General features: G+C 29.2%; 4 protein-coding genes and 1 pseudogene across 7 annotated transcripts; 1 reads left to right on the forward strand and 4 right to left on the reverse strand.

The window, feature by feature from the left end:
* Nucleotides 1-487: 487 nt before the first annotated feature.
* LOC111279864 (non-specific lipid-transfer protein Cor a 8.0101-like) lies at nt 488-1333 on the reverse strand. The gene is made up of 2 exons (XM_022866928.2): nt 890-1333; nt 488-733 (listed from the first exon to the last, which is right to left on the reverse strand). The coding sequence occupies exons 1-2, from the start codon at nt 1225-1227 to the stop codon at nt 724-726; spliced, it is 348 nt and encodes a 115-aa protein (XP_022722663.1). The 5' UTR covers nt 1228-1333; the 3' UTR covers nt 488-723.
* Nucleotides 1334-4504: 3171 nt separating this feature from the next.
* On the reverse strand, nt 4505-16278 carry LOC111279893 (MACPF domain-containing protein CAD1-like; annotated as a pseudogene). The gene is made up of 7 exons (XR_016334676.1): nt 15216-16278; nt 13953-14184; nt 13639-13878; nt 13500-13587; nt 6933-7105; nt 6654-6817; nt 4505-5740 (listed from the first exon to the last, which is right to left on the reverse strand). The product of XR_016334676.1 is annotated as an MACPF domain-containing protein CAD1-like (transcript).
* A 12349-nt stretch (nt 16279-28627) lies between these two features.
* Nucleotides 28628-33491, reverse strand: LOC111279891 (serine/threonine-protein kinase STY13-like). Of its 2 annotated transcripts, none has more exons than XM_022866954.2 (7): nt 32655-33491; nt 32020-32152; nt 31672-31867; nt 30898-31022; nt 29947-30105; nt 29564-29856; nt 28628-29078 (listed from the first exon to the last, which is right to left on the reverse strand). In XM_022866954.2, the coding sequence occupies exons 1-6, from the start codon at nt 32816-32818 to the stop codon at nt 29566-29568; spliced, it is 1068 nt and encodes a 355-aa protein (XP_022722689.2). In that variant the 5' UTR covers nt 32819-33491; the 3' UTR covers nt 28628-29078; nt 29564-29565. The 2 variants fall into 2 exon arrangements, with proteins under 2 accessions (XP_022722689.2, XP_022722688.2); XM_022866953.2 differs by having other exon boundaries at nt 28628-29121.
* A 19193-nt stretch (nt 33492-52684) lies between these two features.
* On the reverse strand, nt 52685-56174 carry LOC111280101 (uncharacterized). Its single transcript, XM_022867264.2, has 9 exons — nt 55963-56174; nt 55824-55886; nt 55687-55742; nt 55160-55253; nt 54960-55020; nt 54280-54361; nt 53852-53907; nt 53296-53359; nt 52685-53120 (listed from the first exon to the last, which is right to left on the reverse strand). Exons 1-9 carry the CDS (start codon nt 56071-56073, stop codon nt 53057-53059), a joined length of 651 nt encoding a protein of 216 aa, XP_022722999.1. The 5' UTR covers nt 56074-56174; the 3' UTR covers nt 52685-53056.
* Nucleotides 56175-63457: 7283 nt separating this feature from the next.
* Nucleotides 63458-69831, forward strand: LOC111279218 (uncharacterized). 2 transcript variants are annotated; one of them, XM_022866171.2, is made up of 9 exons: nt 63458-64024; nt 65037-65222; nt 66247-66339; nt 66696-66878; nt 66951-67053; nt 67148-67333; nt 67535-68709; nt 68891-69303; nt 69393-69831. In XM_022866171.2, the coding sequence occupies exons 1-9, from the start codon at nt 63785-63787 to the stop codon at nt 69451-69453; spliced, it is 2640 nt and encodes an 879-aa protein (XP_022721906.2). In that variant the 5' UTR covers nt 63458-63784; the 3' UTR covers nt 69454-69831. The 2 variants fall into 2 exon arrangements, with proteins under 2 accessions (XP_022721906.2, XP_022721907.2); XM_022866172.2 differs by lacking the exon at nt 66247-66339 and having other exon boundaries at nt 63501-64024.
* Nucleotides 69832-72089: the final 2258 nt, after the last annotated feature.

The raw sequence follows: 72089 nt of genomic DNA on the forward strand, positions 1-72089 counted from the left end.
TTAATGCATGGTTGATATTAGCATTTTGTGTTCACGACTGGCTCTTTTATGAAAGTTAGAAAAATGCATGGAAAAATTACATACTCAGATAGTCTGTTATTTAGCTAATAGAAGAAATGGAGTGTGGTCGCAAAAAACTGCAGCCGCTGGCGCTTTAATACTCCCTCTGCCATTGACTAACACTTTATTTGGACAGTTGGTTAAACAACGTGATAAACTTATAAGTAAATTATTATTTATTACAATCATTGCTCATTTACATATAAGCAGTGAAAAGTCGGACAAAATAGTATTTTCCTTTGTGTAATTACTATATTATTTCTCTTCGTCGCTATGTTATGTTATGAATTGATTTATGGCAACATTTGTTATATTTCTTATATAGTATTTGGTACTCATATATATTGTGAAATTTTTCGGAATATATTTGCCAAATTTTGAAGAAAATATAAATTCAGCAACGTACGGATATATCTGCATGCTATAAAATTAAGAAAACAACGCAAATATAGAATTAAACTCTGGTGTAACAGAGCATAAACTTTATCTCATAACATTGGACAGCCGATACATAGATATGCGATAATTGGAGCTAACAGGAAAAAACTATAAAAGACAAACAACTTAACAAGGCGAGACCGATTTGGATTTTGGAAGCATCCCAAAGTCTTTATTCACGCTTCTATCTTCTGCAAGCTGCTGATAACCCCTACTTCATCCCTCTCACTTCACACTGTAATAAGTTTCAAGAACAATGAAAAAAGAAATAATACTTAGATTTGCTTCAAAAATGAAGTACTATATATATATATATATATATGGGGAATGGGGACTAGGGAATTAATTAGAAAGCAAAATCCAAAAGGAAAGACGGTGAAATGGGCATTACTTGTTGCAGTTAGTAGAGGTGCTGATCTTGTAAGGAATGTTGACACCGCATTTGCCTGGAAGGCCCTCAGCCAAGTTAGCTTTAAGACCAGTGATGGTCTTAGCGGCATCCTGCAAGCACTTGCAAACAGTTTGGCGATCAGAGGTGGTTCTAGCCTCGCTGTTCAGGGCCCTAACCCCAGTGCAGCAACTTGGTGGCAAGTTTCCTCCATTCTGCAGGTATTTTATGCATGGAGTCATTTGTTTATCCACATCTCCACATGATAAGGCAGTAATGGACATGGGTTCAACCACCAACATGCACAACACCAAAGCGCAGACAACCTTGAGAGCAGCCATGGTTTTGGTTCAGGAAAAAAAAAGAAAAACAAAGAAGGCAAACTTTTCTTTTGGAGCAGTATAAAAGAAGAAAATTTGACTTGTGTTTTGAAAGCTTAGTGAATTGGAATAGGGTGAGGATCGTGGTTTATATAGATGCATGAGGTCGCGGTTGAGCTTCGACGAGAGAAATTAATTGAAGGGATTGGTTGGTTGTTGGGCTTTAATTGAGTCAAGCCTCACTTATGGCTTCTTGCTCTTTTTCTGCATGTAGCTTTGCTAACAGTCGACATCTCATCTTCCGCGTCCAATAATAATGTTCGTAAAGACAAAGATGTACACGTTTCAGAGGGAGAAAAATAATGCTATTTTGTTTTATTTATTTATATATCTAATATATATATATGTAATATAATAATATGCATAAATAAATTTGTCACATAAATATTTATGTGGATAATTTTTTTAAATAACATATAAGATAATTTTTTAAAAGAATAAGATAATTTCTATTGATTACAAATTAGATAATTTTAAATTTATTCAAATATCAAAATTATTTCAATTATAATTAAAAGTCAAAATAATTTAGAGATATATATTCTAAAATTAAAAATATGAAATATGGATTTTTTTTAATAAATAATTTTAGTTGTTTACTATATAACCTTATTTAAAAAATTATTTAATTATCAAAAATTTTAAAACATGTTTAAATTTTATAAAGATTAAGTTTATCCAAATCTTTCAACAATATTTTTTTATCTTGATTTAAAAAATTATCTTTTTAAAAAATTTACTTAAAAATTCAAGTAATTTTATGTAAGATTTTGAATTTTCAAAAAATTTTCATCTTAAATCTTTAAATAATAAAATTATCAAAATAATCATATCTATTTGAACTCTAATTATCAAATTTATATTTCAAATAAATGCAAAAAATTTAATATTATCTTTATCACTTATTATATCCATTTTAAATTTTAAAAATTATCTATTTAATCCTAATTGCTACTAAAAAATTCTTCTACAAATTTAAGACTACAAATATAATGTGTTATATATCAATTTCTTTTTTATTTTTTCCAATAACTTTTTTAAGGTATATTCTATTACTATTACAATTTGTTTTTTTTTGTTTATAAATTTTTTCTAAGATATATTTTATTGTTGTTACAGTTTTATTCTTATAAAAAAAATTTTAATTTATTTTTTTCCACATATTTTCTAACATTTTTCATATTTTGTATAATAATTTAGTTAAGATTACTAAAGTGCAAGTGTGCTAATATTTCTTTTATTTAAGACTACAAATATAATGTATTATACATCAATTTTTTTATTTTTTTCGTAACTGTTTAAGGTATATTCTATTACTATTATAATTTTTTTTTTGTTTATAAATTTTTTCTAAGATATATTTTATTGTTATTATAGTTTCATTCTTATGAAAAATAATTTTTTTCAATTTATTTTTTCACATATTTTCTAACATTTTTCATATTTTGTATAAGAATTTAGTCAATATTACTAAAGTAAAAGTGTGTTAATATTTCTTTTATTATTTAATTTATCATTCAATAATATATATTTTTATTAAAAAATAATTTATTTTTATTTGATATAATTTTACAAGTATATAAATATTATTGTAAATAAAAATATCCAAAAAAAAAGACATAATTTTTTTGTTGTTTTCAAAAAGTTTTTTTTTTTAATGATAAATCAATATATATAAATTTTATATATGTTATGAGTTTTAAAATTTTGAATATAATTTTTTAAAAAAATTAATTTGTATATATTTATATATATTCATATTAAATAAATAAAATTATTTCATGTATTACACATATTATAATTTAGTGTAATATATATAAGGAGAGAGATATTTATTTTTCACCTCATAAATATTATTTTATCATTTTAAGATTTAATTCGAAATTTTCAAAATAAAATTTTGAAATTTCAAGCATAGCTGGAATATCCCTTTTGGAACAGATAGTGTTGTTTTATCATCAATCAAATTGAACATTTTGATAAATTGCTTTTTTTTTAAACAAATTTTGCCAAAGGAGAAAGGAAAGGCCTGATGTATGGATATAATGAATGTATAACGGGAGCCAGGCTTTTGTCCGCATTCCGCATGGAGATGGAGTGTTACTTTTTCGATGCATTTTGGGGCAGAAATGAAGCAATACATACAGTGAGATGGGGGGCAAACAAATGTTTCACAGGATAAAATGGGGCACCCCTCCACCTGCCAAGATGTGATTGTAGTTTTTTTTTTAATATATATAGTCTACTTTTAATGCGCTATCACACCTCATTAAATGAAACGCCATAAAAGTCAATGTAATCGCAATTTGAGTGATGGGTAAAGAACTCAATTTCCTATAGAGAGGAAGGGACGCCATACATTGACAAAAACACGTGTCGTAAACATGATGGGGTTTGTTGTCCAACTGTATATATACTAAATTTTTTAAAAAAATTTGCGCACATATAATATTGAAATGTAGAAAAGAATTAAATTTAAATAAACTTTGTGAACATTTCTACGTGTATATATATATATATTGACAAAGTTCGAATCGAATTCTGACTTTGCGCTAAAAAAAAAAAAAAAAAAAATCGAATTCTGTCTTAATGAGTTGGGCTCAGGTTAATATTAAAAAAGTTGGGAAAATACTAAGCCTAAATAATATCTAAGAATATTCTTGACTGCATTACGAAAAAATGTGGAAACCCAAAAGTCACCGAAATGTTCTGGGCTATACTTGGATTGGGCTCGCCTCACTATTTGATTTAAGTGTAAAGTCCACATTTTCAGTCAAAAATCATTAAACCACGACCACTCAATTTATGTCCAAGTTAAATGTTTGGGTTAAGAGATGTTTTAAGCCTATATAATTGAAATATTAAGATGAAAAGACTATGTTTTATTATAAGAAAAATAAGGATCATGGTTGAAGGAAAGGTTTCACATTTTTTTAAGCTGGAAATGAGTAAACATGTTTATGTTTTTCTATTTATGCAAAAAAAAAAAGTGTCATTTGTAGGCCCAAACTTGCGGCTGTTGCAGCACAATTTGTGGCTTTGATGAGAATTGAAGTGATGTGAAAGGGGGAATTTATTGGGGGGGTTGGGGGGAGGGGTGTTGGTGCAACCGGTTGTGTTGAGCTGAGCTGGTTGGGTTTAATAGAGTTTTATTGCCATCAACTGCAACTACAAGCAAAGCAATTCGGAGTGAGAACGTTAAGAAGAAAGTGGTGGAACAACTAATTATAAGTACTTCACTAACATTTTCATTGCAAAGGCTTGCTATAAGAACAATGATTGTTAGAAAATAATGTCTCCTAATTTTGAGAATTTCTACTACAAAAATATATTTATATATATTGCAACAATAATAATTTCTTTGTTCAGCAATAATATTGCAAATATTGTCATTTCTGTGTCTGTTCAGCATCTGCAGCTGCTTCCATGGCACTAATGAAGATGATGATGAGGGTTGGCAAACTGCCCATGCCACATTCTATGATGGAGTTGATGCTATTGGCATAATACGTGAGTTTCAGAATTCAGACTTGAGAATAACATAACAAGGGTATGGAACAAGCACAGCAGCTTTGAGCACTGCACTTTCCAACAATGGCTTGGGCTGCATACCTGCTATGAGCTGCTATGCAAAGAGAACCCTTAACGGTGCATTACTCTAACCATAACCATGACCGCCACCAACTTTGGTCCCCCTAATTATGCTTTGTCTAATGACAATGGTGGGTGTGCAATCCTCCTCGAGAACACTTCAACTTGGCAGAACCTGCTTTCTTGCAGATTGCAGAATATGGAGCTGGAATTGTTCCTGTTCTCAATCACACAAAACCATGCCAAGAGATTCAACAATTCAGCAAGGAGTACTTCACTCTCAAAACAATTTTCCCTTTCTCAACACCAAGCTTTCCACCAGTAACCAACCAATGACCGAGACGATCTTGTGGCCCTTTGCTTATCTCAGACATATCAACAAATTTTGCCAACTTGTTTACAATGTTTTCTAGTGAGCCAGAACTTGAGTCAACAGAGTTGGTATTACCCATAGTAGCAACAACTTTCTTTGATTTGTCATTTTGATTATGGTCCCACAAAGATATTTGTATTGTGCAGCCTGTAAGCCTGGAATACAAGAGCTTCATGTACAAGACGTTTCTTGACCAAAAATCCCAGACTCCAAGTTGTGCTCCAGCGACAATGTAGACACCAGAGAGGTCACCTATAAAGGTTTCAGGGTTTTCAATTGGTGCAGTACTAACATGAGAAAGTTCTTGCATTTCACAGGTTCAAACCATCTGTCATATTGCTCCTCAGGTCCCTGCCACTTGGGAGCACCAATTGCCACATGGGTATCCCAGTGTGGAAGTAGGATTTTTGGAAGAGAAGCCAAGTATTGAAGATGAATACTCAGACGGTTCTGCTTGATTCCTTCTAGTCGTAATCGCAAGCCTGTTACTGGCCTACATCCAACTGAAATCTGCATTTACATTGAGCCCAGATTAGATGCAAAATCTTGTTAGATCGGTTCATGTTACCACTCCCCAGTAACTTTCATGTGATGATTTATAATCAATGCCCTATATTCAAAGAATCCAGAACGGAAGCAAACTTGAGGAGAGTAAAGAGACTATAGTAGTCCAAAACCTCAAAATTGTCATAATCTAATCAAATTTAAGGAGTAAAGAGACTTATTTAGTAAGTGCAAAAACACGACCTATAAAAGGCAAACATTGCTGATAACTCAAAATTTAAAAAAAAAAAAATGGTTTTTAAGATTTCCCTTTACCATAAGAATTTCATAAGGTTTAAAAATAGCCAACAAAGGCCAATCAATTATTTAACAACTACCCAAAAGAGTGGGCCCTCTTGAGATGTGGATATGAGCTAATGGTTCACTTTTGCTTACTTCAACAATTGTAAGGATTGCATTTTAATCATATGCCACACCATATTATGGCTCTTAGAATGGTCACTGAGGTTATGCAATTGGAAACGAAATCCCAGCTAATGAACGAGCCAGAAAAATATCAAAGAAAAACCCCTCTATTACGGGCCATATCAAGATAGATAAAACTCAATAGTCAGGAGGAAAGAGAGCAGCTACTAAAGCTGGTAAAGCTTGTGACAGTGGGAGACATAAAAAGGAAGTTGGCTTTCATTGTTTAACATTTCAGGACAATAAGCTATTTCAAATTTCCAGGGGCTGCAACAACCATCAGCAATCCTGTATCATATGCACACATGCATATAATACAAAAATATCAACAAGCCTTTATCCCAGTAACCAACAAAATGCAGAAAATTGTGCTCTTTTGCCATTCTTGGGAACAAGTCTCAAGTGGAAGAGCTTAAAGTTTTAAGACGAAAAGCTATGTTGCACAAACCTATACCTACTCTTGGCTGACACAAAGCTTTTGCCCCATCATGCTGAATTGCAAAGATGGGCAAATAGGTTCCTTCCTTTGTTGGCCAGGAATCTTGTCCTGTACAGGAGCCCATCCCCTAGAAATGTGGAACTCTAGAAAATATCTTAGTTCTTCGATCGGAGGCTTATCTGCGAACAATCAGACAATATATTTGAGTTAGGACAAAGAGTTTATCATTAGCAATTTAACAAATGAGAAAGAAAAGATTGCATCCAATCACCCACACATAATTATTTGTATTACATTCAAGATAAAGACTGACAGCACGAGTCAGATGCTCCTTTCCAAATACCCCATCAAGCAGAGAAATAATACGATAGGAAGTCATTTCAATGACATCAGGAGAGGAGCGGACAGTTTTGCCCACTGAGTGTGGTTTTGCTCCAGATCATCTTCTCCCCTCCTCCGAAAAATGACTGTAAGATCCAGCAACAATAAGAATACCAGAAAATGAGTTCAAGGCCTCATGGTGAAAGGCGTAGTAAGTTACACATCCGGAATTGACTAAAAAGGTAAATGGTAAATAAAAAAATTAACACCAAAATAGAAAGCAAACAAGCTTGCTCCATCCATCAAGCAAATAACATCTCTTGCCCACCTGAGGCAAGCCGCCATACGCCTATAAAAGACTTGCACCGACGACCTAATCCTAAAGCAATCCATGCTAGAATATCTTTTGGCAGCAAAAAAAAGAAATAAACTGTATATATTAGCCACTCCTGCATGCTCAGTCATGATCAATGATGTCATAACTGTTCAATATCATTACAATATGAACATTTTAAGAGGAATAGTAGGAAATACAACAAGAACAATGACCAAACAAACAAACAAGGCTTTTTTCCCACTACATGGTGTCCGCTACATGGATCCGACTCAAAAATGGGAAAAACAGAACATACAAAATCTACCCCCAAAAAAATCATGAAGCTATCACATTCAACGAATCATTACCAAAAACAAAAAACCAAGCAAAACCGAAGGGTACAAACTCAAGTGCTTAATTAAAGAGCCTCAGATAAAATGTGCAGGAAAATGTAGTGCGGCGACTGGTACAGTAGTTTCAGTTGTGGATCTCAATATAAATAACTATCTGCACCTGTTGTTTGATGTCCTTGTTACGCTCCAAATACAAAGATTTAGAAGATAATAAGGCCGCATACTTATAACACGAATCTCACAAACATATAAAGTAATAGATATTAAATTAAATCAAAATCTTTAATAATCTTTAAAATAATATTTTATAAAATTTAAATTTCATAAAATTATAATCTTTGCAAGTTGGTTGAATATATTAAAATTTAACAAATTTATGAAAAATCGATTTCTAACAAGATTCATTCAATATTTTTGGTTGTTTCTTAAATAAAAAAGATTTGGTTAATTGATCAAATTCCTACTTAGTTATTTTCATTTACTATTAGAGGATTTTTAGGTAATTTATTATTATCATTAGGATATTATGGGTTTGTTAGATTTGATGTTTTAGTTATATATATTTTTGTACTCTAGAAAGTTTTTTAAGAATTTATAAATAAAAACTTCTCATTAATTTCTTCATAGTATCATTCATCATAAACTATCAAAACTTATATATATATATATATATATTATCTTTCTATTTACGTCATAGCCAATAGCACAAGTGTGTCCATAACTCCCTATTTTACCTATCTTTGGTCATTAACTTAATGGATAAAATTCCATCCAATTGTCTCAATCAGTGATGCTGTTTATCTGTGAAAAAGTTAAAAAAGATTATCTCACAGGAATTACTATTTTACCCAACGAAAATGACTCAAAGTATCGAACCTAAAAGTTAGAAAATAGAATGATAATGTCGTTTTTGATCAATTTTATGATCGACAAGATTTGTGAGAATTTCATGTACTACAAAACTATCAAGAAGATTTGGGATGCTACAAAAGAAACCTATTCCAACGTAGACAATACGTCTACAATATTCAAGATCAAAAGCACTTTACATGACCTGTGACAAGGAAACTTCTCTATCACGAAATATTTTAATTTCTTAACTCATTATTGACAATAATTAGATATTTTTGAAGAAATAGCAAGAAAGTGCCCTGACAATAGCCAACAATATAGGAAAATAATGGAGAAGGACAAGTTTATAAGTTTCTACTCGATCTAAACAAGAGCCTTGATGATGTTCGTAGAAGAATTCTTAGCATTAAGCTATTACCTAGCATTCGAGAAGTTTTCTTTAAGGTCCGCCTAGAAGAAAGTAAAAGGAAAGTGAAGCTAGGAACATCATGCAATCCACAAGAGATAAAAAATTTAACCCTTACTGATGAGGACCAAAATCCTACTAAGGTGGTAAAAATCAATAAAAACAGACATTGGTGTGACCAATATCAGAAGGTAGGACATACATGAAAAAATTGTTGGCAAATCCATCGAAAACTTGCTGACTACAAACCACATTTTACTTAAAATTAAAAGAGTCATGGAAATTCTGCCACCACCGGACAACTCCAACATCTCCAAAATCAAGCCCATTCAGTAAAAAGTAGTTAGAACTCCTTCAAAAAATTATTCAACAATCTCTTTAAAACATTGGGTCAGTTGTAAGCACAGCATCTGTTGCACAAAAACATAACTCTCTCAATGCTTTACTTGTGCAAAGTGAAAAATCAAGATCTTAGTTTTTTATTCAAATGCATTAGACTACATGACTAGTGATGCAATGTTTCACGAATACAGTCCATGTTCCAAAAATCTCACAATTTGAATAACAGTTGGATCACTCTTTCGAATAGCCAGGACAAGTTCAGTCTTTATTTCAAAAGACATAACACTTGACTCTGTTCTTCATATCCCTAATTTAGATTACAACAATTTGTTTATTAGTAAAATTATGAGAGATCTTAATTGTATTACTAAATTTTTTTCTAACATGTGTGAATTTTAAGGCTTGGATTCGAGAAGAAGATTGGCAATGCTAGGATGTGTGCTAGACTCTATCTCCTTAGAGATGAAGAATCTAAGAGACAATCATGAAAGAGTGCTTGTTCGATTTCATCTTTTAGAAAGAGTAAAGAAATTACAATCATGCTATGACACTATCGTTTAGAACATCCAAATTTTTTGTACCTCAAAAAATTGTTCTCTAATTTATTAAGTAAAGGTTCCAAGTCTTATCACTATGAAATTTGCTAGTTTTTCTAACACAGTCGTAACTCATATACAAGTCAACCATACAAATCAACTTATCCTTTTTCTATGATCCATATTGATATTTGGGGACTATCAAGGGTTAATAATATTACAAATTCTAGATGGTTTGTTACCTTCATTGATGATCACACAAAAATTACATTGTTGTTCCTCATGAAAGACAAGTTAGAGGTTAGTTCAATATTTCATAATTTCAACAAGATGGTGCAAACTCAATTCCAAGCAAAAATCCATGTGCTCAGAATAGATAATGGGCAAGAATATTGTCACTCAGCTCTTGGATTTTATTTATTAGATCAAGGAATTATTCATCATGGCTCATATACTGAAACTCCTTAACAAAACAGAGTTGCCGAGTAGAAAAACAAACACCTAATAGAAGTTACAAGATCTATTATGCTAGCCTCTTATGTCTCAAAACATTTCTGAGGAGAGGCAATCCTAATAGCAACCTTTCTTATCAATAGGATGCCTTCTGAATTAATGCTAAAGCTGAATTTAAGGTTATGTCTCATGAGATTTATAAAAGAATTTGGCTTGAGAGAACGCTACAAAAACTGTAAAAGTCAGTTGAAAATTCAATAAAACTATTTTGTGATAATAAAACAGCTATTAATATTGCCAAGAATCCTATTTATTATGGTCGAACAAAACATGTAGAGATTGATCGCCACCTAATCAAAGAGAAGATTGAAGAAGGCGTAATCAAACTGGTTTATAATCTAACAGAACATCAGATAATAGACATTTTCACCGAGGCTCTTCATTGTGGTAATTTTGAGAATTTGAAGTTCAAGTTGGGTATAATTGATATCTAACATCCAACTTGAAGAGAAGTGTGAAAAATCAATTCCTAACCAGATTTGATTAAGTATCATTCATTTAGTATTTTTGGTTGTTTCCCAAATAAAAAGGATTTGGTTCATTGATCAAATTCTGACTTGGTAGTTTCCATTTATTGTTAGAGGATTTTTAGGTGATTTATTATTATTTTTAGTATATCATAGGATTTGCTAGATTTGATGCTTTAGCTATATATATTCTTATACTGTAGAAAGTTTCTTAAGAATTCATAAATAAAAAATTCTCATAAATTTTTTCAAAATCTTTTAGAATCAATAATAAATTATTCACTTCGTAAGCAATACCAAACTAAACATAGATGGTAATCTTGTTAATCTAAGTAGTTGTCAAGATTAAGTCTCTTAAGATACAAACACCGAAATTTGAAAAAGTAAAGAAAAATAAATGAATAAGCACGATGACTCAGCAAGTAACCGACTTCTCCTCAGTTGGATTAAGCATGTCACAAAACATTTAAGCTAAAACATTAACTACATGGATCAAAATACTTTTGGGTAATCTTGTATTCACAAACATATCTAAAAACCAGATTCTCATATCACAAAACAGAATCAAATATCATAAAATTATAAATTTTATTAGTCTCCCATAATATACTACGATCACACTTAACCCTTGGGTATAGGTCAAAATTAGAATTTCTCCTCTAGTGCAATGGGACAAAAGTATATCAGAAGCAACTAGATCGTTGCACTAACAATCATAATTAACCCATTAGTGCAATGAAACAAAACAAAATTCGCATTAATCCCTTTAATGTAATAGGATAGAAGTATATCATTGATGGCATGGTAAACAAAAACCATTATTCATAACTGGTAGCACGATTCAAAACTGATATTAATATCACAAAATACATGTAGACATGGCCAACAATTAACCCCTATTGGCAAGGTCAGAATATAGTCATACTAAGGGACAAAAATCAAACTATATTTTCAAATTACCCAACATATACAAATTCAATATTTATAAATTTTCTCAAAACAAAATCCATATAAAATAAAATTTCATAATCATTCTAAAGCAAAACTTCATATTCCGACAAACAATGGATATATAACTATTTTATTACAAAATCATTTTTGAAAATCAAAACAATTTCAAATCATATTCCAAACTCATAATAAAGAAATCACATATACATTTTGCATGCTCAATCCGATTTACAAAACAAATGAATAAAATAATAAATATTATATATTATATATTTCAACTCTAAATAATTGAGGTTGATTTTTTTAAGGACATAAAAACCAAAGAGATATCAAGTCACTTACCTGATACACTAAATCTTAACTTAATCAGCAAATTGCTCAGTTCTCTTAGTATTCTAATAATTTAATAAATATTTAAAAATCAAAACTCAACCCAAAATATAAATTTAATAAAGCAAACCTTCCACGGATCATCCTAAATAAATTAGGTTGTGTGGCAACCTTTCAACAATTTGAAACTATTTGAAAGTATTTTCTCTTAGTATATAAAACATTTTCTTTTAATATACCAAAATGTCTAAATTTGAGTATAAATATGAAATTAAAGATTAAAACATAAAAATCAGTAGCAATATAAATTTTTACAAATTTTTAATTTTTAACATTTAATAATAATTATTTTTTTGTAAATCTGAATATAATTTAATAGTCCTTTAATAATACTAATAACATGAAATTAATACAATAAAAATATATTAAAATAAGCGAAAACTCATTAAAAATAATATAACTAAAATTCAACTAATTTTATAAATAAATATATCAAATATTGATTGGAAATAATTTTAAAATAATAAAAAATAGAATTTTCTATGTTCTAAAATTTTGCATTTCATAATCATCTGGCTTATTTTGAGTCACAAAATCTCTAATATTCTATAATTCCTAGTGATAAAGAAAAACATTAATTTTAAAGTAAGAATGTAATAATACAACTTAAATTTCATTTTGACAAAAATAATTTCCAAAAACCTAAGTTTCAAAGGTCAAAACTTTACAAATTATCACAAACAGCCCAGATTTTTTGGGTTTCAGATTCATAAAGCTTACTTTAAGATTTCGATTTTTTTAGCCTATAAATCATTTGAACTAACTAATTATATGACTAGAAAGTTTACATTTTGTACTATCAAAAGCACCTAAATTTTGACCAAATAAACCACTGGAATAATGAGTTCCGACAGCTCATAGTTAGGTACCAGACATACCATTGGAAAGATCTTAAAGAGACATTTCATTGAAACCCACAATTTCATCGAATTGTCACCAAAAAGTCACCATAATATTTTTTAAAATGAAAAGATACAAAAATGTCGGTTGGGGTTTATAAAAAAATTACACAAAATATAAAAATTTCAAGAGTTTTAAGTAAAATTTGATCTTAATCAAATATTTTTAAAATTGATTTGCCCTTTCTCTTTCTCTCTTTTTCTTTTCGAGGGTTTTTTTCAAATATTTCTTTTTTTTTTCAAAAAAAATTACGGACAAAAACTATTTGATAAAAAAAAATTTTTTACTAATATACTTATGAGCTGGGTCACAAATTAAGCTATAGTAACTTGGACTTGGTATTACAGTCTTATATGCAAAATTGCTTATGTGTACAAAGAACAAAGGCTAACTTGCTTTTGCAACTTAGTTTTTTCAATAATTTCGAATCATTGGCACCTCATATAACAAAATAGCATCCCAAAAAATTGAATATTCATATGAATATCGATTCCCACTAATAAACTGTCAAGACATCTGAGCACCTCTTTCCGATTAAGATATGGCGCACTGGTGGGCTGAGGGTATATCCCTTGACTGTTGAAGAAGCCAGGATCAAGTCCCTGTAAAGCTCAAAAATTGTATTAAGTGAGCAATGGTCAAGAAAGTAAGACAAATAAAAGATGGCAAAATATGGAAGAAATAGTGGAACTAGCCTTATCGTTTAATTTGATTTGACCTGAACTCGTACGACTTTCATTGTCAGAGAATCTCTGATATCCAATATCCTGCACATAGCTATTAATCTCCATGGTAGACAAAGGTGAAGAGTGATATTTTTTTATGTACATCACATCTTTAGCACCGATAGTAACAGGAGTAAAATGACATGCGTCCCAAAATTTTCAATGAAACTGTCAAATAAAGCAATATTAGGAATTGAACCTATGTTATAAGAATTCTACATTTAGCAACAAATTGTTTATACCTGACCAAGGATGATGCGTCCAAGGAAGTTGGGACAGCCTGTTTAACATTTTCTTGCAATACCAATGGGGACTTTGTAAGCTGAAAAATGGCAAGTGGAATGTACAATCCATCCATAGAGAGTATCGTCGTAGTCGCAGCATCAATATTTGTTGAACCAGTAAAGCTAAATTGAAACTACCAAGCGAAAGACCACCGGACACATTAGCTTTTTTATTAAAATACTCAAGCATCTGCAGCTCGTAGTTAAGACAAGCAAACTAGAAAATGTTAAAGCAATACAAATCATGCTTGAAACAAATCAAAGCAAACCAAATTATGACGAATAGTCTAAATAATGCTATTAAGCTCAGAAATGTTAGTGAGTTAATTCTGCATTTCATCATTGATCACAGTGCAGTTAGCAATTCAATTAGCATCGTCTCTTTCTCCTAATGATAATTGGGCCCATGACAATCAAATTCAATGATTGTATGCGTTGTCTTAATCATCACCATCAATATTCAATCTAAGAAACTAATCCCTTAAACTAAATTTCAAACTCACAACATAATTAGGAATCAAACACTAAACAATCAAACATGACCTTAGTATACTTTGGTAGGACATGATACATAAGTTCAAAAAGAGTCAATTGCGAGAGATTTTTAGGCTAACAGTTAAGATTAATGGACAATTGTACTTATCAAATAATATCTTAACAAAACACACGGATAATAAATATTCAGTGATGATAAACTAGAGGAAGGAATGCGTGTGATAACTTCAAATCAGGTAAAAATTTGAATGAAACTGGATAGGCTATCGGTAAATAAAACATTAAAATAAGAATCAATATAAGAGGGTTATAAATTTAATCAAAATTATGATACAGACTAGACACAGGAAAAAGTTCAAAGAATTTTCTTCATCCACAGGCAGGGTTCAGTACTTGCAAATGGTTGCAGTTTGTTCTATATGGTTACATTCCTTCTTAATCTCAAATATCAATTTAATTGGTCCTTTTTTTTTCACCTCTGTTTCTCAGTCCAACTGCTACTTCTGTTTATCATCAAAATGGTAAAGACTTATGGTATCTTGACTAACCTTGTCACAAGTCTCCAACCTTTAACACTAAAGGAAAGGCTTAACTATGCATATCTAACAAAGCCCAGAAGAAACACAAGAACATAATCTCAAGTTTGAGCTAAACCCAAAAATTAGCAAACTAGCATAATTCATGAATATAATACCAAAACACCTAGAAATCAAACCACAATGTTACCTCATGAAACTTGCAAACCCCAGAACTGTGACGGCCAATAGGCTCCTGGGAGTTCTTGATATCTCTAGAAATATTGGGCAGTACAGTTTGATCGTCCAAGTAGATGTCCCTACAATGTTCCTCATCAAATTCAACTATCCTAGAACCTGTCACACCTTTACAGTATAATAACCTTGTATTGATGTTGACATTAATCCCCTCCGTAATGCCTGCAGTCTGCACTGCGTTCATTGCAGTGCGCATAGCAGCTGCATTTCCATTTCCATTTTCCCCCATTTTTTCATGACCAGAATTCTTCCTTGAATTTCCCTTTAACCTCCAATGTTTTCCTTGGTTAGAATCATACACAGTTCACCAAATAATCTCAGCTTAAAGACCCAACTGTAATGTAATAGAAGGTAGAAATAAGAGATAGGTTAGAATATAGAAAAAGACGAGAATTGAGAATTGGAAAGCGAGAATTCTGATAATTCATTTCATGCCAATCTTGTGAATACAAGTTCCTGTATAAACGCTCCAGGCTGGCAATCCAACTAAATTCTATTGAGACCGTTAATATTAAGGACAAAATAACAAACGCTGACATCACAGAATTTCATGCAATATCTAATGATCGGCAGCCACCCCCGCTCCTTAATTTCATCACCCTGACATGCCTTTTAGAACATCTAGCTATCCTTTTTTCAGCTTTTTGCCCAGCTTCGTTTCTTCCTCTACCTGCTCGACTACCAACTTTTCCTGCTTGCCATCGCCGTCGTGACTTTTTGATCTTTTAGAAATTTGACTAGCTAATTTCAGCACATTACTCTATCCTTAAGGGATTCTTGTCCGGATTAAAAAGTGAAAATTGGGACTTCAATACGGTATAATCCTCCCAACTTGCATTTTTAAGACCCAAGTTAGATCACATCACCGGAAGCTGAGTTACTGCCTAATTGTTTTTTTATCTTTTTTACCATTCTCTTGTTGATCACATAAGCAGGGTAAACTAAGGGCTGCCCATCCTCATTTAACTCTGGATGATTTATGCTAGGCACTATCTTAGTTCCAACCTTATGTAAGCTTTTTAATTGACCAGTATGATTTCCTCCTTTTAATGTCATTTCTTGCCCTTTCTTCTAAAAGGTTACTAATAGTTCATTGAAGTCAAACACTAATGGGCAATATTTTTTCATCCACTTCACCCCAAGCACCATGTCACTGCCTACCATAGGTAATATCCTGAGGTCGTGGATTAACTGGTACCCTTGCATGGTCCACTCCAATTGTTTACGCTTGGCAGTGTTGTATAGTTGCTTACCATTCGCCATGGTAATAGTTAATGGGCTTGTGTGCGCCAATTCAACACCATCTTTAGCCCATGTTAGAGTCACTAAACTATTGGTGCTAGCACTGTCTATAAGAATACTCACAGGTCTTCCCTTGATTTTACTTTGTATCCTGAAGGCACTAAGGCCAGCATTTCCTGTAAGTGCATTCATGGAAATTTCCAAACAATCTTCCCCTGACTCCTGATCAGTTATAGCTTGCCCCGTATCAATCTATTCATCCATTTCCCTTCCTGATTCTTCACTCTCTTCTTCAACAGTGATTGCATTCAACTTTTTGTTTTTACATACATGCCCTGGAAAAAACTTATCCTCACACTCGAAGCATAAATTCTGTATCCTCCTTCGTTCAATAAGGTTTTGCTTTTGGTTTACTGTTTGGTTACTGTTTGAATGTTTTTGAGTTTAAGTCTAATGGTTGGAAAAGTTTTTTGGGTAGATAATGGTGTTGGTTGAAATATTAGGTTTAGTGAAGGATCTGTGTTTCTTGCCTTCAACTTACAAGGATAGTTCATGTAGCTTAGATAATCTATAAGCAAAAGCCAAGTTCATAAGGTTCCTGGTTTTCACCCTAAGCTTAAGTTCTTCCTATAGCCCACTCACAAAGTTGGACACAAAATAGCTTTCATCCAAATAAGGGTTTGCAAACAGCATATAGGGCCTCAGTTCCTCAAATTTCTCTTGATAGATTATCAACCGTGGATTTTTAAACCAACTTATTAAACTCTTCAACGACATCGAAGTAGGTTTTATCAAAAACCTTTGACATAAATCCACAGCAAACTCCTACCAAGACAGTTTAGGTTTTGCATGAAGTAGCCATTAAACCAAGTTTCAGCCCTACCAGCTAAATACATACTAGCTACTTCTAATTTTCGCTACTCATCTATAGCAAAGATTAAAAAATATTTCTGACATTTTCTTAACCAGCCCCTCGGATTCTCCCCAACAAATACAAGTAACTCTATCTTAGGTCTAGGAGTAAAGGCATTTAAGCTAGTTGAAGAATTAGACCCAAGAACTAACTCATTGTGTTTAGTAGGAGACAGGTTACCTTGTGGGTTAGACTAGTTTTGGCCTTGTTGATCTTAGGTAATAAATCAGCCTCTATGGTTTTATAATTGTATTTCCCATTTTTATTTATCGTCGTAGCTTCAATAGGAATTTTATCCTTTCTTCTAGTTGTAGGCATCTAATTTTGGCCGAATAAAATCTAACTAGTTGTGAGGTTTTTAAACCCGATTCGATTCGATTCAAATTTAATATTTTTTTTTTAATTTTGACAATTTTTAAAATTAAATTTATGACAAATTCGACCCAAATGACCAAGGTTGAAACTTGGTAAAACATAGTCAAACAAAGTTAAACTTAGTTAAAATTGATCAAAATTAATCAAACTAGGTTGAACTTGGGTCAACCATTAAATTTTACAACTAAATGGAATTAATCAGGCTAAAAAATGAAATTAGTGATTTTTAATGCACTAAAAACCTTAATTACACTTCGACAAAGATAAAATTATCGAAATGCCCTTTATGGGTATTTTTGTAATTTGACATTTTCAAAGTTGAATTTTCATGATTCTTTTAGATAATGATTAAATATTATTTATGATTTTGTATGCATCGAAAACCTTGATCACACCATAGAAGATATGAAATTACTAAAATGCTTTTAGAGATATTTTTATAATTTAACCTTCTCAAGCTTGATTTTTCACGAAAAATTTTATATCATGATTTGATATTATTTTATAATTTTTTATACATTAAAAACATTGATTGTATTTCGAAAAGTGTAAAATTCTCAAAATATCATTTAGAGTATTTTTGTAATTTTACCTTTTCGAAGTTGGTTTTTTACGAAAAATTTTAAATTATCATTTCATATTATTTTAAGATTTTTTGTACTTTAAAATGACAAAAACAAAGAAGGGATCTTAGCTGCATAAAAAGGTCAAATATTTGAAAAGGATAAATTGGTCATTTCAAACTGTTCTAGTTACCCTTAGAGCCTCATTTTTGCTAGATTCATAATGAACCATTAATCTCTTAAGTGCTTTAATCCAAGAGTGAAAGGTGATTACTCAAAAAATAAACAAGGGAAGAATAGTAACTATTAGATGGATTTTTTATCAAAAGGCTATTAGACATTTGCATAGGATATATATTTATCATTTAGAGTTAGGAATGATAGGAGAAGGCAGTCAAGGTAATGGCATGGAGGAGAAAAAAGAAAGAAAAAATAGAAAAATTTTAGGAGCTTCATTGAAGGTATAATTTTTGTTATATACCTCATTGCATTTCATACCATTTTTCATAGTTTTCATATTATTTTCATTTGATCTTTTTTTTTGTTGTTTTTTTTTTTTTTTGTGAGAAAACAATTTCCTTCATAGTTGTTTGCCTCCGCAACTCAAAACTTGATCTAAAAATTTAACCAACTAATTCATAGTTTGGATTGAAGTAAAAGAGATTAGGATACATCAAAAATCCACCATGAATACCTATTTAAAAGTTCGACCAAGCTTGTGATCCTCCATGGCTAAACCTCATTTGGGTTATTTTGAATGTTTTTCTTGCTTTAAATGATGCTTATGAATGATTTAAATGATATGATATTTATTATTTGCATAATTGTTGATTATGTTAGTAGTTTATGTAATGTGTTTGGCTAGCATACATATTTTTATGGTTTCCTTTTTAAGTAGTTTATTACATATTTGTTAAAATTCTTTTTATGATAAAAATGCCTTTACATTATAGTTTTATGAATGTTTGATACAAGTTCTAGCTAAATAAAGGATTAAATAATTGTAGGGAACCATAAGAAGCATTCAACCAAGCTTTCCCATGCTTGGCCTAACCTCTTTTTAATGCTTGGTGACTAAATGTTGTTCATGTCAAGTGTATTTGCTTGTGATTTTGGTTTGTTTTTCAAGTTTTCTTTGTGTTCAATAAAATCTTCAATGAATAAAAGTATTAGAATAATCAACTTTTATGGTGATGTTTTATTGATTGCATATGTTTGATTCTAAACAAAAAATAATTGAGACATATCTTAAGTTTTTAGCCAACAAATTCTTGCATGAAAATGCTTTGGCCAAACCTAAATCCTAAACCCTAAAGCCTAAACCTAAACCTAAACCTAAACCTAAACTCTAAACTCAAACCCTAAATAGAAACCTAAACTTAAACTCTAAACCCAAACTCTAAACATAAACCCTAAAAGCCAAACTTTAAACCTTAAAACTTGAACCCTAACCTTAGACCTTTAACCAAACACTAATCCTAAACCCTAAAGCCTAAAATCCTAAACCTAAACCTAAACCTTAACTCCTAAAACCAACTCTGAACCCTAAACCAAGCCCCAAACCTTAAAACCAAGACTTGATCCCCTCTATACATTTGCATATCATTTTACTTCACTAATACATGTATTTTTAAATTATCATGTATTCACATTCCATCATTCATTCCTCATTATCATGCATACATTATATAGTATTATGTTATGCATATCATTCATAGGTTTTAAAGTTTTTTCAATGAAAAATGTTTTAAAATAAGATAGTGTCTCAGGTAAAGATAGCATTTGAGATCTAGTCTAAAAATAGGATGACTCTTTATGGTTATCATTTATGTGAGATATTATCTCAGTTTTTGTAAGACAATTTGAAAACACCTAAGTTAAGAATTTTTTGAAACTTTTTCTAAATATAGAATAGTGAAGGCAATATCTTGATGCTTAGGATTTTTTCATATTGATCCAAAAATAAATTATTTTATTTTTAGAAAAACCAAAATTGATTTATTTTCAAAAAAAAATAAAAAAATCCAACTTTTGTAATTATCTAGTTCAAAGGATATTGTATGGGTGTTAATCCTTCTCCATATATAATCGACTCTTAGGTCCAACTCTGATTTTCACAAACCAAAATATTCTTTTAGCAAACTTCAAACTCGTTTTAAATGTTTTATTAAAAGGATAATTTTTTGTACCAATTACACCTTAAAAAATATTAGTAGTGACTCCTTATTTTTTATTTTTATTGAAAATGCTTTTCAACCTCTTTTTTCATTCTTTAAGTCCGACAATCTGGTTTTTAAACCCGTATGCCATGACAACAGTTGGTAGATTAGAAGAAGAATGGTTGGTCATATGTAGAGCCTTTATAGAATCAGTTTCAAAAAAATAAGCTATTTTTTGAATGAGTGACTCGAGTAACTTATTGATATAAGTCATCTCTCTAGCATCTTAGCCTCAAGCCTCTTCTATCATTCCTCCCATACTATTTGTATACCTTTCAATTACTGTTAAAGAGCCCGTATCTATTCTTGTATGGTGTTTAGTCAGGTACCTTCAACCATTATTCGTTGCTTCTTAGTCTTTCCCAATTTTAAATGGTGGATATACCAATTTGTAATGTAATGAAAGATAAAATATATAAGATAGGTTAGAATATAGAAAAAGAAAAAAAATAAATGAAAATAGAGAATTGGAAAAAAAGAATTCTAATAATTTATTTCTTGATAATCTTATGAATACAAGTTCCTATATAAATGCTCCAGGCTGGTAATCCAACATTACAATAATGACTAAATTCTATTGGGACCATTAACAATAAGGACAAAATAACAAAAGTTGACATTACAGAATTCTATGCAATATCTAATGATTGGCCACCACCTCCACTCCTTAATTTAACCACCCTGATGTGTCTTCTAAAACATCTAATTGTCCTTTTTTTTAGCTTTTTGCCTAACTTTTTTTCTTCCTCTACCTGCTCAACCACCAACTTTTCCTACTAATCATTACCATCTTTACTTGTTGACTTTTTAAAACTTTGATCAACTAATTTTATCACATCAATTCCTTATTCTACTGAATTCTAAATAATCTTATTTATATTTGGGAAAGATATAAAAAACAATAATCCAATATGATGATTTCTCTTAAAATTCTCTTATTTTTGGCATATAGGATAAAAAAAACTTAAAAATAAATAAAATCAATGTTTTTATTCCACTGTACATTTTCTCTTGTCCCAAAAACCATTAACTCATTCTCTCTCAAATGTCTTTTTTTGGTAAATAGACAATATAAATATGATAAGTATTTTATGCATGGAATTTAAACAGTTCTTTTTTTCAGACCAAGAAAATTACTTCAACCAAAGTCATATTGGAACAGAAGAGGATTAAAAAGGTAATTTTTTTATTCTCATTTAAATGTTTAAGCTAATCATTGAGGCTTATGAATTGTGTTCAAAGCAAAATGAAATGAAACTATTGAGTTGGACTTGATCTTCTCCCATTATTTTAAACTATTGAGTTGAACAAAAATTGTTTTAAGTTTGGGTGAAGTAAAAATAGAATAACATACTAAACAAGAAGGTTGGTTTATGCCTTCAACTTCAACCTCAAAAACTAAAGACCAAAACTTCTATTTAGTCAATAAATATAGTTAATGTGTTTTTTGTCCACTCCATTGGTCAACTATGGCATTATTTTTTTTTAAACATTAAAACTTGAGATTAGTCATATTGTCTACATTGTGTAATCATAACTTTAAGAATTTAAAAAAAAATGCAGAGATTAGCCAATTGTTATCCCTTTTCTACTCTTGTGTTTTCTATCATTTCAAAGACAATCTTAATTTTGTTTGAAAAAAAAATAGTAAGGTTTGTCACATTAAAACTATTCAGACAATTGTGACAAAATCGGTTAAACTTTTCTTTGGAAGATGGCATGTTAGAAGGCATACCTCGTCAAAAAATAGGTGTTAATATGAAATTTATTTCACTTATTTTAGTTTATTTTCTTTTCTATTATATTTTAGTAAAAAGTTTTATTCACACACCAATAATTTCTTTTAACACCCCAATAATTATATTACAAATTTAATCTTAAATAAAATTACTTAAATACCAATTAGTAAATTACTTTTTTATCCTTTTTACACTCTTCTTCGTCATTTTCTCTTATCGTATTCTTTTCTTCCCTTCTCCTTTTTCCTTCTTCTCCAACAACAATCAAAATTCACAGTCAAAATTTGTAAAAGTATTTATAATATCTTGTATATTGTCAAAACAGAAGGTGAACTTGAGAAAAACACCTACAAAAATGAAGATTTCAAAGATGACAATTGGGTAAATTGATTTTTTCCCTAAATACACACAATCCCAAAATGTGTTTCTCAAATATAACTTTAGTATCTGAAAATGCATTTTTAAAAATATCTATGTGACCGAATATGAATTACAAGAATTTTTGAAAGAATCTTTATATTACCGGATATACATATCCGAGATTATTTAGTAGGTTTTGAAAATTCATTTTTAGAAAAAATATGTAATGTACCTAAAATGCATTTTCGAAAGTAATAATTTTTTTTTAATTTTTGTTAACATGATTGTAGTTCTTCATATTATTACTTTCGAAAATGCATTTTAGGTACATTTAGATACATTACATATTTTTTCTAAAGTAAGAACTACATTTTCGAAAGTAATATAGCATAAGAAAACAGAAAAAAAGATATGTGATTGTCCATTTCAGTTATATAGATTTAAATTGGCAAGTGAAGATGAATGGGGTGTAAAGATAGTAAGTGGGTTTCACAATCATTTATCAGTAAAACAATTAAAGGGACATTCATTTGCAGGTTAGTTATTTAACAAAGACAACAATGGCTAATATGTCAAACAGTATGGTCAACCTAAAAACATATTATTGATCCTAAAATAACATGATAAGAAAAATGTCAACACTATAAAGATATATACAATGAACATCATAGATATAAATATATTGAAAAAGCTGGTAGATGACAAATGCAATAACTCATGAAAAAATTGTTCGATTGTAAATACATGAAATAGCATAGGACTAAAAGTCAAGCAATTGTGTAAGAGACTTGTACTAGGCTTATCTTACTAGTATATATTTGTTGCATGCCTTTTTAAGTGTCATGATTATTGTCTACCTTTACTTGAAATTGTTGGTGCAACTTCTGTTGAGATGGTACTTTCTGTTGCATTTGTGTACATGGAGGTCAAGCACTATAACAACTACAGTTGGGCATTGTTTACATTAAAAAGTTTGATACTTCTTAGTATATTTTCTAATGTTGATGTTACTGACAAAGATTTGACATTGATGAATGTAAAACAAGTTGTGTTTCCTAAAACAACAAATCTTTTATGCTAAATGCATATCTCAATAAACATGCTTACAAATTGAAAGAAGTTTTTTAAGCAAAAAGAAAAATGAAAGGCATTAATGTCAAGTTGAAATGTCTATGTGTTTTTTTCTGCCTATGATGAGTATGAAAGGCATTTAAATTCATTAAAAATTTATTATCAAACTTATTTAGGTGTAAGCAATGGTTGACAAAATATAAAAAAATATTTATTATTGCTCAAATGAAAAAAGTAATGCACTTTAAAAATGTTATTGTTGCTTAGACGGGTAAAATAATGCGCTTTAAAAATATTAGAACAAATAGGTATGCTTTGGTTTAGTTTTTTATTAAGATTATTTAGATTTGTATAATTCATAACAAAACATTCATTCTAATATACTTTTATTGATTTGTTTAGGGTTGAGAATGCACATATGAAATTTAAGTGACACCTTGGATCATCTCAAGAAAATTTTGAATCATCATAAAGTATAATTAACACCTTTATTGAATTACAACATATAGAGATAAAAGCTTCTTTTGAAAGAAATTTTACGATTGTCGAGCATAATTACAAGCTTTCATTATTTAAAGAGTTACAAAGTTTGGTATCTAGGAGCGCACTAAGTATGATATTCATGGAGAAAAATCAAACAAATCAGGTTAAGATTAGCAAGCAATGTTGTGGTTGCGTTATCATATGCACATATGAATTACTTAGTGCACATAAAATGGTAGAGCACATAAAAGTGATAAGTCTAATTTTCTAATCTAAAATACTTTCTCATCAAAAAAAGTTAAATTAATGAAGAACCAAGTGGATGAAATATTTGAAGAGTTGACCATTACGTTCAAGATTAAGCTAATTATAAAATGCTTTAATGATTGTGATGAATTTGATAAATTAACCATGAAAAGAAAGTTGCGAGAACTAAGTAATCTGTCAACAACTGTCTTGATTCCATTACTAAAATTTGTTAAGACAAAAGGTTGCAGAGCGATTAAAATAGATAAATCTATGCGACGTGACCCATTACACTAGGAGATTATATTATCTGTACAAGATAATATATCACCACCAACCACTAGAAGTTCCATGAAAGTTACATCATATATCAATAAACTTTCTATTTAGCATTTTTATGGTAGACAAAAAATTTGATATTTGTCTAGTTTTCCAATAAAATTACATCTATATATATAGACCATCGTTGATGTTGAACAAATAAATATTATGGTTTTGGTTCTATTGCTGGATTGCTTGGATTTGGTATATATGGTTGGGTACAAGTATGACAAGATTTAACTAATTAATCGATTCAATATCGAGGCGAATATGTCATTGTATGAATCCATAGAACATGTTGAGAAATTAGTAGAAATCGTATCATATTTTAACACTTTTACCTCATACGAAAAGTGGATAACCTTACCAGATATGGATCATTTGATTACTTTACGAAATAATGTCATACTAATCCACATCAATTTGAGACAATGCTTAACATATCTTATTATTAGATCTATATCACCTGCACCATTGAAACAGAAAGTCATTACGATTGGATTTGTAAATGATTGTCATTTTATACAGGTACCATTAATTATATTTTATATTTATCATTTCTATTATTTATAATCACCTTACAATTAATACTTATCATATCTATCGATTTTATACAGGTATTCATGAAGTCGTTCTTACTAATACATCCGATTACATGCAACTAGCATAGGATATAATATGAACATGCTCAAGGATATGAGGTTCCATTTGTATCGTGCATAGAAGATTTTAAATTATTATTTAGTAAAAACTTTAAGAAACAGTTAAAATAGATTGATAACTTTAGATGGATTTTTTATTTATTAATATGTTTTATTTGATATCTTATAATTTTATATTTAGCAAGCTCTTTAATGCATAATTTATGTAGTAACTTCTTTAATGCATATGTTATATAACAAGATCATATATGGCAACATAAAAATAAAATGTCATGCAATAATATAATTACAATAAAAAAATTAATGCACATCTAAGGTATTCATAAAAAAAGTCCTACTCTCTGACCCTAGGTTTTTTAAATCGAATATATACATGTTGTGGTGGAACGAGTAATGCTAACTTTGATGCTAAGAGATCAAACGATGTTGGAGGTGAATAGAGTGGGTATCGAGCAATACTGCCACAAATGCTGGAGGTTGAGAGTGCAAGGAATTCTATAGTCCTACCATTGGTGCTAAAGTTGATAAGCGAAGAAAATCAAGTAGTGCTATAGTTGGTGCTAAAGGTAGGGAACAAAGGGGATTGGGCAGTGGAAGCAAAGATGGTCAAGGAGTCAATGTATATAACAATGGGTCTAGTATAAACACCCTGGTCAGACCCATCGCAAACAACCTAGGCAATATGACATGTGCTTCAAAAATCACATCTCTCTATGCATCCACTCCATGATATAATCCACCGTAAATAACACTATTTAAGAACTGTTAATGCCAACGAGATCACCTATAAAATTTTAATAAGAAAAATCAATATCTAAACTATATAATTAATATTGTATAAGTAATAACTACCAAAGTTATAACTTACCATATCCTTGGTAGACCTACTAACAACCAAGATAGACTGAAACTTGGATTTATGCATCAGATTTTGAATGTTCTAATAAGAAATTGATGCATACCAATCATCATAATTTGGTAAAGACTCATCCGATGTAGCACATCGATGCCCTCGATGATCGATAGGTGGAACATGTATATCCTATTACTCCAAAACTAATACAAAAAGTTATATGCAACATCATATGTGCTAAAATATACACTTTGGTTAACTTAACACGAAGTCAAAGAGGTTGAAGGAATGGTCTATACGTAACCTAACGGTTGTAAAACCCTCTTCAAATAATATAGCTCAACAATAACCCACACTTCATACACCTAGAAAAATAAGCAATATTTGATAATGAGTGATGCTGTCGCTGTATCTCATAAGAGCTCCAACACACGTAAACTAAGAACAAGGCATCCAGTTGCTCTTATGTTGTTATGATGAATCAGTATACTATAGGGCTTCCATCATCGAGCATGAGACTCATAATCAAAATATCCCATGTTGGCTACTAGATCAAGTATAAAAAGTACTTATAAATTTATGCCTACATTTACATTGAAAAAGCATAAATTATGTGTTATATAAAATCATATAAACAAATATAGCTAATCTATAAATCATTAAACTAATATAATATACATACTTGAAGAAACGTAATATAACCAGCAATCTGATAAACTTAAGTTCTACTCAATATACTAAGCTGCTTGTATAAATATGTCAAGCAAGTTGCCCCCCAACATATATATTAGTAGTGCTCAAGTTGTTCAATAAATATAAATACATAATCGATACTTTATTTTTACTCTTGTTGACAAATAACGTTCATCCTAAAAGATGGAACAAGAAAGCTTTAGTAGCATACTCCACATCTTGATTAGAAGAGCTATCAATAACACCTTTAAATGTATCTCGCAACCATTATAACCTGGCAAATGCATCACAAAAACAATGTGTTGCCTTATACGTCATGAACTTCTAAACTAATATCATTGCCCCATTTAACGGGTACATAGAGAATCAATTTAACATCATCCAATGTGATCGTCATCTCGTTGAATGGTAGGTGAAAAGTATTTGTCTCAAGTTGTCCATTTTCAACAAATGTTGAAACTATCATATTATTGAACAAATGATAAGCACAATCAATTAATAGTAGCAATCTTAATCAAACAACCTTCACACGAACACGTTGCCAATAAGCATCTAAAGGCCAACGTTGTAACTTTGCCCTATAGTTGATTGTTTTTAAGGCACCTCACTTATATAACAACAAAGACAAATAGAAACTAATTATTAGTTTTACGTACATTATGTACCAAAAATAAGTATCAGTCTCATTGAATTTATTACCTGACCATTTCATTTATATTACAATATGATTGTTGAAGCTCTAAAGTAAAGAAGTATCCATCAACCCTCCAAAAAATGACTTTGAGGGATGAACAACCGAATTTAGGAGATAAACATTCGACTGCTTTGTCAGATCAACAACTGACTCATATGCATGTTCATTGATTCATCGTCTCTTCTTAAAAGTATTACTTTTACGAATGTTAGATGATCATCACGTTAGCTTTCAAAGCAAATATGCAAAACTCAATGTGTATATAATGATACAAGCATGGATATGAAATTTATTGTGAGATTTCTAAGCTTCTAGATATAGGGTGTCGAAATTTGTAAAAGGTTTTCGGACATAAATTTTTAAAAAATTTTAAAAGTTTCTAGACATGCATTTCAGGAAACTTTAAAAGGATTCATGACATGCATTTTCAAAAACTTTTAAAAGCTTCCAGATACATATTTTTGAAAACTTTTAAAAATTTTCAAAAATGAATATCCGAAAACTTTTCAAAATTTTCAAAAATATATTTCCAAAACTTCTTCTAATATTTCAAAAATGCATTTTCAAAAACTTAAAAGAATTTTTAAAAAATTATTTCCAAAACCTATGAATCGCAACACCGATTTCACCCCAAACTTTTCAAAATTCAACACAAAATCATATGAACTTAAACACAAAAACATATAAATTACCTTTTGGTATAAGCTTTATAACTTGATTTTCTTTAATTTCCTTTGAATCTAGGTTAAATTTTAGGTTTTTTTTTTTTTTGAAAAATTAGATTTGAAGAATTAAAAAAAAAAAGAAAATTGTACGAGGGAGGAGAAGATAATGTATGGGGATAGTTCTGAAATTTTGAAGTTAAGATGTGAGTTGTAATAAGTACAAATGAAATGTTTTTGAAAATTGGATGTTAAACAGAAATTGTACGGAAGCAAATAGAATCCCTCATATAACTTGGGTTATATTAGTCTAGATTGGAGATTTTAAGTAGTTCAACATTTGGTCATGTCATGCGAGTATTACAATCGGAGACATGCCTCAGCTTTCAGAAACAATATTCAGAGTCTCTCCGTTTTTTCTTGTTCTCTTCTTCTAGCTATTTCCCGCCCCTTTTTTTCTCTTCTCGGCTCACTACATTACATTATTACTCAGCAATCTCCATGGCTGGCTGCTGCGTCGTTAACTTGTAAGCAACTATGCATAACATTTTTTTAAGGATTACATATTGGCCCAGTTACAAGGCATTTTGAACAAGCAAAGGCAGACAAAAGAAAAGTCCACCACGATTCCTAGGTTCTTGCACCACTTGTCCCATGAAATCAACATCATTATGTGACAACGTATTCTTTCACAAGCACTCCGGCAATTATAAATGACGCCTAATACACAAATCCAAGCAACCATCAAATCTAAACATATCACCTGAAAAGCGTGCCACCACATTAGGAAACAGAAACAAGGATGAAATGCCCACTAGTTTGTATTTTTTTCACTCACGCACACAAAAACAAGAGGCTGCTAATTCAGAGCTATGTTATAAACTAAGCACGATCTTGAGCAATTACTTCAACTATAACTGCTAAAAGCAAATTGTTAATTTGAACTACAATTGCCTTTTTCTTATGAAGGTAACATTGGATATGAACAGAAAAATGTCAGAACCGTGTATCTTCCTCACAACAAAGTCAACTAGACAATATAAATGGTGCTCTATTTTTCTTTTATTTTGCCAAGGAGTTATCCCATCAACATCCTTCCTACATTTCCTTCATTTGAAGATAGTCATCATAAAAGGTAACGAAGAAGAGGTTCGGTTAAAACATGTCTACTGTTGGAAGAAAAAGAAACTTTTTCAATACTTTACCCTCATTGTGAGTTTCTTGTCCTCTTGGCAGTGAACAGTTGGCGGAGGAAAGAAAACTTCCCCTTTGTTCGACCAGATAACTCAGTCATGGTTCCATTACTTGTTTCTGCTGTCTCACCGTTGTCAGATTCAGGTAAGGATTGTGAAGGAGCTGTGAGCGTGAAGAGAAAGGCATTCAGCATACGGATTATCTGGCTGAAGCTGGGCCTCATGTTAGGGTCCTCAACCCAACATGATTGTATGATAAATGCTAGATCAGGGGATATATCCTTTGGAAGGCTAGGTCGCTCTTGCTGCACACTCATACGACATCAACCTAGTTAGTTATCTGTTAGCGTAAAGATTTATCATGCATAACAACTACATGCAGTAAAGACTTGCACCTTAAAAGCAGCAGCATAAGCTGCCTGCAAATTGGACATGCCTTCAAATGGCATGCGATTGGTCAACAATTCCCATAATACAATTCCAAAGCTGTAGACATCAACCTTGTTATTGTAATGCTTTTTCTCTCCCTGACGCAATGTCACCGTGCTATACAACTACAATGACACATATCAACACTAAAAGAGTGACAACCAAGTATGGAAAGTTGTATACAAAAGTTTGTCTACTCAGAGATTAATTTTTGTTACACGAACAAACCATAACCACGACACATTGATGACAAAATACGTTCTATATTATTGTCCGTTGTTGTCCAAACCTAAAACAGACTAGAAAGTTCAAGAATACTTTTAAGTCTATTAATCCAGTCAGCTACTAAATACCACAGCACAAAATGATCCATGAGTAGTCAATGGGTAAGAAATACATTAATTTCCCAGGTAGAAATATGCCAAAAATCCTTTGAGCAAAAATCACATATCATGTGTCCATATTAATAAATAAATTACCTAAAGATGGATTCTTGTCTTAAGAAAATTGCAGAGACTGTAAATTTTTGGCATAAAGAGTAGGTTATTCTGGCTGCAGCTAATGGATTTGCTATCAATTGAAGTATTCTGTATATGCATACACATACATATGTGTCTATGCGTGTGTGTGTGTGTGTGTATTTGTATTGCAACTTTTCTTCTTGATTAAGACTTGATATTTTCATAACTTATGTCATTCAAATAATCAACATGCTAGATATTTGAAACTAAACCTGTGTCACAGACAAAATGCTTATGGCCTCTAAAGAACATTCCATGACTTGCAGGGGGTAATTATATCACCCATTGACAAGAAATTGCATAAAGAAACTTAAATATTGTAACAAACAAAAACCTTCAATCGTCATTATAAATATGATTCTTTGTCCTTTTTGCAAATACAATAGTGGCACAAACCTCAGGGGCCATCCATCGATAAGTCCCAGTCTCTGCAGTCATCATCTCTGTGACAGATTCTTCCCTTGCAAGACCAAAGTCTGCAAGTTTCACAGAACTCTGGTTTGCTGTAAGCAACAAGTTGTCTGCATAGATATTTTCCATATAAATTTGCAATTATTCAAAGGGATCAAGAGGAGACTGAAGTATGAACAAATAAATTACATCAAAGAGGACATTACAATCCACATTCTGCTTTCAATGGCACAGATTCAATCAGATACATGCATCAGCCACTGCAACTCCCAACCCAAAGTGAATGCATTAAAAGTATAGGATAGTAATTTAATAATCATTCAGGTGTTCCATTTTTCAAAGTTTTTCATAACAATTACGATAGAGTTGGGGACAACATTGCTTGCAAGAAACATAGAAAACAGTCACAAAACAAGAGAACATTGCAGCCACAAAGAATTCAAAAAGAGAACTATCTAAGCCACCAATGCACAGCAAAGAAAGAAAAAAACTAGGAATTAAAGTAAAAAGGATGAACTGTGTCCTAGTTAGAGATTAGAATATAAACTTCAGTTTCTGCACGCTTATGAAATAAGTTGACAGATGTGAAGACTTAATGCAGACATGCATACGAGAGAGAGAGAGAGATTGAGGAACCAGATGCTGATACGAAAGAAATGATTGGATGGACTTTGAATTAAAACAAGCAAGCTTTTCAATCACTAACAAATATTTCCATAAAAGAACATTCTATTGTAACTGATAATGTTCAAGAAGTACCAGGCTTTAGATCTCTATGTATAATCCCATTGGCGTGAAGACAATCCATGGCTCGAGCAATGTCCAGTGCAAAATTCAAAGCCACATGAAGGTCTAAAACTTTGGGACGGATGCTAATTAAATACTTCCGGAGTGACATTCCTGGTAATAATTCAGTTACTATCACCATCAGCGGGTCCTTACAAGCTCCAAAGAACTGCAAGGCAACAAATCCCCCATTGCAGGTGAGAAACAGATAAACATAGATTCCATTAATGAAACAGTCATATTGCATTCCATCAATGAAACAGTCATATTGCATTCCATCAATGAAACAGTCACATTGCATTTCAAGTTTGGAACAGTCACCTTGACAAGATTCTCATGTTTTACTCGAGACATCATGTTAACCTCACGAGCAAAACGGCTTTCAAGTGCAGCTTTTTCCTCAACAGTACTCCCACGGTGAAGAACTTTAATGGCAACAATCCGATCACCATACCTGGAAAAATATTAGACTCAACCCTATGTAACTAGCACAGTCCCCTTGTGCACAACCAAAATTTTACAACTTACTCCCATCACAATGTTTCGCACCAAAAAACAAAAAACTTCACAAATTAAAATTCCATCCCCGTCATTCTTTTTCCCATAAAACAATAAACAAATTATTGTTTCTATAAAATTCTTACACAAATAATAATAATTAGAAAGGAATAACAATGTTCTTCATAAATTGACTTCTCCTGTTACATCCACACAAGCATATAAAATATATTTTCTAATTAAAACAAAATAAATTTTGTTAATTTGGGGCATAATTAACAACAAAAGTTCGAATTACAACAAAAAATTAAAAACATAAAAAAAAAATCTTTACCACTAAACTAGCATCAACCATGGCTGTTTTCTTTTCTTTTTTTTTTACTATTTTGGGGTCTGAGAAAATAACGAGTAGATTAATACGATTAGTATCATTATTTACAGAGGTGTTTGAGACTGACCTTCCTTCGTAAACTTTGCCATGAGCTCCTTCGCCGATTTTGGAGCCGATAAATAACAATTTCGGGTCAATGAGCAAATTGTGATCGATGGTCAACTCTTGCGCAGCCGTTGTCGACCCATTTGAAACGACGACGCTTCTCGTTTCTTCTTCGCTGCAACTCATAGTTGCAACTTTTGCAACCTTTTTTTCTTCTTTCTTTTTTTGTTTCTAAACTATTCCCGAATTCCTCATTTCTTGTTTTTTCTTTTTTTTCAGTATCTTAAAAACCAAACGCTTCTTTCAATTTCCACATCACCTTCAAACCACCGAACCTCGAAATAATCCTTCCGATTCCTCTTTCTCCTTCCAAATTAACCATCCAATTGAACTCTTTTTTAATTCCGCAACAAATTTATGTTCTTTTTTTTTTCTTTCTGATTGAAAACTGTTGAAATTTCGATTGAGCTCTAAAGTCTCGTCTTTGAAGATAATAATCCTAAAAAATAAAAAAGAAATGAAACCCTAGCAAAGGAAAAACAAGATGAGGCAAAAGCAAAAATAGAAAAAAGAAAAGGCACAGATGAAGCTTAAGCTTTCTGTTAAAACAGGGAAGTTTCAATTCATCAAAGGAAGAATATATTTAAACAGAGAAAAAAAAAAAAAAAAGAAAATGAAGAAAGTCAGTTTGAGGTTTGATTGTCTCTTCAAAGTCTATCTAATCTAATAAAGAAGCTCTTCCGATGAAGATAATATTCCGACAATTTTTTTTTTTTGGTGTGTCTGTTCCGACGGAGTTTTAATAATTTTTGGTATTTTGTTTCTTAAAGTGAGGAAAATAAAATAATAAATTCTAAAAGAAATGGGCAAAAGGAGAGGGAGTGGTGCTTGGAGAAGAGCGAAAGGCTAATGAGAGAAGAGCACGTGGATAAAACAGGGCTTTTCATTAAAAGTTCGGAGCATCAGCGATTTGGACCTGGTTGGTGCAGGATGCCCCTGATGGAGCACTCGTACGGAGAAAGTCTCCTATCTCTCTCTCTCTCTCTCGAGACTCGACTCCACTCGCCTCGGCTGAAATCGAAATCGGCTCAGTTCTCTCCTTCTCTCATTTTCCCTCCAACGTATAAATCAAAACTCTTATCAATTTTATATTTAAAAAATAGATAAAATTTTTTACTTAATTTTTATCACTTATTATATTTTTTATTTTTTTAAATATCAATTTAAAAATTTCCTATTCAATCTAAGTATCATTTAAGAGTTATTTTATAAATTAAATATTATAAATATAAACTATACAATGTTTCATATATATATATATTTTTTGTTTACAGCTTTTGAAATTTTATTTCTATTACAATTTATTTTTTTGATTTGCATTTTTTTCAAAATATGTTCTATTACAATTGCAAGTTTATTATTGTGAAAATTAATATTTTTTAATTTTTTTTTCACAAATTTCTTAATTTTTTTCATATTTTGTATAATAATTTAAATAAAATTATAAAAGTGAGAATATGTAAATATTTTTTTATTATTTAATTCATCATTTGATAATATATATATATATATGTTTGTTTTAAGAAAGACATATAATTTATTGTTATTTGATATAAATTTTAAGTTTATAAATATTATTACAAATAAAAATTATGCAAAGTAAATATATACATCATTTTTTTACTTTTTTTAAATTTATTTTTATGAAAAATTAGTCATATATAAATTTCTATATATGTTATAAATTTTGAAATTTTAAATATAATTTTAAAAAATACTAATTTATATATATACAAATAAAATAAATAAAATTATTTTTAAAAAATTCTTACTCCATATATTATGACAAGAGTTTTTAAACCTTAGAATTAATTTTTATAGCTTATGATAAAAAGAGTTTTAATTTTACAAGTGAATTTAAGATATTATCACATATTTTTTAATTATTTTTATTTTTATATACTTTAAAATTTTTGTAATTCTATTAATTTAAAAACTTCACTTAATGAATTTAAAAAAAAATCTGTTTTATATAATATTTTTAAATTTTATAAATGAGACAAAAAATAATAAATATAGTTTTTATTATTAAATTATTATTTTGAAAAGGTGTATTCTATCTTTCTAACATGGCTGATGAAGTTTTAAAAACTCCAGTAAATAAAAGTTTTAATTGGTGATACGGATTTAATGACATGAAAATGAAAATCAATGATGACATCTTTCATTAAATTTGATACAAGCCGACATGGTATATTTGATTCGTACAATCCTTCCTCTTGGTACGCATCTGTGTCAAAAATGGAGGAAAGGTGGACCAACATCTAATTGGATAATATAGGGCCATTGTCTCTCACAATCTCTTCTCATCATTCGTATGAACCTCGTGTTTACATGTTGTTTAGCACGTGCAAAAATGCAGAAAAATCCTCATGAATTTATTTTCTCTATTATTTTTGCAATCCACGCGAGAAACACGTGAATGCATTTCTTCTTCTTGTATAAAATATAAATGCAAAAGAAAAGGGCTAATATAAATATAATTAAATTTCACTTTTTATAGAAATTAAAACTTATTTTATATAAAACTAGCTTTTTTAATATGCACATATTTTTATTATATTTTTTATAATTTCAATTTTTTAATGTATTTTAATTTTTATATTATTTTAATAAAAGAATATATTCTAATTCTTTATTTGTAAAAAAATTATTTATCACATCTTGATCTTAAAGTTTTTTATTTTAAAAATGATTATATATTTATAATCTATTTGATTTATGATAAATTTTGAAAAAAAAAATTCTAAAGTGTTTAATTTATGAGTTATGAATTACCTAAAATGATTGAAGAAATATGTACAATATAAAATATTTTTGCATGATAAAAATTTTAAAAAAAATCTTAAATAATAGATAAAATCATTTGATTTATGAATTATCTTATAATATTTTTTAAAATATTTAAATTATATAACTATAAATTCTAAACCAATGACGATCATATTTGATACAATTAAGTTAAATATCTCTTGAGTCATTTATCTTAAAATATAAGCAAAAAATATAGATATTCTTATCATCGGTATCTTATCAATTGATCCAAAATAATTATTCACAAATTAAAATAAGTAATGAAATGAGTTTTTTTTTTTTTCTAAAAGTGATAGTACTTATTTTATCAAAACTAAATTATATAATTTCAAGAACTAATTCATAACAAAACAAACTGTTTATAAAATATATAAAATTGTGAAAACTAAAAAAATAGCATAGTTCTTGATAATAGGTTAAAATCAATAAAAAAAAACCAAGAATTCAAACAACACAATTTAATATATATATATATATATATTCTAGTAAGCTATATTTTAATAAATTTCTTAGAAAACAAAAGAATTTTAATAAATATTTACGAATATACTATTACTTTGTGATAAATAATCAAAATTTCTAGACAAAATATAAAAAAAAAAAGTTAGTAAATGAGTATTAAAAGACAAATGAATTGAAATAAAATATTAATTTTTATAAGAATAAAATTATAAAAGTAACAGCATATTTTTCAAAGAAAAATTGTGAATTGAAAAAAAAAATAATGGTGTAACACATAACATTTATAGGTTTATTGCATGACAACTAAGTGTATAGATAATTTTTAAATTGATAAATATATTTTGAATTTAAAAAAATATAATAAGTGTCGTAACGGTTTTAGGACCGTTAGACATAATATATTTTAAAATTGAGAAAAATAAAAAGAAAGTCGTCACCAAATTTTGTTAGGGTGTGATTGTCCACCCAAAAATTTATCTTCTTAATAAAACTATAAAAACGAGTTTAAAGTTTATCAAAAAAATAAATTTTGATCTACGAAAAATCAAATTAGGTCCGGGAGTCGGTTACGTGTGAGGAAATATTAGCACCCCCACAACACCTATAAATTGGTACCATTTAATTATGCGCTATTTTCGGTGTTGGATAAAAATGATTTCAATTTGAATTTTAACACTAATTCCCTTCATTTGAAAAAATAAAATTTTGCTAAAGCTCTTTATTTAGGAATATTGAGAAAATCTTAAAATTAAATAATTATTTTAAAATTCTCCAACATCTAGGCAGAATTTTAAAATAACTCTTTTTGCTTAAGATTTAACATGATAATCCTTAAAATGAAATAACAATATTTATAGAAGATAATTGTTAGTGACTCTCCAACATCTAGGCAGAGTACCAAAAATTATTTTTTTCGGACTGTTATTTCTATTTTATTTTATAATATCACAAAAAAAAATTTAAAATGTATTTTTTTTTTATTATAAAATATTTTATCATCAAACAGTAAATTAAAGAGAGAATAATGCAGACAATTATCGATAATAACACGATAACGTATGTATGCTAATGAATGTCATGTAAAATGAAATGTAATTTAAAAGTTGGGTTCTTAAGTATAATGAGACCACCTCGACTCTTCAACATCTAAGCAGAACTTAGGTGCGACTGTTTATATTTAAGATCCCAATTTACTATTATACTTTTTATTTATTAATCTTATTATTAATGCGAATTAAGAAATCTTGTGAAAAGACTTAACGAAATAAAATTTTTTAAATACCCCGTCATCTAGGCGGCATTCGAGAACAAATTATTTCAAATAAGATTTTCACACGTGTCTTTAGGATTTACAGGATGTTTTGAGTAAGGGCTTGAATAAAGGTTTTAAAGGTTAGAGTTTTAAGATTTTGAAGATTCATATTTTAATGTTTTAATTTGAGTCTTGAGCGTTTTAGGGTTTGGTTTTAAGGTTTAAAGGGTCTTAAGGCTTGAATTTTAGGGTATGAAAGGTTTAGGGTTTTGATTTTAAAGTTTAGAGATTTTAGGGTTTTGATTTTGTTTTAAAAAATGAGGCTTGGGGTTTTGATTTAAGGAGTTTTGGATTTTGGGATTTTAGGTTTTAGGGGTTTGGAATTTTATGGGGTTTGAATTTAAGGGATTTTGGATTTTTAGGGGTTTCGGATTTTAAGGGATTTTGGATTTTAAGGGTTTCGTATTCTAATGTTTTGAAATTTAAGAATTAGTGTTTAAGGTTTCGTTTTTAAGAAAATGCGAACATCTCTAAAAATCTCCAACATCTAGGTAAATTTTCGGAACAAGTTCGATTTTAATGATTTTTTAAAATTAATTAAAAATTTCTCATATATTTTTTTATGAAAATTGATTAATAATAATTTCTCAACATCTAGACGAAATTATTTTTAGGAATATGTTTTTATTCCCTCCAACATCTAGACAAGGAAAGTAATAAAAATTATTTTATTATTATTTTTTTTAAAGCATTTTTAATATATATTTTTTAATTATTATCTTACTTATTTTCATTTTTATTATTATTAAAATAATTAAATATTTATCCTAACTAATTTAAAAACTTATCATGCATAAATATATAAAAATACTTAAAATAACAAAAATAATAATATATAAAAAATTTTAAAAAAAATTTTTTTACCTGAATCAAACCGGTCAACGGTTCGATTGGATCGAAAAGGCGTCGGTTCGATACGCAGTTTGGTTCAGCCTGTTGATGAATGGTTCGGATCGGTCTAGGGAACGGCTCAATTCGATCTGATCAAACCTGTTCAAGGCTGTTGAGGAATCAGATTGGCGGGTCGATTACGCGGACCCAGGGTCAGGTCTGGGTCCACGCGTGGATCTTTCGTTGCCCAATACGAAGTCGTTTTGGCCTTTAGGCCTTTATATATAACTAAAATTTTTTTTGTTTCAGTCTTTTATCTGTTTCAGAAAAAAAAAAAAAGAGAGGAGAGCTCCAGAGCTTCCTCGCCATCCAGTCGTCAGATCGTCGTGCCGACCGTCGCCTGGTTCACCATCGACGGCGCTGCTGGTGATTGTCGGTGGCAGGAAAACCTTTAACATACCTTAAAAATTTCTTTTTTTCGTTCTCTTTTCGGATCTGGTTTTGTTTTAGCCAGAAACAGCTCCAATCATCGTAGATCGGGGCTTAAAGTTTTCTGTTTTCTTTTTTTTTTTAAGGAGAGACTCATATGATTTTTGCTTTTGCAGGTAGCGTGACATTAGGTTCCTCCCTGCGGGGAGGACTGTGTTTGTTTATTTTTTATTTCTGTTTTCTTTGGTTTTGGTATTTGGGTGTGAGTTTGAAATTTGGGTTTTTTATGTGTGAGGATGGGAATTCTGTCTGAGGCTGTTGAAAGTGTTTTGATAGGGGTAGTTCATCTGAGCTCAAGGGTTTATCGTAGGGGTGGATTGAATAGGCCCTTTTTTTTTTCAAATAGAGTTTAAAGGGGAAAGGGGCTAGGGATTTTAAAGAGCTTCAAATAGGGGGATCTGGGTGGCTATAGGTGGACTGAATAGGGGCTGGTCGGGGGCGGCAGTGGTGTCGTACCAGCCCTTTGGTTTCTATCTCCTTTTTCTCTTTTTTTATTATTATATTTTTAAAATTATTATTATTATTATTATTATTATTATTAAAATTATTATTATTAAATTGAAATGAAAACAGTAGATCCGGATAAAATCGATCTCTACAGCTGTCTTTTTTTATACATTACTGAGAATCATGAATAAAGCAAAAATAAAGACAACGATTTTGTCCGAAAATAAATCATGGATTTTTCTTTTAAGTCAGGTCAAGTGATAAAGAAAATAACATCGTGAGTTAAAAAATAAAGAATCGATTAAGGCAACACCGAAAGTCAAATAATAAAAAAAGTGATCGGGATGACACTGTGAGTCAAAGAATAACAAGATCAGGATTGAACTTGGATTGAATCACAAGTAAAAAATGAGGAGATTGAGATTAAACCAATAGTAAGAGAAATATTAAGGATTAGGATTAAACCGTGAATCAGAGAATAAAGAGATCAGGATTAAATCATGAATCAAAGAATAAAGAGATCGAGATTTAATCGCGAATCAAAAAATGACGTTAATTTGGATTGAATCACAAGTTAAAAAATAAGAAGACCGGGAATAAATCACGAGTTAAAGGTTAACAACAACAATCAAGATTAAATTACGATTTTAAATTAAAGAGATCGAGATTGAACCATAAATCGAAGAATAAAGAGATCGAGATTAAAACGCGAGTCAAAAAATGACGTTAACTTGGATTGAATCACAAGTCATAAAATAAGAAGACCGAGAATAAACCACGAGTTAGGGATTAACAACAATAATCGAGATTAAACTACGATTTTAAATTAAAGAGATCAGGATTGAATCGTAAATCAAAGAATAAAAAGACCAGGATTAAATCACGAGTCAAAAAATGATGTTAACTTGGATTAAATCACAAGTCAAAAAATAAGAAGACCGAGAATAAACCACGAGTCAGGGGTTAACAACAATCGAGATTAAACTACGATTTTAAATTAAAGAGATCAGGATTGAATCGCGAATTGGAGAATAAAGAGATCAGGATTAAATCACGAGTCAAAAAATGACATTAACTTGGATTGAATTACAAGTCAAAAAATAAGGAGATCGAAATTAAACCACGAGCCAAATATTGACGACGACTGAGATTGAATCGCAAGTTAGAAAAATAAAAGAGACTGGGATTAAACCGCAAGTCAGAGAAATAAGAAATCGATCAGGATAACATCGCGAATCAAAATTATGCCTGGAGGTCTTAGAAATCATGCCCGAAGGTCTTACAAAATCGATTGGGATAACACCGTAAGTCAAAAAATAAAAAATCAATCAGAATAACACCGCGAATCAAAATTATACCCGAAGATCTTAGAAATCATGCCCGGAGGTCTTACAGAATCGACTGAGATAACATCCCAAGTTGAAAGATAAGAAATCGATCGAGATAACATCGTGAATCAAAATTATGTCCGGAGGTCTTACAAAATCAACTGGATAACACTGTAAGTCAAAAAAATTAAGAATCGATCGGATAACATCGCGAATCGAATTTATGCTCAGAGGTTTTAGAAATCATGCCCGAAGGTCTTAGGAATCATGTTCGGACGTCTTACAGAATCAACTAGGATAACACTGTAAGTTAAAAAATAAAGAATCGATCGAGATAACATCGCGAATCGAATTTATGCTCGGAGGTCTTAAAAATCATGCCCAAAGGTCTTAGGAATCATGCCCGAAAGTCTTATAGAATCGACTGGGATAACACCATAAGTCAAAAAATAAAAAATTGATCGGGATAACACCGTGAATCAAATTTATGCCCGAAGGTCTTACAGAATTGATTGGAATAACACCGCAAGTCAAGAAATAAAGAATCGATCAAAAAAATACCGCGAATCAAAATTATGCCCGAAGGTCTTACAGAATCTCAAAATCTTTGAATGCTCTTCATAATCAAAGGCAATAAAACTTTAAAAATGACTTTCGCTGATCAGAGATTTTTAAGACTTTAAAGGTCTTGTTTGAATAAGGTTCCTCCTAAACAGAGGCTTCAAAATTTTGTTTGAAAAAGGTTCCCCTTAAATTTTTTCCTTTTTTTTTTTTGTTTTTAATACTTACAAAGTTGATAAATGCAATTATGAAGTCTATTCTCATCAACTAATGTTAATAGAAATTTCGATGTGAATACAAATGCAATGATGTGAATGCTTGATGCAAATATATTTGACTTTTTTATAATGCAAATGACAATGTTGTTTTCATGTAAATGCCCATACAAATATATTTTCTTAGGATGCAGATGCCATGATACGAATGCAAATTCTTCTCAAGATGTGAATGCAAATGTCTTATACAAATGCCAATGCAAGTGATGCAAATACGAATGTCTTTCTTGTGATGTAGATGCAAATGATGCAAATGCATAGACTCTTCTTGCCTCTCTTTTTTTTTTAATAATCTCTGTTTAAAATTCACTATTTTATTTTCACCCAAAAAAAATAATCTCAGTATTATGTACAAAATACTCAAATAATCTCGAAAATTTTCAAAAGTGATCAAAAATTACCCCACATAAAGTATCTTCACAATTAATGAAAAATTTAAAACTCAAGACTTTCGAATCTCTTGGAAGTTGATGACTACTATTTAAAAAGCTTATGGATGGGAGGGTAATTGACAATTCAACTCCTTTCACTGGTGGGCATATCCAATTGAAGTCTTATTCCTTTTTTGCCCCAAACTTTCATTTTTGAGGGGCATGTTAGACACTTTGAATATTGAACACTTTTTTTGAAGTTGATCTCTTGAAGATATCCTAATTTTGCCCCCAATGTAAAAAATTATCATTGACTACGGTTTAAAAAAAATAATTAATAGGCTTAAATAAGTAGCAAGTGGATAATTTTTATATATGAGAAAGATAGAGAAAGATGGCCATTCATCATTTCAAACATGATCACTTGACTAGATGAGCAAATCACTGAAGATGTCTCTTTTGTTTTTACTTTTTTTTGCTTTTTCTTTTGTGATGCCCCATCCTTTTTTTTTTTACTCAAGGTTCTAATGACAATTAAGTCGTATAGGATTGATCGCATAGTTCAAAAAGGCTCTTTGGGCTCTAAAATTTTTTTAGCATTTTTTTGGTGAAAGGAAGAGAAAAGGTATAAAGGTATGAAATAAATTGTCTTAAGCAGAAAGGGATTCTTTTTTCTTTTTCTCAATGTGCCTTAAGACATGAAACAAAGGTTATTTAAGAAAAAGGCTCAAGCGTTTTTATATCTATGGTCATAGCAAAATTTTGACACACATTGAATTATCAATTGAAAATTTGAAAGAGTATCTGATTTTTAAAATTTAAAATAAACTTTCAAAATTAATCTCTTTTGTTTTTTGCCCAAGAAAAGATTATCGGCCCTTTAAAGTCTGAATTCAAACTCACATTTCCTGAAAGGTTATAGTTGATGAGTCCAATCATTTAAGTGATTAGGGTCATAAAAGTATTTAAAAAGGTGTGAAAGTGTTTGATGAGTTTTTTCCTAATAGTAATCACTATTTCTTTTAAGAATCCTTCCATCTTTATTGCAAAATAAAACTTTTTTTCTTTTTTTCTTTTTTTAATTTTTTTTTTAAATCTTGAAAGTTACTTATGTGGGACTTTTATTCAAACAAATGCATAAAGAGAAAATTTCATGAAAAAGATCCAAAGCATTCAATTCTTCCAAAATAAGTTAAATAACTCATAGGGACACTATACATATGTCATATATACACAGTAAAAAGATTCAAAAAGAAATCATCCTATCTTGATTTTCAAAACTCGAGATCTCTCTCTTCATCTCAACTTCTCACATTTAACAATTGGATGGAGTCAACAATTTTCATTGTTCTATTACCTCTGAAGTCAGAATATTATTCTTGATAAGATCTTCAACCTTTTTTTTTAACTGTTTGTATTTTTCAATTGAGGAGCCTATTACCCTCACATGGTAATCACACTTACCATTGGAATCATAACTCCTGGCTGATGGATTTGGTGTTACTTTTAGAGGCACATGAGTGAGATATTGACCTTCTATTAGCAAAGGTAAAAGATGAGAAATAGGGATAGATAATTTCTCTTGATCATTCTTTAGTCTCTTTCAATTCTTTGTCGATCGAATGGTGGATTCAAATATAGGAACAAGATTATGAATGACTATTTAGGGATGAAAATTTACTGAAAAGCCCAAATGTTGGCTTGGTTAGCAAAAATATGGGTTTTGAGAGATATGGCTTATGACAGGGTGATGAGGTTGACAAACAGGATAAGGATTATACGGGATAAAACTATTAGGTAAATGCCTCTCCATTGTTACTGCTTGCACCTTTCTTTTATTTTTTTTTTTGATGTACTTTTTTTTTCAACATATGTCACCTCTTTTAACTTAATCTTACCACTTTTGATTGCATTTTCTATAATTTCACCAAAAATCACCATGTTCGAAAAGTTTTTAGAGACATTTCTAATCATTCTTCCTTAAAAGTTTGATGAAGGCATATTCACAACCATTATTTTTTTTACAGGCTCTTTTAGACATCCAATTATTAAAAGTGGATAGAGGCATCAATTCATAAAAATTCAGGCTAAAAGAAGTTTTCATTCATTCCCAAAAGTACCAAGTTTATACATCACGAACCATTCTAGGGCTGAGGCCAAAAAGTGCTAGACATATTCCTACTCCCTCTTATTTCGCCTAAAAAATCTAGAAACAGTTGACTATGATTGCTGGAGAGGACAATCATTTGCTTTAAAAGCTTTTTATTCATCATCTTGGCCAACCTTATTGTTACCTATAGCATTACCTGCTATCTCAACATGGATCAATGAAGGGTTCTTGTGAACAATTAACTTTGTTTTGATGTCAAAACTCAGATATCCAACTTTTATCAATCCATGTATCCTATGCTTCAAAGCTGTACAATCTCTAAGAGAATGGCATATGATGCCAAAATGGTATTCATATCGGGTAATAGGATCGTACCATTTAAGAAAAGGTGATTTACGAGATTCAACAGAGATTGGAGCAATGAGATAGTTTTCTAAGAGCAACGGATATAACTCTGTGTAAAACATGAGTATTAGATCAATAAGGGCTTTTCTTTTGGTGTTGCCAAAGTTTTTTAGTCTTATGGTTGGTTTACTTTGTTGAAAAGATGCTGGTATAGTTAGTCTCGAGGTGAATTGAAAAACTCTAGGTTAAAGATTGGGCTGATAAAATGGTGATTAGATAGCATGTTGAGCAAACGATTGTGAAATGTGAGGTCGTGAAAGTGGATTCAGGTGTGAAATTCTTTTAGGTTGGATGAAATTTGAGGGCCTAATCCTAGGTGCTTGAAAAAGAGGTTGAAAGTGGTCATAAGAAGAATTTGGGTACGAGTTTAGACTCGAGATAGTTGGTGATGGTTGGTTGAAGCCAGGTGACTCCTTCTTGAAAATCAAACTTTTGAGCTTAGTTATTTGCATGGTAAGTTCACCCATTCTTCTTTTGAGTTCGCCTAAACTTCGATCACTATTCAAATCACCCAATGCTTTAGTTTGTTCTGGAAAAGTGCTAAGACTAACAGAAGCTGATTGTTCTTAACTTGATGGAATCGAAAGTGACAACGATCCTTGATGATGAACAAACTCAACTCCACTACTAGTTTTAACCATTTCTATCAATTGAGGCATCTGTTGTTTCATCTCTCAAAGCTCAAGCCATAATTTCTCTTGATTCAACTCTAAAGCACCAATCCTTACTTCCAATCGATCTTCCATTTTTGCCATTCTAATTTCTACCAAGACAGATATTTTATTCTGAGACTTAGATAAAAAATTCTAGATTACTACCCTTATTGAATAAATATCACAAAAATAATGACACACAAAGTATGTTTATGAACACATGAATATGATGGCTAAAGAATGTCATGAAATGCATATATGCCTATAACAATGGATTTTTATATGTACAAAGATCCAAACAAAAATTTTCGTCAACCATGAATGTGTAAGCAAAGGAATATAATGTTATATTGTAGGGATAGTGCACTATGAAATGTAATGTATGTTCCATACGACCCTATTATTCATGAATCTATATGCATGAAATGCAATGACATATTTACATGAATGATGAGATGTATTCCTATGACTAATGGAATGCATGAACCTATCAAGTGTAAGTTATATTTTTACATGGAATACAATGCTTGTGTTATGCTAACTTAGTGAAACTAACACTACCTTTAAATATGTAATGAAATGGAATGTGCATACTACTTATTAAGACGCGTATGGTAGGCATGTATCATTTATCAATAAGTGTATAACATGGATGCATGCACTGTCCATTGATGTGGATGGGGTGGAATGCTCATATTATCCTATCATGATGTGCATGGGATAGGATACATGTATTATTTTATCATGATGCATGAAACACGAAAGATGAAACAAAACATAAAAAATAAATTTTGAAAAGGAAGAACAAAAAAACTAGAACTTGAAAATTAATTTTATTTGGTCAATAAACAAAGAATTCTTTAAAAAAAATCTTTAAATTTTTTTAAAACTTTTTTTCTTTTTTTTTTTTTTTTTGCTTGTTGGATTAATGCTAAAAATAATTCATTCTATTCTAAAATATTTTATGAAAATGTAAAATTTGGATAACTACTAAAGGAATGAAATACATGTCAAAAAAAATCTTCAAGAAAATGCTATTCTCTTATTTCTACAAAAGGGCAATGCTCTATCGAAGGCCGATCCCCTAAGGTTCATTGTATGCTAAGTGCAGATTTATTCATCTAAAGGTTTCCAAATTGTTCCTCACTGGCATCCACACTGGACTAGTAAGGAACCCCGATCCTTACCCATTACAGGCTACGAACAGAAATGGTTTAATTTGAGTGAAAGTGTTTTGCTAGCAAATGTGAAGGTTATCACCTCACGAAAGCATAGCTACTTCACTTCCTCCTAAAAGGGGTAAAGCTCGGGTATAGAGCTCATGCATGTGAGCGAATATGCAAAGTGTGTGTAAAGCAATGTATTAATCAAAATAACATAAATAAATCATAATCACAAAATCAAAATAAATTAATAACTAACATACAATTTATTTTATTTATTAACTTGTATATATAATTTTAAAAAATTAACATAAGGGAATTAAACTAATTATTAAATAAAATCAATTAAATCCAACCATTGCTAACAACGCATAATTAAAATTTTGGCCTGACTCTCAAATTTTTTCAGTGGAGTCGTCAAGTTGTCGTAACGATTTTAGGACCGCCAGATATAATGTGTTTTAAAATCAAAAAAAATAAAAGGAGAGTCACCACCAATCTTTGTTAGGGTGTGATTGGCCACCCAAAAGTTTATCTTCTTGATAAAACTATAAAAGCGAGTTTAAAGTTTATCAAAAAGATAAATTTTGATTTACGAAAAATCAGGTTGGGTCCGAGAGTCGGTTAAGTGTGGAGAAGGATTGGCACCCCCACAACGCCCATAAATTGGTACCATTTAATTACACGTTATTTTTTGTGTTGGATAAAAATGGTTTCAATTTGAATTTTAACACTAATTCCCTTCATTTGAAAAAATAAAATTTTGCTAAAACTCTTTATTTAGGAATATTGAGAAAATCTTAGAGTTAAAAAATTATTTTAAAATTCTCCAACATCTAGGTAAAATTTTAAAATAATTTTTTTCGCTTAAGATTTAACACGATAATCCTTAAAATGAAATAACAATCTTTATAGATGATAATTGTTAGTGACTCTCCAACATCTAGGCAGAGTACTAAGAATTATTTTCTTCGACTGTTATTTTTATTTTATTTTCTAATATCATAAAAAAAATTTTAAAATGTATTATTCTTTTTTATTATAAAATATTTTATCATCAAACAGTAAATTAAAGATAGAATAATGTAGACAATTATCGATAATAACACGATAACAAATGTATGCTAATGAATGTCATGTAAAATGAAATGCAATTTAAAAGTTGGGTTCTTAAGTATAATGAGACCGCCTCGACTCTCCAACATCTAGACAGAGCTTAGGTACGACTGTTTATATTTAAGATCCTAATTTACTATTATACTTTTTATTTATTAATCTTATTATTAATGCGAATTAAGAAATCATGTGAAAAAACTTAACGAAATAAAATTTCTTAAATACCCCATCATCTAGGCGACATTCGAGAACAAATTACTTCAAATGAGATTTTCACACGTGTCTTTAGGATTTACAAGATGTTTTGAGTAAGGACTTGAATAAAGGTTTTAAAGGTTAAAGTTTCAAGATTTTGAAGATTCAGATTTTAAGGTTTTGGTTTAAGTCTTGAGGGTTTTAGGGTTTGGTTTTAAGGTTTAAAGGGTCTTAAGGCTTGAATTTTAGGCTATGAAAGGTTTTGGGTTTTGATTTTAAAGTTTAGAGATTTTAGGGTTTTGATTTTTTTAAAAAATGAGGTTTGGGGTTTTTGATTTAAGGAGTTTCGGATTTTAGAGTTTTGGGTTTTAGGGGTTTGGGATTTTATGGGGTTTGAATTTAAGGGATTTTGGATTTTTAGGGATTTCAGATTTTAAAAGATTTTGAATTTTAAGCGTTTCGTATTCTAGGGTTTTGATATTTAAGAATTAATGTTTAAAGTTTCATTTTTAAGAAAATACGAACATCTCTAAAAATCTTCAACATCTAGGTGGATTTTGGAGCAAGTTCGATTTTAATAATTTTTAAAAATTAATTAAAAATTTTTTATATTTTTTTTATGAAAATTGATTAATAATAATTTCCCAACATCTAGGCGAAATTATTTTTTTAAAAATATATTTTTATTCCCTCCAACATCTAGGTAGGGAAAGTAATAAAAATTATTTTATTATTATTATTATTATTTTAAAGCATTTTTAGTATGTATTTTTTAATTATTATCTTACTTATTTTTATTTTTATTATTATTAAAATAATTAAATATTTATCCTAATAAATTTAAAAACTTATCATGCATAAATATATAAAAATACTTAAAATAATAAAAATAATAATATATAAAAAAATTAGAAAATTAAAAGAAAAAATTTTTTTACCTGAATCGGACCGATCAACGGCGGTTCGATTGGATCGAAAAGGGGTCAGTTCGGGATGCGATTCAGTTGAGCCAGTTGAGGAGTGATTTAGACCGGTCTAGGGAGCGGTTTGGTCCTATCCGATCAAACCGGTTCAGGACTACTGAGAAACCGGGTTGACGGGTCGATTGCACGGATCTCGGGTCCGATCCGGGTCCATGCGCGAATTTTCCCTTGCCCAATATGATGTCGTTTTGGCCTCTAGGCCTTTATATATAACTGAAAAAAAATTTTGTTTCAGTCTTTTTCTGTTTCAAAAAAAAAAAAAAGAGGAGAGCTCCAAAGCTTCCTCACCTTCCGGTCGTCGAATCGTCGCGCCAGTCACCACCTGGTTCATTATCGGCGGCGTTGCCAATGATCGCTGGTGGCTGGAAAACCTTCAAAATACCTTAAAATTTTCTTTTTTTCATTCTCTTTTTTGGATCTGACTTTGTTTTTGCCAGAAACAGCCCCGATCATCGTAGATCGGGGCTTGAAGTTTTCTTTCTTTTTTTTTTTTTTAAGGAGAGACTAATATGATTTTTGCTTTTGCAAGTAGCGTGACATTAGGTTCCTCCCTGCGGGGAGAACTATGTTTGTTTATTTTTTATTTCTGTTTTCTTTGGTTTTGGTATTTGGGTGTGAGTTTGAAATTTGGGTTTTTTATGTGTGAGGATGGGAATTCTGTCTGAGGCTATTGAAAGTGTTTTGATAGGAGTAGTTCATCTGAGCTCGAGGGTTTGTCATAGGGGTGGATTGAATAGGCCTTTTTTTTTCAGAGAAAGTCTAAAGGGGAAAGGGGCTGGGGGTTTTAAAGAGCTTCAAATAGGAAGATCTGGGTGGCTGTTGGGTGACTGTAGGTGGGTTGAACAGGGGGCTGGTCAGGGGCGACAGCGGCATCGTACCAGCCCTCTGGTTTCTGTCTCCTTTTCCCTTTTTTTTATTATTATATTTTTTTAAATTGTTATTATTATTAATATTATTATTAAAAAATTGAAATGAAAACAGTAGACCCGAACAAAATCTGTGTCTATAATATGTGATATTTATCTTTTAAAATTTTAAAAAATTTAAAAAAATAAATGAATATAAAAATTTTTATGAAGGTAAAAATAATAATTTTGAGATTTTAAAATTTAAAAAAGAAATATATCTATGTAACTAATGAAATATGAATTAAGTAAGATTAATTTTTAAAATTTTAAATTTATATTATAATTTACTTTTTATTTTAAATGAATAATTTAATCTATTTAATCATTTTAAATTTAAATTTAAATTTATCAAAATAAATGTTGATCATGTAAAATCAACACTTAAAAATTTAAAATCAAGATTTTTTACAAAAAGATATATCTAAAATTGGAATAACACTTATAGTAAAAAAAAAAAAAAAAAGAGTTAATTATAGATAATGTTATAAATTTTTATAATATATATAAATTTGTCTTCCATTTAAATTTTAAAAATTGTAGATAACTAAATAGTTTTTAAAACATTTTTAATAAATAATCTAAAATTAAAAATATCTTATATATCATTCTCAAAAGAAATTTAAAAATTTTTTTTACGTGTCCAAAAGAAAAAATGTCCACATAAAATATCTATGTTAATAAATCTTATATAGTAATTATATATTTTATAATATAATATTATATATGATATATAATTCTCAAGAAAAATTTTATAAATTTTTCTCTATGTCAAAAAAATTATACATATAAACATCCATATTAATAAATTTTATATGATAATTATGTATCCTATAATATAATATTATATATAATTAATTTATTATAAATTAAGTAATACCAATTTATTTAACAAATTACATAAATATATTAATATAATTTATTGATAAAATATGAATATAATTTACTAATAAATATGTTAAATTTTAAATTAATTAAAAACAACAAAATTAAAATAAAATAATTTTTAATATCGAGTGAAATCATAAAGATGATTGATATTAGATTTAATAATTTTAAATATAATAAAATAATATGACATAAAAATTATATAAAAAATAAAATAACACAATTTAAAATTTTATAAAAATTATATAGTTTTTAGAAACTTAAAAAATATATTTTATATTGTAATATATTTACATAAATTTATCACGATAATTTTATTTTTTCGTAACATTATACGTATAATTATCATATCTACTCATATATTGGCTTTGAAACTTGGCACTCGTTTAATTGGAGGAAAGGTTCCGACTTCTGACAAATAAAGAGAAAAAGGCAAAAGAGATTTTGAGTGGGGTGTTAATAGTTATCATATTGGAAGGCGTGCCCATTTTCCTTAGCTCGGCTTCCAAGCTTTCTTTCAAGCGGCTCGATTGCTTTTCACAAATTTTTGTTTTGAACAAATTAATATATATAAGAATATCGTAATTTTTTTTTTTAATTTGATCATTGTATAAATATTTTTGTTCCTTTTTGTTGGCCAAAACATTTTTTTTTTCAAAAAAGTCAGTTCAAAGCTCTTTCTCTAAATAAGAAATACTATTTTTAATATTTGAACATGATTTAGTAACGTTATTAGAAGTATGATATATATATATTCACTGAGATGTTTTGTTTCATATATTTTCAATTTAAAAAGTTTTAATGTGTAAGGACATTAGTATATTATTAAAATAATGAAAAAAATTCACATAAATTAAAATTTGGAATTGTATGAAAAAATGTTTGAGATATTATATAAAATTTATTTATTATAATCAATTAATTTTAAATTGAATAACCAACTTCAAATTTAGTATAATTTTAAAGCAAATATTACTTTTCTTATTGTCTCTCATGTATCAAATAAGTTTGAGATATCTTGAACAAATATTAAGAATTTTATTGACGGATTCTAACTTATGTTATAATATATTGTTTGATATTTTCATAATCCAACCTTATAGCATATATGTTTTTGTTTTTAATGAAATTATAACTTGTATGGTTGAAACATAACAATCCAGAGAAGGTAGAATTTGAATCTTGTACTTTAGTGTTGAGATAAATTTTTATTATCATGATAAGAATTATATCACATTTTTTGAAGTGTTAAAAGTGAGATCATCATTTCATTTTTATATGCACTTATTATTAGACTGCAAAGAATTTTATTATTCAAAAAGAAAACATCATTTTGAAACATCTTAAAATGAAAAATCAAGTACATAGCAAATTTGCAATTCAGTTTGAGAAAAAGAGACAAAATTAAATTAAGTTTGGCTATTATTACGAAGATTAGGATTTAAAGAACAAACATCAACACAAATTTTTTCATCGGTCATTGATGAAATTGGATGTTCTGTCTCTGTGTCATGGCCACATCCAAAATGCTGTTGAAATCAGTTTTTGTTTCATATCTTACGTGGCATTCGATGAATGGCAGAGAGAGGTTTTAATGATGGGTCCCTTCCCAGAGGAAAAGAAAAATAAAATCAAGGGCCCCAAAACGAAGAAGCAAAGATTCTTTCATATCGACACGTGTTAAGACATGTATGATACGTGGCAAAAGTCAATAGGACATTACCTGCTCTTATTGTGGGGGGATAAGGTATCATAAAATTTATCGCTGCTTACCAAAGTCGCATTGTTCGAAGTACAAACTAAAAACACCGGTTCCTTAAGAGCAAGAAACAAAAACGAACGAGGAATGTAGGTCGGAGGCAGGGGCGGGGGCGGTGAACGAAATGTCGGCAACAACCTTTGATGTGACCATCTCATCTAATCTCATCTCAACCTAAGTTGACAAAAACGTGAACAGTGGAGTATTGTAGTATTTCTTAAGTGTCCTAAAACGAGGCATTATGGGACCCAAAAATCATTTGTTCCTGGAAGATCTTGTCGGGTCATACATCTCATAATTTAAAACATATTCAATGATAGAAAATGATGCCTATAAAAGATTTTAATTTAAAATTTTAATAAAAATTATATATAAATTTAATAAAAATTAAAAATATATATTTTATATTTTTATATTAATACGAATTATAACATATAAATTTTTATGTAAAACACAATATAAATTTACGAATACATAAATACATAAAATATAATATGAATTTACAAATATTTAAATTATTAAATCTTACATAACATAAATATATGAATTACAAAATCTAAACATAATATGCATCAACTTGATGTATTGTTCATTTTAATTCATTTGGATCTCACATTTTTATTACAAAAAAACCCCTGCAAGCAAAAAGTGATATGAATATTTATAAATCAAAATCAACTCTAATACACAATTAATATAAAATTCATAACTCTTTTCTAAAACTATGACATCTTCTTCCACTCCATCTGAGAACTCATCATCCCTAGTAATACGTCGTTAATACACCAAAACCTACTCTAATATCATATGTCACAATTTATAAAATATTATTAGCTCCAATCTATTGAATCTCATGATTTTCTCTTACAAAAATACTGATATAAATATTTATATCCCAAAACTTACTTTAATAAAACAGTTCACGTAAAATTCAAAACTGCTTTCTGACTCGATGAAAAATCTGTGTCTACAAGTACAACCCAGAGAGAAGAAAAATCTGGAGGTATACTTCATGCGAATATATAGTTCACAGTTAAGAATACAAAGCATTAGCTATTTTTTTTTCTTTTTTACTAATTACCGTTAAGCTAGCAACAAACCATCTCAATGTCCGGTGGAGGTTCCAAATTCACTCAACTGCCTTCTACCTAAATATTGCGACTCCAAGTAGCTTTCATATCCTTGGTCTATCTAAATAAACCCTTGCTGCCTTTACAATTCGCATCCTGAACCAGCACGTTTTTCTTTCTCAAAAATGAAGGATTCATGCATGCAATGTAGCATTTTGAATGTTCCATCACTCGACCTTTGCAACTCCAACTCCAGGCGCACTGCTTTCTGCAACATTCTCCCTTACAAACCTGGGAAAGCAAGAAGGCAAAAGTAGTATTCAGGAGAAATAAGAGAGACAGAAACATGAATATTACACACCAGACCATCTCAATTGGAAACTATTTGAATCTTGAACACAGATCTTTCATTTTAGTGGAAGAAAAAAGAGAAATAAAAATTATAACATATGGGATAAAATGTTACCTTGCTAATTTGTCCCTTGATGACTGCAAGATATAGATTGAGAGAATAAAAGATAGCATCAGCCCTGTTCACACACACAAATAAAAATTAGTGGCAATAGTGTAGATAGATAATCTCTCACATTCACCAAGCATTTGTTGTACATCATTCAAAAATAAAATTTTCATGGTTTGACAAAACAGATGGTTATCATAGGTTTCCACCCAGCAAGGTGACATTCTTCATTCTTCAAGGATTAACTGATGCCCGGCTATTGGGATCATGATATGGTTTGCAGAGGCTGAGTGCATACATCAGAGACTAATATGTGAGTCCTAGCATACGCTAATATAATAAATATGGGAAAAAACTATCTACAACTTTCTATACCCAGATAATGAGAATGAGGACACCTATCAAGAAAAAATTATAACAAATGGCTAATGGTAGCATTTAACATTTAAGATGATTTTCGTGACTGTTACAGATCATTTTCAGTTTCAGGAACTAAAATATACAACCGATACAGAGCATAATAAACTGATTCACTGCCTTAAGGAAAGTATTAACTGTTTACCTGATCCAAACAGAACATAAAATCCAGATGTCACATCTATCTCTGATTGCTCCTCCCTGTCATATAAACATCACAATCATATCACAATCCATAACAAATATAAGAAAAAATCAAGTTAATCATATGCTGAAGTTGCAGCTTCCCATGTGCAACATAGAATAATGACAGCACAAAATTTGGCAAAATAACTCACTGGTTCCCACATTCAAATGTTTCAGTTGAGTCACTCAACATGCTCGTGTTTTTAGAGGTTAAAAGCACGAATTGTAAAGCACTTAAGATACAACAGAGATACTCTCTCCTTAGCTTGAAATTGTCAGTTTTAAACTATCATCTCATACGTTCCTGAAAACTTAAAAGCAGACTAAATTCAAAAACAGCAGAGAGAGAGAGAGAGGAAGATTTCAACAACAAACAAACATACTAACCAGGTGTATCTGACAAGCACATATTTTGGCCAATGTTGAGGATCCCAGAATTGTTTACGAATATCAGGATGAATTTCAACATCTGTTGCAGAAAAAAATACTTAGAGTTGCCAGTCAACTCACAGGAAAAGAAATAAATGAACTGTTACAATCCGTTTGAAGCACTTGATATGCTATCATGAAACTAAGAATATGAAAAAAAATCTTTGTTCAAAATTCACAGGTACAGCCCAACAAAACTGTGAATCTATTTTCAAAGCAATAATCCTCCCATGTCTCCTGATCCAAGAACAATTTTGATCACAAATTACCTAAAAATAATAACTATTATAACTTCTCAACAATCTCTTACTTCCAATAGAGCATATAGACAAAAGGATAAATGTAACAAAGACTATACTGTGCCCTAGACTACACTATGCCCTATGTTTTTGGAAAAAGTCTTGGAAAATTTCCCTCTTATTCTTTTAAAGGAAAAAAACATATACCACTTGTGCCAAGTAAAAATCATCTAAACTAGTTTTGATGGGTTATATCAAGTTCTGTAGACGTTCACGAGAATAATCTTTAAAAAATTTAGTAAAGAAAGAATAGCATATCTTCAAGCATGATTAGATATATCTCTAATTCTTAGCAAACTAGTAATATATGGAAAAGTAAAGTAAGATGAGAATACATACAGTGATGAGGCATATCCACAATTTTAGCAGTGACACCATGCAAATCACCCCCCGAGTACCTCTGAATGAAATATAAGTTGAAAACCACAACAAGTAAGTCAAATCATGCAAAATAGCCAGAAACATTCTCCAAGAGACATGTTTTTCTAGTAAGTATTAATATCCAAACGCAAGGGAGTAAAAGTACAAAGATATCTTACCAAATGCATGTCAATCATTGGAACTTCAGAACTCTTACGATTTATTAGAAAAAGCCATGGAACAAGAAACTTCTCCTTCCCAACTTGGAATGATCTACATAAATCAAACGTTTATGGAACATGAATTGCTATAATAATTCCCAAAAATAATGCATTTGTGGTCAAAAGAGGATTGTTTAGACAAACTGTTAACATAAAGCTTATAAAAGCATTTTAGGAGTGGAAAGATGAGGATAAGAATATACAAGAAAAAGGATCCTAAGGTTCATGCGAAAGTCTAAATCTCAGACTAATTATTCACAGTTTGCAAAACGATTATTCCAGAAAGCTGAATTAAACAACATTTTTGGACTCATAAACATTTCATTCATGAATCCAAGGTATTGAATTAAATAGTTTAATTCCTTTCGCTGTTTCCTCATTGTATTGAAGGAATGAAACCCTAACAATTGCAACTAATAAAAAACACACAAATAAAACAAAAGGTTGAATTATAAACCATGATCATAATTTGAATAAATTCTTACATTTTGTAGGGATCAGCGCCCGTGTAACCAGTCGGCTTTGCTATAGGAATCAAGACCTGCAAATTTTTTTTCAAAAATGAAAAATTGAAATAGAAGCGAAAATGGAGGTGGAAAAAGAATAATAATAATAATAATACCTCGCGATTAACGGCAAAGTTGGGACAGTGTTTCCCGATCATGTCATGCCAAACCGTTCTCGACTGAAATCAAGAATTCAAAAGATCTCAACTCAAAGAAGAGATTAAAAACTTAAAAAAAAAAAAAAAAAAAACTAACAGAGTGGTATTGGCCCATCTTGCTCATGGGAACGATGTCCCCTGGCCTGTAAGCAACGGAGATTAAAGGAAGCAAAAGTAACAGAGAAATTAGTAGAAGCATCGACGCCATTTTTGTGCAATTTTCTCGCCTGCTTCTCTCGCCACTCAAACAGGTCCAAAGTGCTGCCCTACCAAAACTAAATTAAAACACTTTGCGTTTCTTTCTGTTCGATCGAATCCACCCAGGGGCCTGAACCTGATCCGGAATACGGCCCAAAACTTCTGTTTTTATCCCTTTGGTCCAAAAATCATAAAATACTAAGCGAGTATTCGCGTCTTGGCAACTCAAAATTTTGTTATTTTATCATCCATATTAATCAAATTTTTTTATTTTACCTAATTAAAAAAAATCCATCGGATATTTATTTATTTTTATCAAATAAAACCTTGTGGGTTAAATTTTTTTTACCATTTCATTCATTGTTTTTTTTTTAATTTTTCTAATTAAAAATTTTTTTAAATTGAATAAAGATGACACATTGATATTTAAACTAACCTTCTATTATTATAAAATATATCTAATTAAAAAATTAAAATTAAAACAAAAAATAGAGAAAAAGGAAAAAAATGAAAAAAAATAAAAGGGAAAAATGTGAAAAAAATAGTTAATAGAAGGTGTCACATGGACACACTCATGTATGCACATTAATTTATTTAAAAAAAATTATTTCAATGAAAAAGAAAGGAAGATAAAAAACTAAAAAAATAAAAAGACGAAAAGCAAAAAAAAATAAAGGAAATTTGAGTTGACAGTGACATTTGCAATGGTGAAATTTTTTTAAAAAAATTATATCATGGATTTTAAAAAGAAACAAAAACTAAAAAAAAAAAAGAAACGGAAAAAAAAATCAAATCCAAATGTAACATCAGTTCCTCTACTAATATTTTATTCTTTAAAAATCATCAAATTTAAAAAATAATATATATTTCAAATAATCATATCAAATATGCTCATTTAAAAAATTAAAATATTTAAAAAAATTATTAAATATTTAAAAAAAGATAAAATAAATAACAAAAAAAAGCCAAAAAAAGAAAAATAGCCAAATGACTTGACATATGACATACTCTATCATCAAATTGATTTTTAAAAAAATTAAAATCTAAAAAGTTATTTATTAAATATATAAAAAAGAAAATAAAAAAAATAAACATGTGATATATTATTGGTATCAAGTGAATCTTAAAAAATTTTAAAAATTTTTTTTAATTTTTATTTAAAAAAAACTAAAATGTATAAAAAAAAAGCAAAAAAAACATGTTCAGTTTAAACGGGTCCTACATACAATAAAATGAAATCTTTTAAAATATATTTTATGATTTGTAAGAATATTTATTAAATATTTTAAGAAGAAAAAGTAAAAACAAAAAACCAATTAAGAAAAAAAAAATAAAAAAAAACCATAGATGCAACATGTGGTAGCCCAAGGAACAAATTTTGTGGCCCATGCATTACTAAAATTTAGCTCATGTTTGAATTAGAGTTAGTAAAAGAAAGGAAAACAAAAGTTTTAAAAGGAAAAAATGATATTTCATTAGTTTGTTTGGATAATTAAAATAAGGGAATGAATTCATATATCATATGTAATATCTTATTACAAAATGCAAAAATATCTGATAAATATTGCTTACATAAACGCTCATGTATATAGTTTTACTATTTGACACAAAAAATTACTTAAAAATTTTACTTACGTGAATATTTACAATGGTAACTTTTAAATTGTTAACAATAACATTTAATCTAAATATATTATCTTTTTAATTAAATGAATTTTCTAATAATCCATAAATATATTTTTAAAATTTAAGATTTTCAAATGTAATAATACATTATCTTTTTAAGTTTTTTTTTTTGACATATCAAAAATCTAATATATATATATATATATATATGATATAACAATATACATAAACAAGTTTACCACATAGGTGCCTATGTGGACAACTCTCTTAAATAATACATAAGATAGTTTTTTAAAAGAATAAGATAACTTATTTTAATTATAAATTCGATAATTTTAAATTTATTAAAATATCAAAATTATTTAAATTATAATTAAAAATCAAATTAATTTAGGGATATATATTTTAAAATTAAAAATATGAATATGGATTTTATTTTTTAATAAATAATTTTAGTTGTTTGCTAAATAACCTTATTTAAATATTTATTTAATAAAAAAATTTTCAAACATGTTAAAAAATTACAAAGATTAAGTTTATCAATCTTTCAATAACCTTTTTTATTTTGATTTAAAAAATTATCTTTTTAAAAATTTATGTAAGACATTAAAAATTCAAGTAATTTTATCTAAGATTTTGAAAATTCAAAAAATGTTCATCTTAAATTTTTAAATAATAAGATTATCAAAATGATTATATCTATTTGAACTCTAATTATCAAATTTTATATTTTAAATAAATGTAAAAAATTTAATATTATCTTTATCACTTTTTATATCCATTTTAAATCTTAAAAATTATCTATTGTCCTAATTGCTACTAAAAAATTCTTCTATAAATTTAAGACTACAAATTTAATGTGTTATACATCAAATTTTTTTTAAAATTTTTTCAATAACTTTTTTAAGGTATATTCTATTACTATTGCAATTTTTTTTGTTTATAAATTTTTTCTAAGATATATTTTATTGTTATTACAGTTTTATTTTTATGAAAAATAATTTTTTTTCAATTGATTTTTTCTTTTTTCACATATTTTTTAACATTTTTCATATTTTGTATAATAATTTAGTTAAGATTACTAAAGTGAAAGTTTGCTAATATTTCTTTTATTTAAGACAAATGTAATGTGTTATATATTAATTTTTTATTTTTAATAACTTTTTTTAAGGTATATTCTATTACTATTGTAATTTTTTTTTTGTTTATAAATTTTTTCTAAGATATATTTTATTGTTATTATAATTTCATTCTTATGAAAAATAATTTTTTTCAATTTATTTTTCTTTTTTTTACATATTTTCTAACATTTTTTATATTTTGTATAATAATTTAGTCAAGATTACTAAAGTGAAAGTGTATTAATACTTCTTTTATTATTTAATTTATCATTTAATAATATATTTTTATTTAAAAAAAGATAATTTATTTTTATTTGATATAATTTTACAAGTGTATAAATATTATTGTAAACAAAAATATCCAAAAAAAAGGCATAATTGTTTTTACTGTTTTCAAAAAAATTATTTTTTAATGACAAGTCAATATATATAAATTTTATATGTGTTACAAGTTTTAAAATTTTGAATATAATTTTAAAAAGAAACTAATTTGTATATATTTATATATATATATATTCATATTAAATAAATAAAATTATTTCGTGTATTATACATGTTATAATCTAGTTACTCAATAAATTTGCTTTTATTATGTCTTATGTAATAATTTTTAAATTTTTGACAACAAAATTTAATTTAAATATATTATATTTCTAAATAATTTCATAATAATCTAGATATATTTTTAATTTTAAAAATTTAAAATAAAATGATATTTTATCTCTTAAAATATATTTTTTAATAATCATATATATATATATATATATTACAAAATATGCTACCAAATAAATATACAAATGTGGATGTTCATATAGATAACTTATTTTTATGACATGTAAGATATGTTTCAAATTCAAATAAAAGTTTTTATTTATTTTTAAAATTTAAAAAATCTAAAATAGCCATCCAATCTAATACACATTACAATCACAAATCAATCCACAAATATATTTTTTTAAATTTAAAATTTTCAAATATAATTTTATTTTCATAACTTTCCTTATAATTATTTTTTATTATTTGATTTTTAAAATTTAAAAAATACACATATCTATTATATATTACTTTTAAATTCAAAAAATAGTTAGTAATTCTAAAGTCATCTATGTCTCATATTTGTCATTCAAAATTCCTATATGTGAATCGTGTATCCTTCATCAAATTTTCTTTTCTTATTTTGCAACTTTTCTTTTAAACTTATATTACTATTGTGATTTTATTCTTAAAAGATTATTTTTTTTTTCAATTTATTTTTTATTTTTACATGCATTTACTAAATATTTACATGTTTTATTCAATAATTTAATCAAGATCACAAAAGTATGTAAATACTTTTTATATGACTATATTTTATTTTTTTAAACAATATACTTTATTCTTTAAAAAAAAAATTTATGAACGTTAATTTTTTTGTAAACATCTTTTTATCTTTTAAATTTTTTTGGCATTTTGATTAAGATTATAAAAATAATGACATGTCAAATAATTTTTTATAATTTAATTACTTTTTAATTCAAATTTTTCAGAAAAAAAAAAAAGCACAAGAAATGATTTTTAAAGACTCCAATGGCAATATGGTCCATAAGTAACCATACTATATGATATAATCCAAAGTAAATTCAATTTAATTCAATTTATTATCTTTTTATTTTACTTGTTTATCATGATATTTATAATAATAAAAACAAGCATAAATCTAATTTGTGTTTATGCATATGTATTTAAATAAAATAAAATTAATCCATGCATCGCATGGGTTATAATATAATAAAAGGAATAAATTGATTGTAAATTTTGTTTTTGTTTAAGTTGTGAAAAAAAAAGGAAAGAAAAATATATATTATATTATATTGCTCATATTATACTCTTTTAAAATAAAATATTTTTCTATTATGTGAATAATTTTGATATTAATTATTTTAAATAATTTTAAAAATTAATAAAAATGATTTCAATTAAAAATAATAGTATTAATAATTAATTCATTAAAAATGTACGTTTAGGATTTTTTTTATACTACAATATTCTTTTTGTTCAAAATTAATCCATAAATGAGAAAAATTAAAATTTTAAATAGTTATCATTAAGATAAATTAACCATAAATTTGATTAAGATTCTATTTATTTCGCAATAGTTTATTTTTAGAAAGTATTTTTTAAAACAATGTTTACATTTTCTAAAACAGTATAAATTTTCTGTTATTTAGATTAGTTAATTAAAAATGTTTTATGTTATTTGGTTATTTTTTGAAAAATCTGTTTTTTTCCTCAAATAATATTAATATAATTATTAAAATATTAAAAAATATTTATTATTAAAGTATATTAAAATTATTTATTATTAAAATTATTAATATTCAAGAATAATTATATTTTAATAATAAAATTTAATATTAAAATATCATATTAATATATAAATACTTAAAAATAAAACTATTTATTATTCTTTATATTAATATTTTAAAATATTTAAAATAGTATTACTATTCTTAAAATCTTATTTTTATTAATATCAAACAATAATATTTATTATTAAAATATTTATATTTATATTGAAAGTATCCATGATTAAATCATAACAGAAAATTTTTTTATATTTATTATTAAAATAGTAATATAATCATAACAGAAAATTTTTTATTTATATTTATTATTAAAATAGTAATATAAATACAATAATAGATAAAATATAAAATTATATATTTTAAACTAAAAAATAATAAGAAATTACTAAAATATGCATATTAAAAAAATAATATTATATTAATATTTGACATTAGTTATTAAAATAATAAAAATATTATTGTATAAGATATTATTTATTATTAAAATAATAAATGTAATACTTTTTATTATTGAAATATGAAAAATATTTATGTTTAATAATATCAAAATAAAAATATTTAAAATTGAAATATTAAAAAATTTTTAATGCTAATATGTTAAATTTTTAAAATTAAAATTAAATAAAATATTTTTATTAATATAATAATATTTCAAGTAAAATTAAATCAAGTTTGCACTTAAAATATTATATTCAGAGTCTTACTTAAGTATAATTATAAAAATATTTAAAATTAAAATATTAAAAGACTATTTTAATTTTTAAATAAAAGTAAATAAAAATATTATTTATTAATATAATAATAATTTGGATTGGGTTAAATTAAATTTGAGCTTAAAAAAAATTATATACAAGGTTTGACTTGAGTAAAATTACACTTAAATACATTGATAAGTAATTTTACTCATAGACAACTGTTTTTGAAAACTTATCTTTCTCTTTTGAAAAGGATAAGATATTTTTTAAAAAAATTACTTCATTTTCTATTAACTAGTAAATCATTTTTCGTTAATCAATCAGCTTTTTGCCAACTAAACATCTAAAAATACTAAAATTATTTTTTGAAAGTTATTTTTTATAAAACAAATAGAGTCCAAGTATTAGTATTTTCTTACAATTATACTTGTTTATCATGTTCTTTTAATTTTATTATTTAAAATTTGTGTAATGATAACAAAATGAAAAAAAAAAAAAAAGGCCTAAGCATTAATTAAAAAATATATAGAATTCAAAGTTATTGACAAAAAATAGTTAAGAAATGATTTACAAAAGATTTAAAGTCAACATCAATAGTTAAATTTGAATATTATAATAGTATTTTTTTAAAATGATAAAATATAATAAAGGTATAAAAGTTATTTTATATTTAAAATTTTGTAATCCTTTCTTTTCTTTTCTATTTATCTTAATTCGAGATAATTAAATATTAGAGCTTTTGGAAGAAAGGAAAGGATATTCAACTTTTTTTCCTTTCATTTATTAAAATATAAATGATAAACCAAATTTCCTTATTTCCATTGTTTTCTTTTTCCCTTACCTTCTTTTAATGTGTAGTTTTTTTTATACCATTAATATCTATCAATTTTACACTTTTATTTTACTATATAAATAAATACATGATGAAAGGGTATAAAAAACTTATGAATTATAATTAAAAAATCATCTAAACTCTTTTTTTTTATTGAAATCAATCAATTTCTCTAATATTTATTTAATAAGCTTTTATTTAGATAAAATTATAATATTATTAAATTTTTTGTCAATAAAAATAAAATTTTATTTGATATCAATAAAATAAATTAAAACTTGACACAAAACGTAATTAATATATGTAAAAATAAAATAAAATAAAATAAATTTTTTTTTAAAGATCTTTTAAGAGTTTAATTGATTATAATTTAAAAATTAATTAATTCAATTTTACTATATGACTAAATTTTATCTAATTAAAAGTTTAATTGAATCAAACTAAAAAATTAATACTTGATTGATTATAATAAAATATTAAAAATTTAAATATTTTTTAAATATAGTTCAAAATATTTTTTAACCTTTAACCTAAATACATTTATACTGTAGTTAAAAAGTGAAAAATTAGAAAATTGTCATTAAAAATTAATAAGAGATTTTTTTTAAGAAAAAAGGAAAGATAACAGAAAAAAGAACAAGAGTTACGAAACAAAGGAAAAAAAAATTAATACAGTAAAATTGAGTCTTCTGCCTTTTAATTTAGTGATTAAAGAACTTTAAAAAGATATAAATATCTTAATTTCGAATCATAATCTCTTCTTCTTTTTTCTTATAAGGGTTACGCTCCATAAAACAAAAAAATAAATAAATAAAATTGAACAATCAATCGACAAATTCCCCCCCAAAAAAAAAAAAAAAGCCTCGTGGTCGCGCTCTTTTAGATTTTACCGATTCATTCCTTTCTCCCCCTTTTGAAACCCTGATTGTGCAAAATATCCCAAAAAAAAAAAAAAGAAGCAAATAACAAACGTGTTTAGATAAGAAGGGCCGTTGGATTGGGGCTGCGGCGAATCGAAGAGCGTTAATGATCGGACATTCTGTTGGGGCGTGAGACGGGGAACCCGTTTCCGTTGGGAGGAAAGGGTGTTTTAGATTTTTCGATGGGCGGCTTCCGAGATAGGTCGCCTGAACCAAACGGCGTCCCGTCGGAAGAGAGGTCTTTCACGTCATCGTCTTCATCATCGAATCAAGCGGGGATTAGTGTGGAGTATTGGAAAAAGGCTGAGGAAGCGACGCAGGGTATCATTGCCCAGGTTCAGCCAACTGTTGTTTCCGAAGAGAGAAGAAAAGCGGTTATCGATTACGTTCAGAGATTAATCAGGCATTATCTTGGTTACGAGGTCAGGTTATCAAATATTAGTTAAGCTTTTGGTTATCATCATTTTAGGCCCTAATTTCATTATTTTTATGTGATAGAGTGTTAACATTGAAATTAGTTTGGAATTACTACTGTATTTGTTATATTTACTAGGACAACGATTTTAGGATGGAGTAGAGCATAAACTGAACTCTTTTGTAGTTTGGAATAATAGGAAAAGAAACACCTAATTTAAGAGAAAATAAGGTTAGTATTTATTGATTAAACTAAAATGAAGAATGGCGGCGGTTTGCTGTTTTTACAAAAAAAAAAAAAGTTTCAAGATGTGAGGAAGTTCCTACTTCATGGCCTCTCATTGGGTATAAGGTAATGTGGTTTCCAACAAAATGGAGTTCCATTAGTATATTGTGTATAGAAAGCTGAGTGTGTGTCATTGATAAATCTCTATCGTACCATCCTAACCAAATGTCCTTTCTATATGAAAATTGATGATATGACCTAATAGTTGTTGTAAATCAAGCCAAGTTGAACTTGCGAATTCCATTACATAGGTGATGCTTCTATCATGCTAATGTTCCATTGTTATAACTGCCTTATTTTGCCAAATTCTCATCTATTGGGAGTTGCATGGAATGATAAGGCCATTGATGGGGGTGCTTTTGAGTATTTGACTTCTGTGGTACTATTTCTTTGGTCAAACTCAGTCCATTTACCTTGAATTAGGTTATCAAGGGTTTGTTTTCAATTAAGCAAAGCCCTTAATTGCAATTACCTAGTATTGTAAAAATCAATTGGGAAATTTATCATTTAATGTTTTCAGCTGAAAGGAACCTGGCTGTTGATGACAGAATAATACTCACATTTTATTTCTATAATATCAGTGGTAACCTACATCTCATACTTTAAACTTTTTGTCTTTTTGTATTTCTTGTTCGTATTGCTATTTATTGGTGTGATCGTGAATGTAAAAACATTTGATTTGAATTAGTAACAGTTTAGATGGATAGTAATCATTTATCTTGTATTTATTACAGGTATTTCCATTTGGGTCAGTGCCCTTGAAGACCTATCTTCCTGATGGAGATATTGATTTGACAGCCTTTGGTGGCCTAAACCTTGAGGATGCTCTGGCCAATAATGTTTGTTCTGTCCTTGAAAGAGAAGACCATAACAGAGCTGCAGAGTTTGTGGTGAAGGATGTCCAATTAATTCGGGCAGAGGTTTTTAACTTCAACTAATATGTTTCTACAGATCTTTGCTTAGTCAAATTTTTTGTTTTCTGCATCAGCAAGAGACTCACCTGTTTACATTAGGTTTACTTCATCCCTAATCTTTTGTTGTTGACATTTACATCTATCTTCATTTTGAATTTCCCCACCTTGACCATTTATTTTAACGTCATTATTACATAGACAACTGAGCTGAACAGTACTTTGATGCATCCACATGTTTTCTCTTTGTCATTTTAATGAATGCTGTTTCTGGAAAAAAACGAGTAATGATTTCTATGCTCAGATGGAGATACGTGCTATCCCCATGGAAGATTTTCTTCAACAAAATGTTATACAAAGACCACAATAATGTTTTCCACCTTAGGCTTTGTGCATAATTTGTCTGGTCATCTCTGCTTCCTGGTTGTAGTCCTAGAGAATTTAAGTTTACTTTCAAACAGAAATTGCAGCTATATGGGTAGAATTTGGAGGATGGTGACACAACAGTCTCTGCTATGCAGCATTTTATTGCTAATTGTTGAGGGTAACAATGATTTCCAGAGCATTGCTGTATCTCTAATGATGGGTTTGGGTGGGTTGGATCTGTGAATTCAATTATGTTTGCTTAAAAGTTAAAACCCTATCCTTGACTGATAGCTGGATGTTTTGACTGGATGGTGGGGACAACTGATGTAACTGATAACTGTAACACATACAAAAGAACATTATTATATCCTTTTCTTTTTTATATCTTTCTGAACCTGTGAAGTCATGCATACATAAATGGAGCTCCTATCTCATTTTAGTGGACAGTCAAGTAATTCCCTCATTCCTTTGTGGAGCATCTGTGAAGTCGTGCAAAGTGGAAATGATTGCATATTCATATGCTCTTGCATTATATGAGATCCTTACAGTTATGTTTTGAGATATATGTATATATATATATATATATATTTGTAACAATGTACGTTTCAAAAATCATTTGATATCATATGTAGCTGGTCATCTTAAATTTTGGCTTCTCTGGTGGCAGGTTAAGCTTGTAAAGTGTGTAGTGCAGAACATTGTGGTAGATATCTCTTTTAATCAGTTAGGAGGGCTATGTACCTTGTGCTTTCTTGAGAAGGTAGGTTAAATTATAAGAATTTGGGTGTGAATGAAAGCCATTTACTTACAAGTTAATTGACTTCATCTGCAAATAGACAAAAAAAAAAAAAAGGAAAAAGAATTGCTCCCTCTCTCTCTCTCTCTCTCTAATTCAATGGATGCTAATCAACTTCTTCCCCTTCCTGATTTGATGTGCTAGTGTTTGCAGATCTATGTTAAAGTTAAGATATGAGTATCTGTTATTCTATCTTTCTATATATGTCCTTATTGGAGAGCTGGCATAGGTATGGGGGTGGCTATATCATATTGGGTATCAAGCAGATATGTGCCTTGTTTTTTTTTTTTTTGTAATTGACATACCTGATAATGTTACAGGTTGATCATCTTATTGGAAAAGATCATCTATTTAAACGCAGTATTATATTGATAAAAGCTTGGTGCTACTATGAGAGCCGTATTCTTGGGGCTCATCATGGCTTGATTTCTACCTATGCATTGGAGACTTTGGTGTTGTACATTTTCCATCTATTCCACTCATCACTAGATGGTCCTTTAGCGGTGAGTGCTGCAGGAATTTTGGCAGTGTAAACTAATTGATCACATAAATGTAACTGATTGAATATGTTACAGGTTTTATATAAATTTTTGGATTACTTTAGCAAATTTGATTGGGAAAACTACTGCATCAGTTTGAATGGTCCGATCCATATATCTTCCCTGCCAGACATTGTTGGTGAGCAACTTCATTTTGCTTTCATGCCTAGTTATGTTTGTTCTACTTTATGCATGACTAAGTTGCTTATGTTATTGAACCTTTCTTTTTGCAGTTGAGAGGCCCGAAAATGGTGGGGGAGATTTACTGCTCAACAATGATTTTCTCAGTGAATGTGTGAAAATGTTCTCAGTTTCGTCAAGGGGATTTGAGACTAATTCACGAACATTCCCTCAAAAGCATCTAAACATAGTAGATCCTTTAAGAGAAAGCAATAATCTTGGTCGCAGTGTGAGCAAAGGTAGAATCACTTTTCCATAGGCAAATTCCATTATTCTTTTGATTCGAACTCAAATCTTTTAAATCTTGGGGATAGCAGAAATAGTTCAGATATTGTGACAAAGGAATATTTAGGCTATCTTCTTTTAATGGTTGTTTAGTGATTTTTGAACTGATCAAAAGGAGTAAAAAGGTCAATCACAATGTACATTTTCCTATGTAGGGAACTTTTATCGTATAAGAAGTGCTTTCACTTATGGAGCTCGGAAGCTGGGGCAGATTATTTCCCAGGCAGAAGAATGCATAGCAGATGAACTTCATAAGTTTTTCTCAAACACTCTGGATAGGCATGGAAGTGTACAGAGGCCTGATGTTCAAGATCCTGACCCGTTGTCTAGATTCAGTGGATTTGGTGCGACATCATCAGTTTCAGGTACAGAGTCATGTGTAGAAGATCAAACCTTTTATGAATCAGAATCTTCAAATTCAATTACCATGACCTGGAATTATAGATCTGATAATGAGGGATTATTGCACAAAGTGAATAATGGCAATGTATCTGGGAAGGAAACAAATTTTAGTAGAACCCTTAATGAACCCCAAGGTTCTGCAAATACTATAAGTGTTTCAGAAATCCGTCTTTGTGGAGATGCTAAAGACCTTGCAACCTCCAGAGTTCAAGGTCATGTAATTTCAAATGATGCACACAAATCTTGTCCTCCAAATGCGGAGAGCAGTGTTTCTTCATCGGATAATGTACAGCATGAACCTCATCCCTATTTCTGTAGCTCATCTTTGGATAATGGAGATATAAGAAATGGAAATGCAGAATGCAAACATTCAAAAAATCCTGGCTTTACTGAAAAGAATGTTACTTCTGGTATTCTTCCAGCAACCATTGAGGATATGGGCAGTAATGTACATGGTGATCACAGTGAGAATCATTTGGTTGGTCAAGGGGTTAAGTCCCCTGTTGGATCGAAACACCATTCATTGATTTCAAATTCTGCTTGGTCATCTGATGATCTATATCCTGGATATTCCAGTTTTCCAGCTTCCAGTAGTGCTGCTGGAAGTCAGGAAGCTTTGAGCTCATTGTCAGATCTCTGTGGGGATTATGATACTCACTTACGTAATTTGAATTATGGCTGGTGGTGCTATGACTATGCCTTCAGTGCATCTGGTCCTTCAATTTCTTCACCTTTGGTTCCTCAGTTCCAGAGCCAGAATTCATGGCAGTTCAGGCGAAATGCAATTTCCCTGATGAATGCTAATGGCATTGTCCCACGGCAAGCCTACTATCCCATCAAACCACCAATGCTACATGTTGTAGGCTTTGGAAGGGAAGAAATGCCAAGGCCTCGAGGAACAGGGACATACTTTCCCAATCCAAACATGGTATACTCATTCTAATCCCTTTCAATTGGGCTTCTAAAACTTATGCCGAAAATATGAAATTTAGTCTCTGTTGCTAACTTGCAGTGTCATTGTGGCATTTTGTTGTTGCTGTTTTTGTGTTAAATTTTGCCGGTTGGGCTTTGTTGTCTCAATTTGGTTTTATGCTTAAATCTCTTTGCAGAACCATTACAGGGATAGGTCCTTGGCAGCAAGGGGAAGGATTCCAGCATCAGCAAGGTCTCCTCGCAACAATGGCCGAGCAATTACATCCCCAGATATGAAATCACCAGAGAGAAGCAGCTGTGAGCTGCCAAAAGTGCAGTCATTAAATCAAGGCGGTGGAAAATCTGGGTCTTCAGATCTGCACCACTCTTTTTCTGAAAAAGCGCTATACCCTAATGTAAATGGCTCAATGCATCAACAAGACAGGGATGTAGAATTTGGGTCAATCAGGCCCCTACCTTTGGGGCCAGCCTCTACAGAAAGCAGCAAGCAACATAATCCGGGTTCTCCTCGTGCTCAAAACTTGACTGCAAGTCACCCACAATTAGGAATGCAAAGGCCAAAATCAGCTGTGGTCATGGATCGTGACAGGTTTGAGAATCTAGTGTTTCAACTGAAACTCTATGCAGCACTGTAAATATATATGCTGTTCTCTCTGAGCTTTCCATTCTAACATGCAGGATACTTGTACAATCATTCCATTTAAAAGATGAAGAAGATTTTCCACCTTTATCCATCTGATACCAGTGAAAAGAAAGGAATGATCTTTGGTTTACACGGTTGAAAAGTTTGGAAGAATAGAACAGCTAATGCTAAAAAGCCAGCCTGAACCTTTTGATATCCGTTACAAAGCTTTATGTGTGGAGTTGATGATTTGGTGTGGTTCAAAGGCATTTGTACATTATACTAATTTGTTTCGCTTTAATCGAGGTAGCTGTGCTTGATAGCGAGTTGTTTCATGTATAGGATTGTTGAGTTATGCCCTTTTTTGCCCAGGTTTTGACATCTTTGCCACTAATGGTTGGCAAAACAGTATATTGCTAATTGTCGATGGAACTTTAACTGCAAAATAGTGTTCTTTTCGCAGCTTTAATGGTTTAATTTTTCTGGTTCTGGATACCGTTGCTTTCAATAAATTCGATATCCAAGCTTTCGTCCTTAGAAAGCAGATGACGACTATGCCCAAACTCAGCTGCGGGGCTTATTTGCATTCTCAATCCCACTGTTTTATTATTTCCATCATATTTAATCTGTTCGGCAGGCCTGTAACCTGTTTGGAACTGCATTCATGCCGACCTCAATGCTATTTCCTACGTAACTCGAAAAGAAAAAAGCCACAAAAAAAAAAAAAAAGAAACCACGACTAAAGAGAAAGGAAAATAAATTAAAAACGCATCGTGGTTTGTGAAATGCACGGATTATAGCATGGTTGACTTTTTGTCATTATTTTATATATTTAATAATCTTTCACATGTGTCATATTCATTACTTATTGGTCAATGTTGCATATGTAATCAATGGTGATAAATGCATCATAAAATAATGTAGAGAAAGGATACATTTGAACGAAAAAAAATTAGATTTTGATGAAATTGAAACTAATAGTATCAGTAATAATGATGAAATTAGTGTTATAACAATTAAAATTTAATAAATTTTGTGTGTTTGTCGTATATATTTATATTATCATGATGAATTTTAATTGCATTTTTTAGATGTAAAAAATGAAAAAAAAATTATGGAAAGAATGAAACTTAAAACTTGATTTTTTTTTTTAAAGAATTGATCCATTACTGCTATAAGGAAAAAATAAACTCAAAATATTCTTAAATGTTTGAAATTGTCATTTTGTGCGCATGGTTGAGACAAATCAAGGGGTTGGCACAATCAGACTCAGACATCTACAAAATTCTAGAAAATTATTAGAACCTTATTAGCTAATGGGCACGTATGGTCAACCCCTCCCCTATACAACAAAAAATAATGATGTGAATTGCATTAATTAAATTGAAAATGCAAAAGATAAGAACAAAAAAAAGAAAGAGGTGCCACTCTTTCCAAAGGCTTAGAATATTTTAAAAAATGGGAGCAGATGAAAAGCAAAGGTTGTAATTTTGTCAACTCTTCACTCCAAAAGGTTAGTGGATCCATTCACCCAATCACCTAATCTTCAAATTCTAATTTTGTAGATTGGAAGTTGCACGCTTGGCTTTCGTTTTTAGCGTGAAATTTAATTTAAATAGTTTAAGCAATTATCATGAGTTTTAATAATTTTAAAATTTAGTATTTAAAATTTTTTTTTATCTTCATGCCTCAATTATTTTTTGACCATCTTTGCTTAAGAGTATATCAGTTATAATTAGTATAATATAATTAATTAATATAATTTAGTATTGTATAGGATTCATTACATAATTAGGTAGAATTACGGAGATATGTAAGAATTTAAAGATATTAAAATTATTGTCTATTAGATATTCACTTTATAAAATAATTTGCTAAGAAATTAGTTAATTTGCTGAGAAATTAGTTATATTCACTAATTGCTATATGGTTTGCTACTAGTATTATTTGCATATTACTTTATCATTAATTTACTGAGAAATTAGTTATACCGATCTATCTTTTTATGTGTGGCTAGAAAGGAAGAAACTGAAAATCTCCAAGCCATCATTTATCATCGATTTTAGATGGAAAATATATTTCGGCATTTATTTTTTTCCACGAGGTTGAAAGCCATTCATCTTTTTGATTATGTCTCTGTAAATAGATGATGGTTTCTCAAGACCTGCCTTTGGATTCCACCGAGACGTTGCTGTTGTAACGAATTTCACTGTACAAGAAGCAAAAAAATTATATTTTGTTTCAATCGTCTAGCGCAATTGGTTTCAGTAGGTGGGCCGGGGTTTGAGTTGCACGGATATATGCTTACTTTCAATGGTTTATATGCTTACTTTTAATGGTTTATATGTACGGATTCGATTCGATATTTTGAATTTTAAAAAATTTTAAATTGGTTTAAATTAAAAAATAAAATTTAAATTTATTTATTAAATTTAATTTATATAATAAAAATAAATTTTTTTAAAAAAATAAAAAATAAAATCAAAATTTATACATATATATTTACATAATTATAATATTTTAATTATATATTTTATTTAATTTGACTTAAATTGAGTTTGAATTTTAATTCTTTTATTTAAACTTCAATTAAAAAATTAAACAAATTTAAAAATTACATCAAAACTCGTTTAACAAATCTTAACTTTTTATCTAAAATATTTTACATTTGTGCAGACCCTCGAGTACTTGCTGACCATTCCCTTAACTTTTTCACCTTTTAGTTTTTATTGCTAATACAAAATATCCCTATA

This window comes from Durio zibethinus, chromosome 27 (genome assembly GCF_047325235.1).
Source record: "Durio zibethinus cultivar Kanyao isolate XHJ-2024 chromosome 27, ASM4732523v1, whole genome shotgun sequence".
In the NCBI taxonomy this organism is placed as follows: Eukaryota; Viridiplantae; Streptophyta; class Magnoliopsida; order Malvales; family Malvaceae; genus Durio; species Durio zibethinus.

What these genes read in the sequence shown, in the direction of transcription:
- LOC111279864 (XM_022866928.2), bottom strand. Translation starts at nt 1,227, where the DNA reads ATGGCTGCTCTCAAGGTTGTCTGCGCTTTGGTGTTGTGCATGTTGGTG.
- LOC111279891 (XM_022866954.2), bottom strand. Translation starts at nt 32,818, where the DNA reads ATGAGTTGCAGCGAAGAAGAAACGAGAAGCGTCGTCGTTTCAAATGGG. An exon ending in GGCAAAGTTTACGAAGGAAG is followed by an intron (nt 32,153 to 32,654) that starts GTCAGTCTCAAA and finishes ATATTTTTCCAG; the next exon opens with GTATGGTGATCGGATTGTTG. An exon ending in ACATAGAGATCTAAAGCCTG is followed by an intron (nt 31,023 to 31,671) that starts GTACTTCTTGAA and finishes ATATCTATGCAG; the next exon opens with ACAACTTGTTGCTTACAGCA.
- LOC111280101 (XM_022867264.2), bottom strand. Translation starts at nt 56,073, where the DNA reads ATGGCGTCGATGCTTCTACTAATTTCTCTGTTACTTTTGCTTCCTTTA. An exon ending in AGATGGGCCAATACCACTCT is followed by an intron (nt 55,887 to 55,962) that starts GTTAGTTTTTTT and finishes TCTTGATTTCAG; the next exon opens with TCGAGAACGGTTTGGCATGA. An exon ending in GGCGCTGATCCCTACAAAAT is followed by an intron (nt 55,254 to 55,686) that starts GTAAGAATTTAT and finishes TGATTTATGTAG; the next exon opens with ATCATTCCAAGTTGGGAAGG.
- LOC111279218 (XM_022866171.2), top strand. Translation starts at nt 63,785, where the DNA reads ATGGGCGGCTTCCGAGATAGGTCGCCTGAACCAAACGGCGTCCCGTCG. An exon ending in CCTTGTGCTTTCTTGAGAAG is followed by an intron (nt 66,340 to 66,695) that starts GTAGGTTAAATT and finishes ATAATGTTACAG; the next exon opens with GTTGATCATCTTATTGGAAA. An exon ending in TGGTCGCAGTGTGAGCAAAG is followed by an intron (nt 67,334 to 67,534) that starts GTAGAATCACTT and finishes TTTCCTATGTAG; the next exon opens with GGAACTTTTATCGTATAAGA.